The sequence below is a fragment of the Dermacentor silvarum genome, chromosome 11 (genome assembly GCF_013339745.2).
Source record: "Dermacentor silvarum isolate Dsil-2018 chromosome 11, BIME_Dsil_1.4, whole genome shotgun sequence".
NCBI classification, from domain to species: domain Eukaryota; kingdom Metazoa; phylum Arthropoda; class Arachnida; order Ixodida; family Ixodidae; genus Dermacentor; species Dermacentor silvarum.
Genome location: NC_051164.1, coordinates 22,839,540 through 22,911,628, shown reverse-complemented (window position 1 = coordinate 22,911,628; position 72,089 = coordinate 22,839,540).

Genomic DNA, 72,089 nt, shown 5'->3' with positions numbered 1-72,089 from the left:
TTGTGCTCATTATCTCGTACTCAAAGTCCTCACTGTATGTTCATTTTCCCATACTTCCTTTGGATATGTGTGACTGAGTTTATCTGTAGAATAGAAAAAGTGTATGACTAGGTCTCTTGCAGACTTTCAGTGTCAGAACGTAACAGAAACAGCGTCTTCGTAGCCAAACGACCGCGCCCTCATGAACCGCTTCAGGCCTAGTTGGTATATGGCGTTTACTATCTTCGCGGGAAGTGAAAGACGTCCATTTTTGCTCACCTCGCTAGCGAAGTTTCGGCGTTATCTCAGACTTCTTCTATAGAATAATTCTGAATATCGAGGCGTTTAGGCCTAGCCTCTGGTGACACAAAAGCCCATGGAAGAATGAAGAAGCATAGAAGGGAGCATGGCGTCTCACAGCTAGCATTGACCAGCGAACTTTGACACCACCACTCCTTTCCTTGGGTGTCCGCGTGCTCGATGACTCTTCGAGAATCGGGCATCCATGATTGCTAGACATTCAGAGGCATTGTTATGCCTCGTACAATATTTAGCGACGCCTTGGTCCAGATATGGCCTCCGCCAAATCTCCGCTCTTCAGACTCCGCTCCAACACAATACTGTAGTAATCAACCCATAGTTTCTGCGAAATCAATGTATAAATATTACCGCTTGTATATCGCATGGTGAGAGCCTACTTCCCATGAGCTATTATTGAATATATTTAATGACTAGGCTTCAAAAGCGCGACCTCACACTCCCTTCTGGACTGTTTCTTCTTTTATGCACAGGCGGCCTGACATGCAACTGGCTTATATTTGCCTGGCCTAAACAAGATTGTGTTCTCCTTCGTGTGGATTGAGAGGATGCGCACTAACCTGCCCCTTCCCTTCTCCCTCTTAGCGGGCACTTGAACTTTATAGGGAACATCACGGCGACGTCGACGACGAGAATTCGCCTGGAGTATTTATATAATTGTTATCGCAGTAATACGAGGGCGAATCAGAAAGTCTTTGCACCCATTTTTTTGCGAAATTATGGCTGTAAATGCAAAGTCAACATATCCATTCCCAGAAATAGACCTTTCTTAGACTGGTCCGGCTTTATCTGCTGGTAACTCAGCACCACGGCGCTGCTGTCAGTTGTTGAAGATGGCGGTTGGGCTTCACACATCCACGGTGTACGCGGAACGAAGTGTGATTCCTTTTACAGCGTAACCTGTTATGGGCTCATTCCTATAGCCGTTTCGGTTCGCGATGATGCCACCGCCGACAGTGTACGGCGAGTAACCGCTATCGCCGGAAATGCGAAGAAAAAACTACTCGATTCCTGCTGGGATCGAGCCCACACCCGCTGCGTTGGAGCCGGATACTCTACCACTGAGCCACGCAAGCGCTTGCTACTGGGCAGCGGAAAAATGCCCTATAAGGCAAACACGCAGGGGCAGGCGACCCGAGCCTCCACCAGTATGCTGGCGCCATCTAGGTAAGGCGCCTGCAAACGGGGCGTGCGCACGCGCAGACGACGAGATGCGATTCAGACGAGGCGCGCAATCAACGCGATCCCGAGCTGCCGAGCCTTCGCCAGTATGGCGGCGCCATCTAGTTAAGGTGCCTGCAAACGCAGCGTGCCCGACATGTCAGTTGCAGTTGTAAGGCTTGATCGGGCTCAGCAGACTGCTGTGCAGAGAGCATTACAAGTCGCGGCTCGCCGTCGACGCCGGGCGGGCAGTTCGGATCGTTCTCTTCAAAACGAGGCGAACATACTGCCGCGAAGACCCTGTTGTGCGTGGTGCCCAAATTAGAGCTACTCTTTAGCCAGCTCCGCCAGCTTACGCTGTGACTGTGCTGCGTGTGCCGCGCTGGCCTGTGTCTTTTTTTTATGGAGCAAGAGGACGAACGCCCATCGAAATTCACAGGGAAATGCAGCCCACGCATCGGGAAATGTGTCTCGCTTTGAGAAGTGTGAGGTGGTGGTGCTGCGAGTTCACGTGCAACGAGGAAGCCAATACAACAGTCCGACGGTGGTTCCAAAGTCAGCCGGACGAATCCTACCACAGGGGCATCTAGACGCTGCGATGGGACAAATTTCTGAACCGGTGTGGGGACTATGTGGGAAAATAGTGTAATGTACGTAGAACAGTTCGTATGTTTGTAATTACCTGTATGTACCTTATTTTGGCTAATAAAGATAGCCGCAAAGGCTTTCTGATTCGCCCTCGTAAGCATGTTGTCACGTGCTTACAGGGAAACGCGCACGCGTCTCGCTCCATGACTGCCGACACTCGCTGTAAGAACGCTGGCGCGGAGAAGCGCGCAGCAGTGACGAGTGAATTTCCCTTCGTTCTGCTTCTCCCTTCAACACCAACTAGGTGCACGAGAACACATCGCACGCGAAGACATCACCTGTCTCAGGCCACCTATAGCATTCGAAGCCATCGCAGATTACCTGCAAGATAGGGCGCGCGCGTGCTGCCGCGCTCAGCCAACGCCTCTCACATAGCAGGCCTCTACACTCTGCTTAATGACCTGATGCTACTTGTACCGAAATTTCCACTGTCAGGTCCGGAGTGACGAAAGCGGTGACATCAAAATCACCACGGCTTTCTCGGGAGCGTCTGCCTTCCATCGTGTGACACTCGGGCAAGGTTGCATGACGTCACGGATCGAAGTGCACAGGCCTTGTACTCTCTGGGAGGCGTTGGCTCAGCCGCCCCTGCCGGAGTAGAAGAGGATATGCGCAGTACCCTGCGCCCCCCCCCCCCCCCCCTCTTACCCCGCGCAGATGTCCCCGCTCTCTCCCTCGTGCACGTAAGAAGACGGCGCGCACCCTCCCTGCTTTCCTCCCTTGTGCGCGCCACATCAAGCCGCTATCTCTCTTGGCTCATCCTCGCAAGCTTTTCCTCGCACCTACAACATACGGCGTGCGGTCGCGATGTTATCGCCTTTGTGCTTTATACGGAACATCACGGCGATGGTGAAGACGGCGGCGGAAATTCGCCTAGAGTGTCCATGAATTGCAATGAGTAGACAGGGTGGGCATGACCAGCTTTCAGCTTTCGGCTTTACTTTGCGCACTGAAGTTGCCGTCTTAAGGCGAATCAAATGCTCCCTAAAAGCCACCAACGAACGCGTCAGAACGCATCTATAAATTCGCGTGTTTGTATTGTTACTTTACTAGGCTAGAAGTGCGTGCCTGCTTCTGTTTATTGTTCATCAATGATATTATAGCCGCTTTCTGGTATTGTATGCTTGACTGCTCGGAAAGAGCACCATGGTATGTTGTATAACCAACTGTCTTGGAAAATATTTTTTATACCCATCGTTCTAAAGTGCTAAAGGGCTGTGAACTTGTCAAGCTCACTTGGCAGCTTTTTTTTTTTCGCAGACGCCTCCTTGTCGGTTTTCTATGAACACAAGGTAAAGTATATAGATTGATTGATCAAGTGAATGATTAAAAAGGTTGTCGGCTCCTAAACGCACTCTTGCAGAACGATTCTTACTACATGGGGTCTAAGGAAAGTCGAGTTTCAGTTCTCCACAAAAATGTATTTCTAAGCCGCAAGGTGCGACAAGGCTTAGCGGTGCTTCCCGACAACTCCCCATGGGTTTGAGGTCAGAAAATGTTGCGTCAACGGCAAAAGCTCAAGAGATCGAGCTAGGTTGCACTGACAGGTGAATCATCAGGCGGACGGGCTTCCAAGCAAGGAAGAAAGGCCGTGACCACCAATTCAAACCGGCTGGGATATTCTCGTCTGCGCACATGCCTATAACAATACAATCGTTGTTCCTGCACAGCTCAATAGTCTCAGCCTCCTGTGATCAGCCAGCGTGGTTAACAAAAATTCAAACAGCGTTAATTTTCAATGAAATTCATACGTTTCTATTACCTTCATCGATTTGCACAAGCAAAACATTCTTATCCGATGAAGCGACCAAGAAACATTGTGTTTATATTTCGAAATCAATGTAGGTTGCCTGGGAAGAAAGCATGCGTTATTAATAGATGAACATCATATATGGATCGGCCGCTTCCTAACGCTGCATGGAAGCAGAGCGAGTATTTATAAAAGCTCTGAAAAACCACATTATTACGAAGTATGCCAAGTGTATACAGGGGCACTCAACTGCTGTACAGAAAGCAGTGCGAGTTTGCTAAACTGCTTGCGATACTTTTTTTTTTCTTTTGCAGAGAGACCGCTGAGCCCCAACTCGTTGATCTGCACGCTGGGCGAGAGCTTCAACAGAAGCTCTCTGGTCTTTCCCGACGACGGGATCTGTGCCCTCTTGTTTTTCGACTCACTGTACACGCCCGGCGGAGCGACTCTGGCCCCACCTTACCCGGAAAACTTTCAGTACTTTCGGGAAGAAGCCCGAAATTACGTCAGCACGGAGGTTGGCCTGGGCTTCGACTACGAGTGAGAGTGCCGGCTGGTCCTCGTGGCTACCGTTTACTGCTTCACGTAGCTTTAACGTTTACTATAATAATCAATTAATCAATCAATTAATCAATCAATCAATCAATCAATCAATCATTTATTTATCGTGCCCAGGAACAAACGTGAGGGGTGCTGGCGCACGTATGCACAGAAAAAAAATACAGCAGGGGAATATCAGCAAAAAAAAAAAAAATGAATAAGAGATAACAATATTGAAAAGGAAAGTGTACATAGGCGCAAAATGCATATATAGGAAAAAGGAGGAGAAGGGAATTTGAACAATATGTGAAACTAAGGCACAACCACGGAAAGCTCTGAGCAGAACACAGACAAAGAGTTGTGAAAAATATCAAGGTCATGAAAGTGGGCGTTATAAAGACTCTATATTCTGTGGACGGTTGAGTGTTGGTGGTGACAGGCAGAAACATGGAAAGGTCTGTGTTCTCTGGTGATCTTGCGCGGAATACGAAACTTGATACAACTGCGAAGTTCGGGGCACATGAGGATACCATGAAGGAGTTTGAAAAGCAAAAGCCGGTCATCGCGATTACGTCGGCAGCAAAGTAAGGACAGTGGCAATAATCCAACAGGGCTAGAGCAGGGCCCAGAGTTTGTGTTAGCAAAGCGGTGATGATATATGCTTAGAAACTTTTTCTGGACCGGATCTATAATGTCACTGTTGGATCTTTAAATGCCGTTCCAGACGACCGACGCGTATTTGAGGTGAGGAAGACAGATCGTTGTGTACAACTTACGGAACTGTGTAGGAGAATTGAATTCACTCGACAGTCCGCAGACAGAGCCAAGAGTGCGCATGTCCCGCATTGCAACGCGTTTAGTGTGAGCTGAAAAGTGTAAGGTTGTATCAAAAAGTACACCGATATTATTGATCTCGCGGACCTTACACAATGGCACAATCTACTGAATAAGAAAAAGAAATGCTTGCTGTTTTGCGGGTGAAAGTCATGACTTTGATTTTAACAGCATTCAAGGTGAGGTTATTATCTGTGCACAATTTAGAAAATAAAAGCAGATCGGACTGCAGGATGCGACAGTCATCAACAGTGTGAATTGCCTTAAAAATCTTTATCTCATCGGCATATAGGAGGAATGAAGAATGCCGAATGGCGGAAAGAACGTCATTCATAAAAATGAAAAGAAGGAGTGGTCCTAACACCGATCCTTGAGGAACGCTGCTGGTTACCATGTACGAAGAAGACGTTTGGCCGCTGACGTTAACAAAACATGATCTACCAATAAGATAACCCCGCAAGAGATTTACAGTTGACGAGTCCACACCAAAGTGGCGTAAGCTTGATGAGAAGCGGTGAGTGGCTTACCACATGAAAAGATTTACTGAGGTCGCAATATATGGTGTCTACTTTCCCCCTTTGAAGTACCGGCGCGGAGATCTGTCATGAAGCTTGCGAGATTTGTGATAGTGGAGCGGCCGGTGAGGAATCCATGCTGATTCGGTATCAATGTGTTCTTCACAGTAGAAGGCAATACGTTGTGAAGAGCAAGCTCAAAAACCTTAGACGTTGCAGTGAGAAGAAAAATCGGGCGATAATTTGAGACATCGGTCTTACAGCCAGACTTAAATACAGGAAAAACACGAGCAGTTTTCCACATGCCAGGGAAAGTGGAAGAATTCAGAGAGCTATTAAATATAGATGTCAATACTGGGGCAAATACTGGGGCAGCTTTTCATCAAATAACATAGGACTAGATGTAGGAGCCATTGTGTGCTGCTGACTGACATCAGCGTTTGAAACCTGAAGGTTTATATAGGGAATAGAAATGGGCAGCAAAACAATCCCGGACTGTTTGGACTTCTACTCCACTAGAGTCGAGCAGGCGAAAACACTCTCCGTGATTACTAGTACGCTTGCGGATACACTTCCAAAATTCTGCCGGCCGGTCGGAGGCGCTCTTCTCCAAGAATTCAATATATGAGTCATGATCCCGCTTATAGAGGCGTTTGCAGAGAGTTCGAAAAAAAGCGGAATTTTTCTCTCCGCTGATTAGGCACAGTACTACTGGATTTACGGTGTGCGCGATCTTTATGCTTTAGGGCAGTTTTATAATAACAATACTACTGATAATAATAATAATAATAATAATAATAATAATAATAATAATAATAATAATAATAATAATAATAATAATAATAATAATAATAATTTTTATTTAGTCAAAATACTAGACTGCTATGGCACAACATCTGGATCCTTAGCCACAGACTCGTTATGGATCTATGCAGTTATATAAAGCAAAATGAACGATTCAGACACAGGCACAATAATTTTGTTGTTTGGAATTAAACGTCAGGAACTTCTTGAAAGAAAAAAAAAGCAAAAGAATGCAACCACACAAAAACCAATAACAGCGTCGCAGGAGCGAAAAGGCCATGGCCCCTCCAGGCTCGGGTGCGTGCCAGTCCTCGTATGCCGACGACACAGCCATCAGCACCCAAACGCCTTTCTTTCTTAGTCGCCGCCCAAACTACTAGTTGGTGACAAAGGGAGTAGCGCGCATGGCGGAAAGGAGTGGCTGCTATACGAGGGAGTGTCACGGGAAGGGCGGTCCAGCATGTGATCCTGCCGCGGTTATCTAGGGCGCTGTAACGTAAAAATTTTTTGAAACATTTCTATTCCAACTTTGCAGTCAGCCCTCCACGATTGGTCAAAAATTTTTCAGGCCGTCCCTTCTTCGCCTGTCTATCCCGCGACGTCACGAAAACTACGTAAACGCCTCATCTGATATGACGTGCGCACCCTGACTATGCATGATCAGACCGAGTAAAAGAAAAATAATTATTTCTGATTCGACGCCTTTTCGTCATTAGCCTGCTGCTATTAGTAAAATGTTCTCGGGCTGCGCCCACTTCGCCTATCTGACAGCGACGTCACAAAACCGCGAAAACTCACCGCGTCAAAGTGACATGCACGCGTTCGAGGCTCATTAATATACCGAACCATAATGAATATTTTTTTTTGAATAGCCGGATCCTGCCCCGTTCCAAAAGGAACAGAAGATGGCTCACCGCCGATGGGCCCACGCTACTCGGACCTGCCGGAGAGCATGGATTTGTTTGCGTATAATAAAACTTTTTTCGTGGCAGTAAAAAGTTATCGAGCCCTTTCGGCACGTATACGACATCGTTCTGCCAACTCTTGCTTGCTGAGGATCCGTTTTAGCGGCATTCTTAACCTTCTGTTGCACGCCGTCGCGATACTCGACCAGCTACCGCAAGCTAAGTAAGGGGAAGCGGACCAATCGCAGATGCCGCCCTTCTGATCCGGTTACCTATTTTCACTGCGGTGGCTCGGCCCCAGCGACAACCTCTACACTTGAGCGTGCGCCTCGCCTCTTCCCAGCCAATTAAATAAAGAAAAAATAGCTCGTAGTAGGCAATGGCATTCGTTTTGAAATCAAACAATTGTGACCTCCCATAAACGAGGAGAGCGTCTGATTAGGCTGCTCAGAAAACGCTTCGCGTCACCACCCGGTACTTGCATCAGCGGGGACGTAAATTTGACGTGAGACAGTTGGAATGAAAGCAGGGGCGCTATAACGTAAAATGATTACAAACTGTTTTGATTCCAAACTCCTGACGCCAAATTTATGTAACCACCGACGAAAGCATCGGGCGGTGACCCGCAGCGTTGTCTGAACAACCCAATCAATCGCTCTTCTCGTTCATAGGAGGTCACCTCTGTTAGCTTTCAAAACCAATAACATTGTCTACACTCAGCGGTTTTTTTATATAATTGGCTGACAAGAGGCGAGGAGGACGCTCTAGTTGAGAGAGTTTCGATGGGGCCGAGCCAGCACAGTGAAAATGGATAACCGCATAAAGAGTATGGTGCCGGCTTCTCTGATTGGTCCGCTTCGCCTTACTTAGCTTGCGGTGGCTGGTCGCAAATCGCGGCGGCGTGCAACGGAAGCTTAAGAATGCCGCTAAAACGGATCCTCAGCAAGGAAGAGTTGGCAGAGCGATGTCGTATGCATGCCGAAAGGGCTCGACAACGTTTTACTGCCACGCAAAAAGGTTTATCGTGCGCACATAAATACATGCTCACCGGCAGGTGCGAGTAGCGAGGGCCTGAGCAATCGGCGGGCAGCCATCTTCTATTCCTTTCGGAACGGGGCAGTCTGTGGCTATTCAGAAAAATTTTCAGTTTTGTTCCTTATATTAATGAATTTTTTTCGCGTACACGTCGCTTTGACGTGGTGCGTTTTCGTGGTTTTGTGAGGTTGCGTGACAGACAGGCGAAGTGGGCGTAGCCAGAAAGCATTAGACCAATCGCAGAGGGTAATGGTGAAAATGCGTCGAATCAGGAATGATTATTTTTCTTTTGTGCAGTTTAATCATGCATAATCAGTGTGTACACATTATATCAGATGGGGAGCTATCGCGGTATTCGTGAAGTTGCGTGACAGACAGGCGAAGTTGGGAGTGGCCTGAAAATGTTTGGACCAATCGTGGAGGCTGATTGCAGAAATTGGAATCAAAACAGATCGGAATCGTTTTACGTTATAGCGCCCCAGATTTGTCTTTCACGGTCGCACTAGCTGAGGTTGACGCACGTTCTTTTGTTAAGACATCGGCTACGATAGCGAAGCGCAGCTGTCGCACTCGGACATGGCGTCTGCGATAATACTTGCATGTGTGGAAATAAACGAGCGAGGCTTCTCCAACATGTCGGGAGGACATGCGCACAGGGCAGTTAGTAAACCACCCGAACCAGTTTGCATCGATTAATAACTATTAGGAATTAAGTACATTGGGCCGGGTCCGCAGCGAACAGGTCACGTGCGGGGGCGACATTTTCTGAAAGAAAATACGGAGGATGGCTTCCCGGAGAGTTGGCTTGTGAAAGCTACATGCGTGACGTAATGCTTTCTCCTACTTTAATTCTTTGTTTCATGCTTGCACAGCTGCGTGATGTGAGTACAAGTGCGACTAACTTACATCGCATATGTAGCTCCGTGGAACGTACGTGGGTCCGCTTTGTTTACAAAATACACCCTGTACTGTGCAGTGGATATGCACTGTTTCTACAACAGCGTCATCGCCCCCCTCCCTCACCTCCCCCCCCCCCCCCCCCCCAAAAAAAAAAATCAGAATGAGCGTACAACTGCGAAGCGTGTGATGTGACAAGTGGCGCTCAATAACGTAAATACGATTTTCCCGCTTATTCTGAAAATAAAGCTACATCCCGCACAACGTTGGTATTTCGATAAAATGTGGTAAATGTTAGAGGCTATATGTAGGCATTATTTGAAGCTTGCATTTTCATTGGTAGTAAATAAATATTGCTATATTCTTCCTTTCAGACTGTTTGAAGGCGTAATATATATATAGGAAACGCCTTAACCAAGCTTCACGATTTCCTGGGGGAACGAAATTGGCAGAGATATTACATATAAAGGAAATGTGGGCCACTCTGTGAGGCGCTTGCCAAAAGGTTGAAGTGTCTAGGCTAATTATCTGTTGTGAATATAAGTTCACAATGCCCATCTTTTTCAATTTTGTTTGCGTTATAGAAGGTATGCAGCTTCGTTTCTCCTGTCGCCGAAGCGTTATGTTTTTTTTACGAGCAATGGAGAATTTATTTCCCTGCGCTGCAATAACGATGAGTGCGACCAAGTTCAAGTTTAGTGAAACAGGGGAATACGACCAGTGCGCCTTTGTAAAATTTGCTCAAGCAGTGCTCAGAATTGTTACATGCGCAGAAAATTTTAAATGAACCAGTCAAAAATGGGCAGCGTTTTAAAGTGTTTGATGAAATTGCCGGCAAATGAATTTCTCATTGCAAATGCTCAAAAGAAGCAGCATCGCTGGAAACTAGGTTATGATCCTATAAGGTTTCCCAAGTCTTCTGCCATTCTTTATTACACGTGTTGTCCAACTTGCCGTCGTTTTTTTTCTTTTCTTTTTCTTTTTTGGTGCCGTTTCAACACGCCTATTTTTCAGTAATTTTTTAACGAGTCGTAGAATGTTGTTTACGCCTTTACGTTTCACGTGCGCACAATACAACTCCTTCTGTTACTTATCTAGCTTAATTTTCATATATTCGGCTACTTCAAGTAGTATTCTACAGTTGCCGATTTACCGCTATATACACATGTACTACAGGAGAAATAGTGCTTGATGCGTGCTATTGTAAGACTTCACAAAAATTCGCAGCTTCGCCGGAAAGGCGAAGCATCACTTGAGATAACAATTTAGTAGAGAGTTATACGTAGTAAGGATAGTAGTATTATCGGCTGTATAAACTTGGACACATTCGCTTATAACTGAAATGACAAGCATGGTATCTGCGCGCACAAGCAGACATGGACACATGGCACTCGATGTCCGCGGACAACCGCTGTCAAAATGCTGCCGATGGTTCGCGCGGTCTATCGCTTCCACGGAAACTGAGCGGCGAAGGCACAGCGCATACGTACAAAAGTAGGAGCGATGTGCACATCGCTTTCAAGATACTGCGCGCGCGACCGCTGGCAGCCGCGCAAAGTACAAGTGCGGAGTTGCCGGCAGAATAGAAGCCGCACCCCCTCCCTTCCGCGCTGCCTTCCCACTTTGCTCCTTACGCGCGCGAGATTGAATCGCCAGATCCCCTGGCGCCGCATCACTAAATACGCAGTTGGTTTCGGTGCACAACGGCGCCCCCCCCCCCCGCCTCACTTCCATCCCCCCACGGCCTTTCGCCCGACGGAGACTTCGCGTTTGCTCTCCGCCGTGCGTTCGCTCTCCCTGAAGAAGCGCGTCCCTCGCGCGCTGTATGCGCCTCCCTCGCACATACAGCATACGGCGCGCGGCGACGATTTTATCGCCCTTGAACTTTATGCGGAAGCTCACGGCGACGGCAACGGCACAAATCCGCTTGGAGTGTCCATATAATGTCTATCGCAATAATAAGTTGTAGGTGTCCCGGAATATTGCACACAAGCATTTTTAGTGGCACGAGCTCCGAGTGACTGTTTTTTGCGCAGAAACTTCCGGTTAGTGACCGACTTCCGGTTTGTCACAGAGGTGGGACGAAATTAAATAAAAGTTGCAGTTTCGCCCGAAAGAAGCATAGATTGCGATATCAAATTAGTGGACAGCTATACAAAGTAAGGATAGTAGTCTATCGGGCGTATAAACTAGTAAACATAGGCACACTAACTAAATAAACAAGCATGGTGTCGCGCGCGCTCAAGCAAACCTGAACGCATCTCACTTGTTGGCCGCAGAAACTCGCTGTGAAAACGCTGGAGTGAGTCAGCGCAGCAGCGAGCGAGCGAATAGAGCTGCGTGCCAGCGCTCGCATGAACGTGATCTTAAACCCCGAAAACACAGGGAGGACGGATTGCGCCCCCGTCGCAGATAGCTTTCAAGATACAGCCGCGCGGTCGGGCCCTCGCAGCACAGAACGCCCCCCCCCCCCCCCCCCCCCCCCCCCGCCCGGAGCCTTCCGTCCCGGCGGGACCGTGCGGCCGCAGTAATGCGCGACCCCTCCACTTCCCTACCCTGCCTCCGGAGCGTTGTGCGTGACTGGAAGACGGCGCGCTTCCTTCCCGCTTCCCGCCCTTTTGTGCGCGGGCCGCGAATGCCGGCTCACGGTCGTATGCTTTCACTCGCACATACGGCGTACGGCGAGTGGCCACAATTTTATCGCCAGTGGATTTTATGCGGAACCTTACGGCGACGACGACGCCGACGAAGGAAATTCGCCTAGAGTGTCCATATAGATGGTGTCGCAATAAAATAAATCACAGAAAAATAAAAACGGGTAGATATCGCTGGTTCTACTTATGGTTCATGATAGACATGACATCAGAGGACAGGTTTAGTGCAGTGAAGAGCTAATTAAGTGTCAGGAATAATGGGAAACAATTAAGGAAAGTCCAATTTCCGTACGCCAATACACAGAATCGTACACTTTACAATACCACCGTATCAGTACAAGTTCCCGTAAAACTCCAAGACCAGAAGTGACGTCGTCAGTGACGCCAATCCTTAAACCGGGGGTATGCGCTGATTACTAATAAAAATAAATAAGCTAATTAGAGCTACACAGAACTTGACACACAGTGAACACCTGCCTAATACAGCGGACGGGTGACGTCCCTCCCTCCTCCAGATTCTTTCCCGGCGCGCACCTGCTCCATCGCTCGCTCGCGCGCACCAACTAGAGCATGTAACGAGTGCGTCCCGGCACTCGTTACATGCTCTCACGTCAGCGGCGGAGACGCGCGTAAGGTGCGCTTCGTGCGCCGTCCGCTAGGGGGCTAGCATCGCGCCCTCCTTCGCTCCCTCGCCCGCTCCTCCGTGCGTGGCGGTTTCCCACCAGTTCCATTTGCTCGCTCCTCCGAGTTCGGTTTCCCGCCCGTTCAGTTCGCCATGAAAGTAGACGACGAGGACGCCAGGCCAAGTGTTGTGTACTGTCGAGTTCCCCACGACGAGGACACTGTGCCTAGTGTAGTGTAGTTTATAGCGTTTACATCAAGAATTCAGAAGAATTCTCTGCGTCGTACTTCACTTTAATAACACAAAGTTAACACAAGGAAAACACAAATTTAACCTAAACAATACACCAGGGTACACCAAGCTGAGGGGCGAGTGCGACTAGCACTCGCCCCTAGCACTCGCCTTAGTCAAGGATTAGGGTTGTTTCTCAATTTTGTACGTACCGCGAATAATTAATGAATGAAGCTGTTGCTGCTTGAAAAATATTTGGAAAAGAAAAACACTAATCATCTGCGTTTGCTACCTATTCGTGAGAGTTGAGCTTATTTTAAAAGTACTTTGTGAACTTTGGGAACTTTCAATCGAATTATGTTAAACTTACACATATGGTCAACAATAGTTTGCTGGATTTGTATTATTTGCGGCTTGTTCGTATTTCTTGCTTCGCGATTGCTTGTCATTTGTGACACTTTCTTACCCTAACATGCCTTTTCTGTTTGCATCATACTGAAGTGTCAACCGCAGGTTGTCATAGCAATATTGACTCGCCGTTTGTCCTTTCAAGGTGTCGCGCAGAAAGCTCAAAACGTTTTCCTTTTCTTTCTTTTTTTGGTGCTGCAGAAAGCGCAAGGTCATGAGCGCGTTGGTGGCTGACCCTGCCACGAAGGCGCAGCTGGACGCACTGTGGCAAGATCGCGTGTACCATTACGGCCATCTCAACACGCCGGCGTTCGGGGTCACCGTGGATGACCTGACCGAGCTACTGATGAGCTTGCAGGTGATGCTCCTGTGTATATGTTATTTCTTCTCTTTCTTTTCGCATTTTATTTGAGGGGGAGGGCGGGTTGGGTTGGCGTTATGGCAGGTATGAACAAATGCGTATATAAGCATTCGTCCTGTTTCCGCGGCATTCTCTGGATAAAATGAAGCTTTGAACAAATTGAACCACTTCTAAACTACTTATAGATAGGAGGCAATGTAGTGGTTTCTCGCGTGCCTTCTCTATCCTGTCCACAGGTGAGCTCTCTCCATCCCTCGCCACGTGCTTTTCTAGAATACACGTGGACACTATGTAGGACCCATCGTCACGTCTGGTGTTCTTTGCTTGTTTGAAAACAACATCAAGAACTACTTATTGAGACTCCACGATTTTAAGCTTACGAATATTGCCGTCACTCATGCACTGCAAAAAAAAAATCAAAAACAAAAAAAACGTGCTCCACGAAGTAACATCAGCTGATTGCGCACGTCAGGCAAGTAAGACGCGTGGAAGAGTGGTAGCGCGATTGACTGAGAAAGGCGTGATAACACATGGATCGGACCTGACGTCTCACGTACATTGACTGATAGACAGCTTTTATTCTGATGACGTCACCTGCATGAGCATGTTGGCGTCCCGACTTCGAAGCAGGGGCAGAGAAAGCCCAAAAAAGAGCACGCCATTGTTTATTGAACTATCGGTGGTGTTTTGGGTGCCAATTAAATACTGACTGTTTACTGCGCGCAACTTTCATAGCATTAAGCCGCTTACATCGGCACAGACGTGGCTGACCACGTCTGTATATGAAGACTCAAATATTTGAGTCTTCATATACATAATTCTTTAGAAAATTCCAAATCAATAAAAAGTTCTTAGGAGCAAAATTTTTCTAGTTATTACGCTATGTAGGCAGAGAAACATTATAAGGCAGTGTAGCATTCATGAAGTCACATTGTAACGATTTACTCATTTTACCTTTTAGATGCCTTCATGAACATAGATGAAAGTGGCGGCAAAAAATTGCAGTGTTCTTTCCAACTTCCCTCGAAATTTTTTCCGACGTCCCGCGACACATGTGCTGTTTTTAATTTAGGAGCCTATTTCACCAGTTTTCTTGCCATGCTAGCGCAAAAGAATAAAACGAGCGCAAATTCGCGCATAAAGAAATAAAAAAATGCGCTGTTGCAAATCAGGCCACAGTAGAAAATTCCTATACTTGTCGCGAGAAAAATGCGTTTAATAAGACTCAAAAGACTGAAATTTTACATAAGACAAGATTGGTGGTACCGCCAGTGGTAGAATTCTTGACGTACCTGACTGTGACGGAGCTGATCCGCGTTATCTAACACATCAAAAGTGACCATCACCTAAGTTCCTGGCGATGTTGTCGGGACGAAAGAACGAATTTTGGAACATTACCTTCTTTCATTCATTCTTTCTTTCATCTTTGCAGATGATCGCCAGTCTGATGGAAAACCTGAGGCACAGAACGAACCGACCCGTCTACAAAGCGCTTGTATTCGCATTTCCAGACCTTACGTGGGCGAGGGACACTGTTATGCGCCTACGGTGAGGAAATTGCTTGTTCTCGCCGGAGGGTTTCGTTACGTTATTGCGTTGTAAACGCGTTAGCATTAGGGGTGTCAACGGGGAAAAAGTCGATCTGCGGGAAGTGTGGGAAACCGGGCACGTGGTGTATATATATATATATATATATATATATATATGCAGGTACGACGTAATTGTGATGTATTTCTCACATTTACCGCTGAATCGACACGGAATTTTTTTTTACTCATTTTAATTTGCGATGACGTCGAGCATACGTCATGGAAATACACCTCGTGAACTCACCGAAACCACCGCGCTTGCGATGAAACACCTTTTTTCCGGAAATGCAGTGATCACAAGTATGGACACAAAACCCGACCGTGGAAGGAAGAAATGCGAAGGCCTACGCATACTTTGTATCGATTGCAACATTTTCACAGTGTAGTAGAGGTACTGGGCATGGTAGAAGGCAGCGATCATAGTTTACCGAAATGTATGATTGCCAGTGGTGTGAACAGAGGGAGAATAAAAAAAATAAAACAGATGTATAGTCAGGCGAAATCAAGCCGTGTGGAAAACGACCAGAAGAACCGCGGTAGAATTCAGGCTTTTGTTCGCGAATAGCTGGCACACAATTTATGTGAGCTTACAGAAAAACTTTCGGAAGCTTCATATCACTTAAAGTGAATCGTCATTGTAAAAATAGAGTATTTCTAGCCTTTTTTCTGCGTTGTAGGACTTAATGAGAGAGACCATTTAAAACAAGTCGTAGTTTCGCCTGAAAAGGGACGCATCGATTGTGATAGCAAACGAGCAGAGAACCATACAAGGATAGTACTTTCATCAGCCGTACCCACTTGTAAACATTCACTTGCTAATTCAATTAACAAGCACGGTGTCAGCGCACGCTGCAAACACGAGTCCACCACACTCGATGACCGCGGACACTCCGCGTCGGAACGCTGGCGTGAGAAGCAGCGAGTTCGTGCTGTTGTCGATCGCTTCAACGCATACCGAGCGCCGAGAACACGCAGCACGCGCAAAGCTACCAGCCGCCCACGCACTTAGATTGTGCCCCCAACGCGGATCGCTCGCAAGACACGGCCGCGTGACCGCACGCAGCCGCGACGTACGAAGTTGCAGCCGCAGCAGAACGTGCCATTCCCTCCCCCTCCACCCGGTGCCTCGCAACGTTGGATGCCCCGCGCGCAACGAAAGACGGCGCACTTTCGGTCCGCTTTTCTCCCTCTCGCGCGGGCGAGAGCCACGATCGTCGGCTCCCCCTGGCGCGCTTTCACTCGCACATACAGCGTAGGGCACGCGGCGATATTGTTATGGCCCTTGGACTTTATACGGAACCTCACGGCGACGACGACGGCAGAAATTCGCCTACAGTGTCCATATAATTGCTATCGCAATAAAATGACATTATCACAACACAGAGGTCACATCAAGCCTTTGTGATGGCTGTCTATAGAAACGGATGTTCAGTAACGTAACGGATTCAATCAAGTACTTGAAGATATTAGGATCTGCAAGGGTGGTACGCTTCACTATCGAAGCTATAGGTTGGGCGCGGAATGTGCATTCGGCGTGGTAGTATCGATATGCGTGGAGGGTGAATTGTAGCGGTGTTCCTGAGATCGTGTGAAGAGGGATAGCTTGAGGTAGCTCGAATTATCGCATACAGACTTCAACGATGACGTATTCAAAGAAAATTTACTCAGTTAAGAGGCAGCTTTCATGCGCGGGAAATGTAGAAACGCATTTATTGAAGAAACGTTGACATGATTTAAATAATTTTTTATTTGCATAAAGAAAAAAAAAAGCTGAGTTGTGCTAGTGGCCGGAAAGAAAATTTACGTTTAGGACCACAATTATCTGAACCTCCACATGTAGGACCCCAGAATGCTTGGAATGGACAATAAAAAAAGAAAAAAAAAAAAACAGAAGGAAGAAGTGAAGCACAATGCTTGCCAATACAAAATTATCACAGTTCTGTAAGTTACATCTTTTACAAAATTTCAAGTTATCAAACGCCATGCGAGACTTTAAAGCTTACGTAAAGGCATTGCAATGGTGAGGATGGTTTTCCAAAAGTCATATTCATAAATTATCGGCATGATTCATAGCAATATAGAATACGTCAATCTTGTAAGCTTTAAATGTCTCATTAAGGTCAGGTTAATGAATTTTGATTCCTTTAGTTATTACCAAGTTACAGAGTTGTAAAGGTGGTACTAGAGCAGTGTTTTACTTTATTCTTTGTCCTTTTTTAGTTGCGATTTCCAAAATACTATATCAGAAACATTGAGAGCCTCTCGAAACAATTCTTCCTACAGTTACTGTATTTCGATATATACTTTTAAACTGAGCAAACCTCATCAAACTTGGAGCAGCAGTCGAGCAAGCCAATGTCTAGGTAATACGAATATTTTGGTATTTTTATAATACGTGATTTAATTTGTATCACGTGTATGTTGTTTATTTGTATAATATTACAACTTACTGATCTGTATTTACAATACAGGTTCCTTGCGAGCCGAATGATATTACGCTTCGTTTTCTTTCGTTTTCTTTCTTTTTCTTCTTTTTTCGATATGTGTGTATTTATGGCTGCAATGCTTAATCTGGCTGCAATCTTAATATTCATTGTGCTATTCGTTTTCTTATTACCTCTCATTATCATAAGAATCCAACAAACAAGAACACCAAGGACCGTGTAGGGAAATTATTTGTACCTTTTATTTGAACAAAAGAAAATTACATTAATGGAAATGCAAGTGGATGAAAGAACTGGCCGCAGGTGGGGCACAAACCTACGTTTTCGCATTACACGTGTAATGCTCTTACCAATTGAGCTACCGCGGCTCCGTTTTCCCATCCACTTTCTGAGGTACTTACGTTTATCTGCTAGAACTAAACCAAACCTGGTGATGATGATGATTTATTGTCGTCCCCTTTGAAACGGGGCGGCGACAAGTAGTCACCTAGCCTGCTTGATTTAATCAGGTATACTATACATATTCCTTATCTAGCATGTTTGTATACCTCTCGTTAATCTTCTTCTTTTTTTCAAAAATTTACCTTGTCCCGCTACCTATGATTTTAAGAGATCAGCTCGTATCCATCTGTTCCCAGCTTTTTTTCCACCAGTACTCTAATCGTCTCTTGCTTATCTCTACATCTACGTTTATCTCTACGGCTGATCTGTTGATGTTTCCTTCCACTTTAAACCCAAGCGCTTCTGGGAATTGCACGTTACCTACGCTTCTCGCTCGGTGGATCCCGTCGCATTCCATTAGGATGTGCTGAGTGGTCTCTGGATCTTTACTGCAGCATACACATGCCTTATCTAGTTCCGAATATTTGCTCCAGTATGTTTTGGTCCTTAGGCAACCGGCTCGAGCCTCAAATAGCAAGGCACTGCCCTTTGTGTTATCGTACAGATTTTCCCTTCTAATTTCTTGTAAATCTCCATTGTCCTTTTTGTTTCCGTTCTTTGCATGCAATTCACGGTCTCTATTTCTCTCACTTTCTTTCTAATGACTCCTGGTTGTCTATTTACAGTTTCGATTATCCTGTACTTGGTTGCCAAGTTCCTTGACCTCTTCCTCCATTCTGTGTCCACGCTTTTCATGTACAGATACTTGTGCACTTTAGCGGCCCATTTATTTTCATTCATGTTCCTGAGCCTTTCTTCAAGACTAATTTTGCTCTGTGCTTCTCTGACTTCAAAAGAGGCCCAACCCATGTCACCCTGCACTGCCTCATTTGTGGTATTACCGTGGGCTCGCAAAGCCAACCGGTTTACTGATCTTTGCTTAACTTCCAACCCCGACAATATATCAGATTTTAAGCATAGAATGACTTTTGCGAACGTTAGCACTGACACCACTACTCCTTTCCAGATTCCACGCACCACCTCATACTTATTGTGGTCCCACAGTGCTGTGTGTTTCATTATTGCTGCATTCCGCTTCCCCTTTAGCTTCAGGTTATCCTGCTGGCTGCTTGAGTAATTCTTTCCTTCGTTTATGTGTACGCCGATGTACTTATATTGCTCTACTATGGGTATTACTTGCTGTTGAATTGACATCACGAAGTTACTCGTCTCTTCATTAAAGATCATAATTCCTGATTTTTCTGTGCTAAACTTAAGGCCTAGATTTGTCGCTGCGTTGTCACAAATATTCGCAAGTATCAAGCCATAATTCGCTGTTTTCCAGTCGTCTTCCTATACCCTTAACGTAAAGCGTGAACAACAATGGCGACAGAGGGCATCCTTGCTTCAATCCTTGGTGAATTCCCACCATTTCATTTCCTTTTCGGCCTTCCCATGCCACTTGTACTTGGTTGTCTCGATATATCTCCCTCAGCAGCTCCACGAAATCGTCATCTATGCCTTCGTATTGAAGAATATCCCACAACAATTCCCTGTCTACGTTGTCATAAGCTCCTTTAATATCTAGAAATGCTATCCATAAAGGCCTTTTCTGAGCTACTGAAATCTCTATGCATTGAGTTAGCACAAACATATTGTCTTCTAAGCGTCTGCCTGGCCTGAGCCCATTCTGTAGTTCCCCCAATACATTGTTTTCTCCACCCAATTCGACAGTTCTAATTTTATGGCGTGCATTGCCATTCTATATATCACTGACGTTACTGTAACTGGCCTGTAGGAGCTCGTCTTATCCTTATCTCCTTTGCCTTTGTAGATGAGGTTCATCTTGCTTTCACGCCATCCAACGGGAATTTCCTTTGTCCTAATCACTTGCTCTATGGCATTAGTCAGCAGTGCCTTGCTTTTTGGACCGAGGTTTTTGATTACCTGTATTGGGATTTCATCGGGTCCTGCTGCCGTGTTATTCGTGACATTTTCTGCTGCCTTTTTCCAATAAAAGCTTTCGATGCTAAATTTTGATCTCTCGGGCCTCTCTGCTCTTGCTGGAGCTGTTGTCTGAACTGCGCTTTTTCTCGTGCTGAACTTATCCCTAATAACGTCTGTGATGTACCGCAGCGCATCGTCTCCTTCGTAGATGTTACCGTCTTCATCCCTTATAGCCGTTTGCGAGTTTTTAAGTTGGAGCTCCGGGTGCTTTTATATGGTCCCAGAATCTTTTTGGGGCCCCTTTGTCTCTTTTGTGAATGTTTGCACCCAGCGTTCACTTGCGCATCTAAATTTCTCTTGCACGAGCTCACTCGCCACCCTTTTCTTTGCTCGGTATGTATTCCATCTAGGGAGCATCTCTTATTCTTTCTTTATTGCGATGAAGACTTGCCGTTAAGACATAATTCTTTATGCCTATCTGTGTATTATATGTGTGCTGTGAGGCCTGTGTTGTGTATGAATTGAAGTAGTCTTTTGTGGAATCTGTTATCATGTATCCAGTGGTCATAGCTGGTTGTCACACTGTAGCGGAGGCCGGCTCGCAGGAGACGCGAGCCTTCCGATTGTAACCCAGTACATGTCCATATTAGGTGGTATGCATCTGCTTCCATCACAGTGGCGGAGCAGTATGAACGCGTAGCACCCAATGGTAAATGCGACCAGTTCCACCTTGAGTTCACAGCCGGTGTAAGGGCCACCCCGGCCCAAAGCCTCCTAAGTACAATTTCCTCCTCCCTAGTAAGGCGAAGGGGGAGGGAGCAGACACACGGTGGGATAAGAGTGCGTGTGTCCTGCCGGAGAAATTTTTTACGGCCTCGGAGCGAGTTAAGGGGTTGAGGTGGGAGGGTAATAGACGGAAGAACTGGATTAGGAGGGCAGTGTGCCTGCTGGTCAGCAGCAATGTTGTGAGGGTTCGCTGCATGGCCTTGAATCCAGTGTACCTTGACGCAAGTAGCTGTTGCACTAGTCATGGTGTGTATTGTCTCGCAGATTTCCATCGCCTTGTCAACCTTCTTGAGTTCCTGAATAGCCGCTAAAGAATCAGTAAAGATATCTAGTTGTTTGATGGTAGGCAGCTTAGATGTCACATCTTGCACAGCGTCGTGGATGGCTTGAAGTTCCATTACTAGAGCGCTGGCTTCCGTACATAAATAGCGCTGGTGGCCGCTGATGAAATTATGTGTAGTACAGAGGAATGATGTTCTCCCGCCGTCTGGAAGAATAGCAGCATCCGTACAGACTTTGCAGGTGTTAGCGCATGATGCATCGATGGTATTATGTTCGTCAATAATTTATGTTGTATCGCTGTGTCATAACTTCGTTGGCTTATTTGTTGTGATGCTGATGAATTCCCAGGGAGGCATTGGATAGGGTTGATTGTCAATCCGAGAGCCGCGTTGAAAATGATCATGCAGTGGAGCGACAGCATAAACAAGTTGCTTTTTTATTTCACGTGCTTTTTCACGTTGCAAAATTAGCTCTGCAACAGTGTTGAACTGGGCATGTTCCTGTAAGGTTGGTATCGGAGTGATGTGGGGTAGTGCTGTGATTGTGCGCATAGCATCGTGATTAATCGTCCCCAACTGTGCCAAAGTCAGCCGTTGAAATTGTGCCTCATATAAAATTCGTGGCTGAAGACTGCACGTACCAGCCGTCGAGCTACGTGAGTAAGAGCTGCAGCTGCTTTTGCTGCAATGCGACGAATAAGGTGAGTTTTTGTCGAACTCTGTCTGATTTTACGGAGCCAGTGTGCACCACTGCCGGAGTGGTGAATATCGAGACCCAGTATGCGGACCTCAGAAGCCTCAGGGATTGTCACTGCACCCAGTCTAAATGTAAAGGGGTGCTGCGTGATTTTTTGTGCGTCATTTCTCGTTGGCCACGACAACATATCTTGATTTTCGGGCGGAAATGTCCAATCGTGCTTCCCAAGCGTCGTTGTGCAGAACATCAGGGGCTTCTTGAAGCTGTTGAGTTTGTCTTGATACGTCTTAATGCATGGACCACAAAATGACGTCATCCGCAAAGATTAAAAACTTCACGTCTGGAATCAGGTGTAGTTGCCAGGCTAGAGGTATTAGAGCAACGTTGAAGAGGAGCCAAAACCAAACCTTGTGGGACTCCTCTGTTCGATGTGAAGTATCCTTCATGCCTTCCATCTACTCTAATCGCAAATGAAGTAGATAAATCTTATGTGGAGGTTCCAGATCGATGAGGTTGGCAATAATAATTTCATGGTCTATATTGTCATAAGTTTTCGTTATGTCTGTTGCTACTACAGTGCGCACAGCGTGACTGTGAGGTGAAATCTAAAACATCGTCTGATAAGATAGAAAGTCCGTCTTGAGTTCCCAAGTAAGAAAGGAAGCCAATTTGAGCAGGATGATATTTATCAAAGCGTTCAAGCCACCAGGAAACACGTGTGGCCAACATCTTTTCAGCGAGCTTGCAGACAGTTGAGGTTAGTGAAATTGGGCGAAAGACTGCAGGTTATTTGTATACTTTCCTGGCTTCAGAATCGGGACAACAATTGAAAGCTTCCAATCAGGTGGCACGTTTCCAGTCTCCCACACTTTATTAATAGCCTGAAGTAATGCGTCGAGAGCTGCTCCCTCCATGTTCTTGAAAACTTCATAAGGAATACCATCGGGACCAAGTGTTGTTCGGTTCTTAGAAGTTTCAATTGCCGCTATTAGTTCGGCCCTGCTGAAAGGGCTGGATATTTCGCATTTGGCAGTTGTGTCAGACTCATCAATTTCAGGGCAGTTTATAGGTGGCGCGTGATCGTGCTTCGGGAAAAATACTCTAGCAGTGTGTTCTGCAAATTCATGTGGCGAACTCTGCATCGCTAACCTAACGCTCGCTGCAGAGTCAGGTTGTTTATGACCGCGTTTCATTGACCGGAACGTACGCCAAAGTGCTCTGTTTCCAGTGCCCGAGCCAAGATTCTCGCACCACTCATACCATCGTGGTCAAGAAAGTTGCTTTTCGTGCCGACGCGCCTTCGCCTCTATATGGTTAGCACGTGCACGGCTACCTGGTACATCGGGATTCCTCGACGCATACACTTCTGCCTGACGTAGCTTTGCCCAAAGTTGCAAAAGAACGAGGTCCGGTTGAGGTTGTTCCTCGGCAACTGTGGTTACAGTGGTGTTACTCCGGAGCAGTTCTTGTAATCCCAAATTTTTTGCTTCTCGATGAGCCCTAGATGCCTCTTTACGCTCTGCTATATAGCTTGTTTTATTTACTTGTTCCACCACTTACGTGCTTTCATCTTTCCAACCCAACACTTGTTTTGTCGTGTCTGCCTCATTTCATGCTGCATAACGCCCACCAGTTCAATATATTCCCAGACTTCTGTAGGAAAAGCCTCAATTTTCTTCTCTATGTTTTTTGCGATCTTTGTTATTTGCTCTTCATTCATTTTTAAAAATTCTGATGCTATAGGTTCGTGTTCTGCGTTGGTATCTCTCCCAAACTTTAATGCCAAACATCTATGATCGCTTCCCAGGCGATTTTTTCCATTTTCGTCTATTACCATTTGGTCTAGTTGTTCGTAGACCATTTCTGAGATTAGGTCGATACATGACTGCCTGTTTCCGCATTGTAACGTTACCTGTCCATGACACTTATTCTCCCTGTTAACTACTATAAGGTTCTGCTCATCACACAGATACAGCACTAGAGAGCCGTTGTAATCAGTATATCCGTATAAATCATCCATGTGTGCGTTCATATCTCCCACGAATATCACTTGGCCCGATTTACTGAACTCATTAATATCGCTTCTAATGCAATCAAGCAATTCCTTATTTTTTTCTCCGCTATCACTACCTGTCCATAGGTAAGCTACTCACAGGTTCGTATTTTTCCCTTGCCATGTGCCGCTAATCCATAAATGCTCTTTACATGTCTCGTTTACCTTTCGCCACTACAGACCTCGCCTAATTAGTACGCCTACGCCTCCGCCTTTCCTTGACCCGGTCATTCTGTTGCACCTTTCTCATACAAAATTGTCAATAACAGGCAGCTGCTCCAAATCTCAGATGCGTTTCGGTCAAGGCATACACGCTAATTGCTTCATCATTCAGCTGCGTTTGAATTTCCAGCCATTTTTCCTGCTTGCGACCACCCTGCATGTTAATGTAGCAAATTTTACCCTCTCTATTCTTATCCTTTCTGCGTCTTTTCCTGACTTCTGGTCGCCTAATTCTGCCCTTTACTGGTGTTTCGCTACTTTCAATACTTAATCCTGCCTCCTGATTGCCTGGGGCCCGTCTAAAAAAGCTACAGCTCGCACCGCGAATTGACGTCCGACCGGTGTTGCTACACTTTCACTAAAATGTATCCCGCCACGTACAAAAGCGCCTTCGCGGCCTGCTCGGTGCACTTCTCGGTTGATGTCAATGACCGTAAAGTTAATTGCTTTAGCTAGAGTCCAAATTTCCCTTTTTACTGCAAGAACAGCCCTTTCAATTTCATATCCCTGCCTTTCAACCTCTGGCACCATGCACACCGCGATTTGTTCTTCTTTTGAAACATTTCGCAGGTCGGTGACCCCATAGGCTATTTCCTTTGTGATCCCTGCCCCTCGTACGTGCAGTACGTCAATCACTCCGCCCATTATCACCACTAGGTGTCTCTCCTCCATTGTGTCCCACATGCGTTCCTTGGCTTTCGCTATCACCTCTCTAATTGGTTTTCCCGGAAGCGCGCTAACCTAGACTCGTTCGCCTGTACCTACCCTCTCTGTTTTCGCCGGTTCTACTTTACGCATGTTGGAATCCCCAACAAAGACAACTCGACGCTTTTCCTCTCCCTCACAACCCAAAGCTGCCCCCGAGGTCACAATGCCCTCCCCTCCTGTCTTATCCTTGCCCTTGGCTTTGTTGTTTTCTCCCGCTGACGCGTCAGTGGTATCGCCCTCGTGACCATCACTGACGTTTCCGCCACTGCTTTCCAGCGTATCGGGTTCAGCTGCCTTAGCTGCACTGGCATCGGAGCCAACTCCGATGCGCCTCGATGCGTTCACCATTGCTTTGCGGAATGGTGGCTCTCAGCTGCATTTCTGCGTTAGCTAGCTTTTCTTCTGCCTCCTTCCTCTGCTTCTGCTCGCTTTTAAGTTCCTTTTCTAGCTTTCCCACCCGCTTAGCTAGCTTATTCTTCTCCTGCTCTAGACGGTCTAGCCGCGACCCTAGCACACACATCCTGCAGATAAAATTTGCAACGTTCGCTTCGCATGCCGTATTCGCAGCCTCGGAACGTACATTATCCGACGTCTCCCTCCTGGAAGAACGCGCGATTGCCAGGGCAATCCTTTCCACCTCTTCTCTCCCTCCTTCTACCCCAAATCATATTCTCACAGACTCCCAGGCAGCTTGTCGGCGTTTTCTTTTCAACACTTTACATCCTACTATCACGTCCATACTGGAGTCCTTCCTATCATCCACCTCGCATATATTTTTCGGTTGGTCTGGGTGCATGGGCATGCAGCGATCCCCGGTAATGAGCGCGCTCATGCGCTGGCCCGAGAACTCTCACACCGAGCCGCTGGGGATCGCTCTGCCATCATCCGACCGCAACCTTTCTCGTATGCATCCCAACTTGCTGAGATACGACTAACTCGGCAACACTACCCCCCACCTCATCTTTTCCTTACTCACCGACAGGCTGTCTGTTGGCGACAACTACAGACGAATACTTTCCCGAGGCCCCTTTTCTATTCCTACCTCTACCCCTCCCATGGTCCAGCTCAATGCCCGCACTGCGGTGACCGCCCCACCCTACTGCATATGGTCTGGCTTTGCCAAGACATTCCCCACGTCCCTCCCATTCCAAACCCCACCCTCACCTCCTGGGAGGAGCGGCTGATCGACGCGACGGCGACTGGCCAGCAATGGCTGGTCGACCGTGCCGAGGCGGTGGCTGCTTCCTATGGGGCCCCGGACTAAGGGCTCCACCTTCGAGGCACAACTGATCACGATATTTTAATAAAGTTTATTCTCTCTCTCTCTTCGCATGCTGACTCAAACCGCGTTTCTTCTAACGCGTAAGAACGCTCGCACTCAGAACAACGCACGCGTGGGTTCCCCCTAGTATCAACCATCATCTTGTACTAACAAGGCGTATATGTGACAAAAAAATAACAATTATTTGTTACCTACATTTATCTAAGCGAAGAGACCAAGAAACTGAAAAGCACGAAAACAATTTATAAAGATTGTTTGGCTAAGCTAACACTCCTAAAAAAAACAAAGAGCGAAATATAAAATAAGAAAACTTATCGCTTTGGCACGCTCCTCCTGCTGCGCTGAGACTCAACTCGACACGTCCGCTCCCGTTGGCTTCACTCGTGAGAGTGGGAGGGATAGGCAGCGCCACCACTAACAAACCTTGGCGGCTGATGTGGAACATCCTTGCTGCCGCAGGCGTCACGAGTACGTGATCTTTTTGGGTGAAGGCAATTGGTTAATAAGCCCACACATGCTACCTAAAGGCATCAATGCTGCCGGATTCGAGGCCTCACTATGTAATGAACGAGAATAAAGGAAACCGAGGGCCCTATATTCATTAGTCGTATCATAAGAAGCCAAGAAACAAAACATTTTGTTTGCTGGCTTCTTACGATATGACTAATTAAGTTGAGCCCTGGGTTTCCTTTATTCTCATTGTTCTCATTATGCCTTTTAATCATTGGTGCGACAACTGCTTTACACTCAACTGCGCTGTAACTGATTCTTTGATAACAAACTTCAAACCTCCATATAATTAGGTAGGAGCTTGTGAGGACAAGCTTAGCATAATAACGCAAAGCGTTTGTCATCAAGCGTGTGTTATCAAGCATGATAAAAATAGCTTGGCGACCTAGCGATCAGCAAATGGACATCCCATCTCGTTTATATACTAGATTCAGAAACATTAAATTGTGTAGTTTAACGTGCAGAAGCAACAATATGATTATAAAACACGCCGTTCTAAGAGACCCCGGAATAATTTTGACCAATGAGAGTGGTGAAAATTTACAGTGCGTGCGAATTATAGCACTCCACCCTCATCAAAATACCGCTACTGTGCATGGTATCGAACAGACGACCTCTAGCTCAGCAGTGTTATTCCATTGCTACCTGGCTAACGCGGGGCATAACGCTGTATCACATCTAGGTGTTCGCAGTGTGACGTCAGTCTTGAGTTGGCCGTGCAGCGTAATAACTCGAGTAAGGCCCGTTTCACGTGAAAGCGACTGCGCGGCACCCCGAAGCACACCTGCGGTTTCGTTAAACATGCGCCGTATTCGCGGGACGCCCGCCGCTAGATGTGTGTCGCATGCTGAAAGCGATCGTGAGCGTTGGGTTTCCGCGGCTCCCAGAAACGGTGCTGGAGCTTCGCTTATCCGTGTTTCAGTGCGTGTGAGAAACAGCTTTCATTGTTCATTATGAGCGACCTGAGTTAATTCTTTGCTTTTAAAAAACGAAACTTTTTAGGATGCAGGTAGTTTGGTGGTGCACTCCCGACATCTTACCGATCCTGTAGGTAGTGCAGAAAGGGTCCAAGCGCAATGGCAGATACGCCTATTACCTAGCGAAGCTGTTTAAGCTCGAGGATGGTCCGTCGAGTGTGCGCCGCAAAACCTCCGCCTGGCGATGACGTCCCCTTGCGTCGCCAAGCAACGCTTCGCCCCAGCTGCGACGACCGCGTCGAGCCTCGCCACAGCTGCATGAGCCGTGACGTCATCGCGCGTGCCGCATCGCTTCGGCTTAGCTTTGCCGAGCCATGACGCCACTACGCCGTGCGGAGTGGTTGCTGCGGCTGAGCACAGGCGGAGATAAGCCGTGACGTCACTGCGTCGACCCACGGAATATAGAGCTCCGCGTCGCCGCAGCGTCGAAACAAAAGCACCGCCGTTTCTGCACTGAGGACGTGGTCGCGAAGATGGGGCAGCCGAAGAAGAGCGCACTTCACGAAGAAGAGCGTACTTCACTCGCGTCGATAAACGAGAGCGAGTGAGACGACTTCGGTCCGATCCCGAGTATCGCGCCACCGAGGCGGCGACGAAACGTCGTTGATTCCCAGAAGATCCGGAGTGACGAGCCCGCGAAACCGAGCAAAAGCGTTTGAGCGTTCAGAAGCGTCCAGATGCTTTAATGGCCGAGTGTTCGTTGCTCTTTGTGCTGTGGATGATTCCGGAGTGATCTTGCGCAAGACGTGGCCGAGCCTCGCAGCATCACCTCGCAAAATCTTGGCCGAACCGACATAAAGCTAGGTGGGGTCGCCAGCTTCGCTGTTTGCCCAGTCTTTGCACCACTAATGTGACGCAGCCCATAATTATTATTTTTTTTTCAGTAAAAGTTCAGCATGATGATCCACGCTGACTTCGCTTTAACTTCCTGCGTCTAAAACTGTATCTGCGAAAGATAGCATAGAAAGTAGGCATGAAACGGCTGTGTCAGCGCCTGTCGTTCTCCAATGCCGGCAGCAATTCCGTGCACCGTCTCCACCACACAGATGCAAAATGGCAGCATGGTGATGAGGCGTCGTTGTCATTTAACTCCTGTCTTTTGCCCTCTTTTCTGTCAAGGCGCTCGAGCAACCAACCAGTGGCCTCTTCGTTTTGGCACAGCTGTGGGGACCGTTGACCAAAGAAGCGCAACACAAAACTATGAGCACGCGCATTCGAAGTAAAAAAAAAAATGAACATAATATGCAGATTCTAACGCGCTGTGGGAAATGGTGTACGCAAAGCTTTCTGAGCTGTTTGCGTTGATTGAAGGTGTTTGACGGTTAGGTTGACGGCATGCGATGATGATGATATGTGGTGTTTTATGGTGCAGTGAGACGGCATACGGAAGTCCTGAGGTTATGGTAAATGTCACCTTGTGTACGCCACTTGCGTTGCGTTTGTCTAAGTAGTGCACAAAACGCAGAGCGAGACGTGTTTGATAGAGGCATTGTGCGCCATTGTTCGTAGCCTGCGAGGAGGTTAGCACTAACGTTGCCTCACAGGGCATATCGCATCGTGGCTGGAGTGCTGGTTTGCTTACGTGTTATCGTCTTCGCACTGCGGTGGCTTTGTGTCGGTACACCCTGCGCCAGTTGTCCACACGCACTAACTTGCACGATCTTTGTTTTTTAGAAATAGGAGAACTGTACCTTACCGTATCTTGAATTGAAATTTCTAAATTATGTTCACAACTTTAGTCATATCTAGTACTAGTCTTTTGTCTATTGTGAGATCCGAAACAAGTCTTGCTTTCCGAGTGCGCCTTTCCGCTTTCTGGCAGTCCTTCCATGTATACATACAAGCGGCCCCGGGCCAAGAGTTGCAGCGTTGTTATTCAGCTGTTTCGTGAGTCGTTGGCTTTACTCATTCTCTGACTCCTCTCTCTAATTCCTCTCTACCATTCTATCTTTTGTCTGGGCTGTCACGCGCGAGTACAATGGCAGGCTCTGTAGCTTCTGCAATGCTTTTGCGGGGGTATCAGGCGTAATTACAGCCGTCCAGAGGAATTGTGTCAATAGCTCGAGAGGGCATTGTGGCGGCGTAGAGGGAGCTCTCACCGCACAGTTCTCATAGACCCCTCTCCCACACCACTGCCTTGAAAATTATACACGTTCGCAACTACACCCTGACGTGGCGTGCCAGACAGCAAAAGCAGTGGGAAAGCCAAAATACTGGTGAAAGAAAGCTTCGCTTCAAAAAATAAAGACAGCGGCGTATGCCGTAAACGAAAAACATGGAGTGCCATTTAATCGCCTACATCTCTGCCAATAACGAGCCATCACCCCAAAAAATAGGCACAAATAATAAAAGCAGTACCATGCACACAATACTTCGCGCCATGCGAATGAAAGCTCCTATTTGTTCGTTCGTCATTGGTGGTCGCGGGCGAGAGAAACGTCGCCAGCTCGAGCGGACGAGCTCCCCCGAGCTGCGACACCGTCCCTGTAACGTGATGCTCGCGGGCGCTCCGTCATTGGTCGCCACTGTAACGGCTACCGAATTTTCGCAAATGCTTCAAACGTGATCGCAGCGGCGTGCGCCACTCGAATAATAAATAGGCTTTGAGGTTTGCTCGAACGCCGCGCGCCGCTCCGCTTTTGGACCTGAATGGCTGTTCTGTGAAACAGGCTTAATTGTAGCAACGCGAAGCTTTTGAAATTCCGACATTCATAATAGTTTGCTGCTGCAGGACTATGCCAGTCGACATCCTCATCGGCGTGTCCCATCAAACAGTGGAAGACAAGAACTACGCCGACTGCCTCATCCTGCCACCGACATTTCTAGACAGTCCGGGCCGGAGCTACCCGTACTCGCTGGTACGCGGGATTATGCTTAATATAGTCGGTTTATGTTCGCGTGTTACGTTGTACGCTACCGTGACATTGTTACGTGTGGAAAGACACAGACGAAAGAGACTAATTACAGGCTATTTACACGGGAGCCAGACAGCCAGGCTCACACTCGTTTGCACCAAGAGCACAGACACACTTCATCGTCTTTCTCGCAGCGGCTCGTCTCTTGGGCATCTCTAGATGACATCGTAAGACTACCCCCCCCCCCCCCCCCCCCGGCGGCAAAAGCGCCGTCACGGTGCTGTTAAATATCCAAGGCGCTTGGAGAGGTGTAGGATTTGAGTCGGGCGACGTGGACAATATCACTGGTTGTCACAGCGGAGGACGTAGCGGGCGTGGCTAGAACGATTTCATAGGTGACATCGGTCACTTGGCGGAGCACGCGATATGGGCCTGTGTAATAGGAGAGCAGTTCTTCACAAAGGCCAACTTTACGCGATGGTGACCAAAGCAACACGAGGGTGCTGGGCGCAAAATGCACATCACGGTGACGGAGGTCATAGCGTTGCTTCTGTTTGTCTTGAGATACTCTCAGACCGGCACGCACAAGTTGGCGATCATGGTCAGCACGGGCGATTGCATCACGGGCATAATCGCTAGTTGAAGCTGTGGTGAACGGAAGCACAGTGTCTAGTGGTAGCGCCGGTTCTCGGCCATACAAGAGATAAAACGGGGAAAATCCAGCACTTTCAAGACGGAAAGAGTTGTAGGCAAAGGTAATGTAAGGTAGAGCCAGGTCCCCGTCATAGTGGTCGGCTGACACGTATTTCGATAGCATGTCTGTAAGGATGCGGTTCAAACGTTCAGTGAGGCCGTTCGTTTGTGGGTGGTAGGAGGTGTTAATATTATGCTGTATTGAGCAGGCACGCATGATGTCGTAAATGACTTTGGACAAAAACGTACGGCCATGGTCGGTGAGCATTTGACGCGGAGAACCATGCATCAAAATGATATCGTGTAGGAGGAAGTCCGCAACATCAGTAGCGCAACTGGTCGGAAGAGCGCCTGTTAGGGCGTAGCGGGTCGCGTAGTCCGCAGCGACGGCAACCCACTTGTTTCCTGATGTAGATTCCGGAAATGGGCCGAGAAGGTCTAAGCCGACACGATGGAAGGACTCGGCAGGGATGTCGAGCGGCTGCAGGTAACCAGCGGGGAGCTGGGAAGGCTTCTTGCGTCTTTGGCAAAGCTCACAAGCGGCGACGTAACGCCGTACAGAACGTGCAAGGCCCGGCCAGAAAAAGCGGCGACGTACTCGGTCATAGGTTCGAGACACGCCAAGATGTCCTGCCATTGGAGCGTCGTGAAGCTCTTTTAGAACGGTTTAGCGGAGGTGTTTAGGTACCACAAGTAGTAACTCATAGCCGTCCGGATGAAGGTTACGACGGTATAGAGTACCGTCGCGGAGGACGAAGAGGCGTAGAGTAGCATCGGCCGGAGCGTGTTCAAAACGGTCGATGAGTGCTCTGATGTAGGCATCACGACGTTGCTCGTCGGCGAAATTAAGGAGCATGGATACTGAGAAAACGCAAGCAGCAGCACTGTCAATATTAGAGGAGTCAGAGTCGTCAACAGGGTAACGCGACACGCTGTCAGCGTCTTGGTGCAGGCGGCCAGACTTGTACACCACGAAATATGAGAACTCTTGTAGCCTCAAAGCCCATCGAGCAAGCCGGCCTGTAGGATCTTTTAGCGATGAGAGCCAGCAGATGCATGATGGTCAGTGACTACGGAGAAAGGATGACCGTAAAGGTCAGGCCGGAACTTCGCAACTGCTCAGACTACAGCAAGGCATAACGTTTCCGTAATGGAATAGTTGCGCTCCGATGGTGTTTAGGAGGCGGCTTGCATAAGCAATAACGCGATCCTGGCCACGCTGACGCTGCGGTAAGACGGCACCTACGCCATGACCGATGGCATCTGTACGCAATTCTGTAGGGGCATCAGGGTTGAAGTGGGTGAGAATGGGTGGTGAGGTGAGAAGAGTGACGAGACGAGACAAGGCGGTGGCTTCTGAAGTACCCCACGAAAATTGTACGCCTTTCTTCAACAGATTAGTGAGGGGTCTAGCGATTGCCGCAAAATCTTGAACAAAACGACAAAAGTATGAGCATAGCCCAACAAAACTGCGAACGTCTGCGGCTGTCTTGGGAACCGGGAAGTCTCGGACAGCGCGAGTTTTGTCGGGATTAGGTTGCACTCCGGAAGCGTCGACGAGATGGCCCAAAACCGTAATTTGGCGGCGGCCAAAACGGCATTTGGACGAGTTCAGTTGCAGCTTCGCCTTTCGAAAGACATCAAGTATAGTTGTTAGACGCTCAAGGTGATGGTCGAACGTTGGCGAGAAGACAATGACGTCGTCGAGATAACAAAGACACGTGGACCATTTAAAACCCTGGAGCAAGGAGTCCATCATACGCTCAAAGGTGGCAGGGGCATTGCATAATCTAAACGGCATTAATTTAAATTGGTATAGACCATCAGGTGTTATGAACGCGGTTTTTTCCCTGTCCATATCGTCAACAGCAATCTGCCAGTATCCAGAGCGAAGATCAATAGAAGAGAAATAGCAAGCACGGTGAAGAGGACAGAAGTGTGGCGGCCGGCGATGCTGACACGTACCGTACGCATGCCGATGATAGGGACAGTACCTCCATCCGCAACGCGGACGACGCGTGCCGACGCTGGGTTGAGGAGCTTTCTAAGTCGTCGTCGGAAGGCAGCACTCATAATAGAAATATGGGCTCCTGTATCAATCAGTGCAGTGACAGGATAGCCGTCAACGTCAAGAAGGTTTTGGTTTGTAGGCAACGTGAGCAGGGGATTTGAGCGCAGGGTCGACAACGTAGCTTCACCTCCAGAAGCTGCAGTGGCTAGTTTTCCGGCTGGATCCGGGAGGTGATGGGAGGCGAAGAAAAGCGGCGGGGTAGGGGTGAACGAGACTGATGGCGTCGAGGTGAGGGCGAGCGGCTGTAGCGAAGGTTAGGAGCTGGGGCGTCATGCAGCGGGTTCATGGCGGGTAGCATAGGGAACAATAGGTCGAAAGGTACGGGAATAAGCGTCGGCGTACGTCCGAGCAGGTGGCCATCGGTTGCGGCAGTGACGAGGGACGTGGCCGATGCGACAGCAGTGGAAGCAGATCGGCTTGTCATCAGGGGTACGCCATTCGGACGGGTTGCGGTATGGAGCAGAAAAGGACGGCCGGGGACGAGGAGGGCCGCTAGAGAACTGGTGAACGCTGGGTTGAGTCGTTGAACAAACGGAGTTCAGACCCACGTTCTGAAATTCCTGTCTGACGACGGCCTGAATCATGGCAATCGTGGTTGCAGGCGGATCGGGAGGTGTCGTGGAGAAGGCTGCTGAACAGTGGCCTCGAGCTCGCGGCGAACAATACGGGTTACGTCGTCACAAGTGGTCGTCTGACGCAGTCGTCCCTCACATGTCGACGTAGCAGCAGTGTTTGGCAGCCGCGTGATGTGGTGTGTGATACGGCGGCTCTTAGCCTGTTCAAGGCGACGGCATTCTTTTATAATAGCGTCGATACTCGACACATTGCCGAAAACAAGCAAATTGAAAGCGTCGTCGGCGTTGCCCTTGAGCACATGTGCCACTTTATCTGCTTCAGACATATTGTCGTCAGCTTTGCGGCATAGAGCCAAAACGTCGAGGATGTATGAAACGTAGGGCTCTGTGGATGTCTGAACACGAGGCGCAAGAGCCTTTCTCGCGGCAACCTTGCGCCCAATGGGGTCGCCGAACAGTTCCCGTAGGTTTTCTTTGAAACTGTCCCAACTGGTTAAGTCATCTTCCTGCGTTTGGTGCCACACGCGTGGAGTGCCGCCGAGGTAAAAGATGACATTGGCGAGCATAATCGTTGGGTCCCACCTGTTATTAGCACTGGAGTATTCATATAGCTTGATCCATTCGTCAACGTCCTGTTCCTCCAGGCCAGAGAACACACCAGGGTCGCGATGTTGGGCAAGAGTGACGATTGGACCAGGCGGACGAGCCGAAGCCGTTGTAGATGCGGTCTCGTCACCGGGAGGCATGGTGACAAGCTCGATGTACCGACCACTTCGGAGTTCCGTGGAGAGGACGGGGATCGCAATCCTCCACCAGAATGTTACGTGTGGAAAGACACACACGAAAGAGGCTATTTACAATATATTTACACTGGAACCAAAACCGCCCGGGCGACACCTTGCTCGCGCCAAAAGCTTGCTTGCTTGCTTGCTTGCCTTTAAAAGTGGCTCGTACCCACTATGGGGGATTGGCCAAGAATCGGGTGATTGAAGGAAAACAGTTATCGGAGTCTAATCAGGAACACTTTTGAAAATTTGTGAATGACGAAAGGAAATTATTCATATATAATGTAAAAATTTAGCAAGGAAATCGTCCTGATTCAATTATGTACCCCAAAACAGCTGCACCAACATCCCTATGACAGTGTCCGAGAGAAGAGGCACCAAAAGATAGAATATTGGGTATCGTTAAATTTAATCCAGCACTGTTAAATTTTTCTTCTAAAGCATGTTTTCTTAATGAGGAAAAACGGCGGCATGACAGGAAGAAGTGTTCTATTGTTTCGTCTTCACCACAGTATGGGCACAAGGAGGAGGGCGCCAGACCAGATCGATGCAGATGAAGTTTAATGTAGGAATGCGACATCTGAATTTGGTAAAGAGGACTTCAAGTTTTCTATTATGGCAGAATTTTCTGTTCCAAGGAAATAGGAGGTGTCGATAATCAGTTAGATTTGTTAATGGCAAGTTCCAGGAGTCGTGCATGACTGCCCGTCTCGTGAACCTAGCCGCGGTTATGTAAGCTGATACAGGAAGAAGCAAAAGCCCAGAGACATTTCATCGTCTTTCTCGCGGCGGCTCGTCTCTTGGGCATCTCTAGATGATATCGTAATACTATGTTAGGGCGCACTGGGCATGCCCACAGTATAGACAGTTTTCACGTGACGTCACGGGCGCGGTTTTTGGCCGTGATAGCACCCGAATCTGGTGGTCACAATGACGTCGCTGCACCATATTATCACGCATACATTGTTTTACATTTTGGCTGTGACCCTCTTTTGGCAGAGACTGTTATTGATTTGTCGCTCGGCGCCAGATGCGCCTGTCGTGTAATTAGTTTTCTTGTCTACATAAAAAAATGTGGGGCTTTACGTGCCAAATCCACCATCTGATTATGAGGCACGCCGTAGTTCGGGACTCCGGCATAATTTGGCTCATCAGGGGCCCTTTAACGTGTACCTAAATCTAACTACACGGCTGTATTCGCCTTTCGCCCCCATCGAAATGCGGCCGCCGTGGCCTGGATTTGATCCCACGACCTCGTGCTTAGCAGCCCAACACCATAGCTACTAAGCAGTTATGGCGAGTTCTTGTTTACGTAGCTTCTTGACGTACTTCTACCCCAAGATGGCGGTACTATGACGCCAACGCAAACTATCTGCATCCAGGGGCGCCGCCATGTCTGATCACGTGGTGACGCACCCATTGCTTGCCTACGCCGGCTTCCGCTGCCCCTGTTTACAATGTCAGCTCACGACGCTGTTGCTGCGCAGCAAGCCGCTCATTCGGCGTTTATTGCCGACGATGACTGCATGAGAAGCAAAAAAACTTGGGCCACTGTATCAGAAGTCAACGCAACTGGCACATATCTGACCTGCCGAGCACATTATGATTCGTCCATATGTTACGAGAACTGCCGTAGGGTGTTCGTAGTAGAAGGCAGTGTTATAAATTGTTTTCCAAAACACAGTGATGAGTATGTACTTTCATCACCTCTTTTCAATCAGAATTACATTCATTACCTTATCTTGTTAGTTATCGTCAATAGTTTGTAAACCACCGCTTGTCATGCCATTTCTTTCAAAAACGTTATTTGGTGACATGTGCTTACATTATTTCATACGTAATCAGCCATGATGTGCAAATTGCGCTAGACTTGTTAATGCCGCGCTCAGAGGTCAAAATAGCCATGTTTTAATATTTTATTCTAACTTACTTAAATGACGTCATATCGTTCCTTAGTCGTTAGCGTTTGTGTCTCGTGATGAAACGTTCAGATTGGAATATACTGGCTGGTCGGCATACTCGCTAATGATTGCTCTGATATGAAATACCACACCGTGAGTCTTAGTTAGTTTCAGTGAATGGGGCTGATCATTAGTGGAGATTAGAGAACCATTAAACACACGAACCAGGGCTTAGCACGCTTGCGGTGTTATCCGAAATCATCTTTTTCAGAATTTTTTCTCTTATCATAGTAATTCGAAAAATTGTTCTACTGCGGCCACACCTTGGTTCCAGTTATATAACGGCTTGACATTTTATTCATGCGGTATCGCGCAAAGAAACAAAGGTGAAGAAGACAGGAGGAACTGTAGTAATGGTAAAGGAAAGCTCCCAGAACTCCTTCAACAAATGGTGCACCTTTTGTGGGTGCTTCTTCATTGTGAACCCCAATACATTACGAGCTGATAATCATTTAGTACAAATACCTACGTGGGGATGTCACAGTTTCTTTATTCCACTAACTTGGAAGTATTTTAGCTCAAGTGTGTTTGCGTTCAGCATATTTAGCGAATTAAAGAAAAAGCGCGCTTTAGGTTCCTCAAGCTGCGTAGTGGGTTTTGCGGGAGGCGGTATTCCTGGGGTTCTGGATTCATTTTGACCACCTGGTGTTGTTTAACGTGCGATTAATTTAAGTGCAGGAGCGCGTTCATTACACCTCTGTCGCAAAGCGCCCGCCACCATGTGGAATAGAACCACCGCGGAGGCCACGCAGCGGGTTTTGAGGTAACATTTGGGTAGGGGTGGAGCAAGCGCCATCTGTTTATAGTAAGTGAACTAGCCGGTGAAAAGGGTATATACCGCGGACATGTTGTTACGTGATTGCGTAACAACATGAAAATTCAAAGGACAGCTTCTACCGCCCGCTTCGACCTCTCCTTGCTGCTTGCTCTCTGTGACGACAATAAGAGATTTGTAGGAGAGCCTCCGCAAGACGGAGGCTCTCCTACAAACCCTACAACCGGGTTTGTAGGAGAGCCTCCGTCTTGCGTAGGCTGACTCCTACAAACCCGGTTATTTCCTAATCCAACTACCCGCATCTCTCGTGTTCTCGACAGCATTTTTTCGGGGGACTTGCAGGATCAGAGCGCAATTTGCAGTACGACAGTTTCTTATGTGCAGTTGCTTTAAAAATACCTGTCGCCTGTAAATAAATACCTCACTTTAAAACGTCACCCGCATATGATTCACGTGTTCGGAACGTCGCTTTAGGATACATTTTTAAGCCCGGATCGCGCTTCGCCCACGCACATCAAACTTCGCATGCACATTGGTTAGCAATAATGCTCCTATTTTCCCCCACTTTCATCTCCGCAGATGGTATAGGTTTTCCAAAACTGCCAGCAAAATACTAGGACATTCATAATACACACTTATAACGCTCTGTGGTGCTGGTGTATGTAATTTACTGCACAGACAATAATTAACCTATACACTTTAGGATTTGCCTACACATGAATCACCGAGGACGCTGCGGGCGCCTCGTATAACACTTCAAAATAGGGCGCAATCAAGTGTTGAGTTTTTCGTTTCCAAAGCTCACATGTAGATCACAAAGGCTAAACATTTATCTTATACTACATTTAATATATCGCCCATTTTTCAATAAATGTGAACTCTACGTAAAGAGCAGTTCTCCAAGTACAATGGGAATCATAGTGGATAACGGCCGTGTAAAGCTTTTGACCACTTGCTGATAAAGTTTTCGCAAAAATGCCATGCTTCACTTGCACACGTTGACCTTAATTAATATACACGTGAACCATAATGTTTCCACACTAGATCTCTGTGGCCGCGGTCAGTATTCCAGGAAAGCGGGCTAATTTCTACTTTGTTTGTAAAACGCACGATGCTGTGGAATTATAGCATAAGTAATTACACCAAAAGTCGTATTTAGAGACCCAAGTTGAAGAATCCCTAAGTGGCCGATATTATTTCTGAGCCCTTCGGCGCGTCGTCCTTCAAAGTTAGTGTTTTTTTTTTTCTGGAACTGAATCTCGCCAGTCAAACTTCGTGCCTCTGTCAGGTTGTCATTTCGAATGTAAAGTACAAACCGTTCCAAGCATGCACTTCACCTTGATATTTACCTTCCACGTCTGCCATGTGTCGTGTCATGTCTGTCGTACGGTGACCCGAACTGCTTTTCAGCGCCATTGGGGCCAAATCTTCGAGGAAATCAGACAGGCGGCTCTGCCAACCACGCTCGCCCTCTCCGTGGGCTTGTACATACGTCGGTACCAGCCCCGCTATCCAGGACCGCATGATAGGAGACGTGCCCGAGAACGTTACCTGTGGACACCAGTGCACAAACTTCCAAGACGCTCAGCTTTTACCCTCGTCGGCGGTAAGTGACATGGCGAGAGTGATTTAACTAAACAAAATGCGCATATATATCCTCGAGAGGCTTCACGACAGTCCAGAGAGGTAATAACGTTTCATGCTGGTTGTTCTCAATTGTGTGTTACGAACGTGAGGATGATTATGCCACGGCTAGATTCGAGAAGCCACACCTCTAGGTAGGCGGACATTGGAAACATTTCTTTATGTTTGATATGGTGAAGACTGCTCCTCTTTCCTTTTTTTTCATAAACACATACATTAACACTTAACATCGTTTATTCAGTTGCCATATTGACGCAGCATCCTAGGTTTATTTGTCAGTTTGATATATTCCAAAACGCAACTCATGGTTGATTTCCGACTTCTTGATTTACAGAAGGGGCCTTGTCAAATTAGTGTCAATTTTCTCAAAAGCTGACGGTATCAATATCAATAAACGACTTCTATACAGTTCCACATGCATCTCGTAACACATTCTAGACGAGTAGGTTACGTAGACGCGTCATAGTGTATTTCAAATGGAACTAAAACAGTGTACAGCATGTACAGGTTGAAGTGTTGTTTAAAGATAGGTCCACACCTACAATACCTTAAAGTCTTACGTCATTTGATGTGCCCAGAAAAGTATGATGTTCCGCACATGCAGTGCCGATTTTATTTATATACGTACTCGGTCGATGCGTGTGGGTAATATGCAGAAATTGAATAACTAAAGTTTACGCACCCGTCGACCTCTTGATAAATGCAGGTAATAAGTGTATTCAGAGGTGAAAAAATGTATTTTTAGAAGCGTCAAAACCGACGAAAAGGTGAGCAACACTTGTAGAACCTACAGGCAATACGTTTCGCGGCAGTCATCTCTGCACGATCAAGTAGGGCCGTCGTGTCGTTCCTTTGTTGCAGCGAAAATCTCACTCTTCTGAGAATAACCTTCGGGCCCGATTCTCGGCGGCCACTCTGCAGACTGTATGAGTCGGCTCATTGCCAGTGTCATAGACACGATGCAGACCACTTTTACCGGAAAACAGGCCGACAACAATCGGCGGCTCCTCCTCTCCGCGCGACCGCATCACGATAAATCAAAGCCCTCGCCATGGCACTCGTTGCTATCCGCAGCGCTTCGAATCACGGCTACCTAATTTGCTCTCGCTTCGTCGAATCCGCCTACCCTCGCCCTCACTTCACGACGCCCGCCCTTACCCAACCTCACCCTCACATATATTTCGACTACGACGCCCAATTTACTCTCACCTTGCTGCGTGAGAGTGAGGACGCCCTCGGAATGGTGTGTTCTCATGAGTGCGGCCACATCTGCCTATAGCACGAGCTGAGTATGTAAACCACACAGATGACTCTGTTAAGGCTAGTTTACCGCTAAGAATCTTGGGACGACGCTTGGCGCCAGGGGACGAAACGTCACCGACGAACACAATGACGTTTTCGGCACCTGCTTCCATAGCCCCTAAGTATCCTGCCAGCTAGCCCAGCTGCAGCAAAGGTGCATTCGGCGATGAAGCATGGAATACCAGAAAGTTGGTCATACTTGCAATTGAATATCATCACGGTGGCCTGATGTTAATGAAAATATTTCTGGAACTTGTTTCGCGCCGTGCAAACTACCGGGACGTATGTCTGGCACAGTGGGCTCAACAGCTTCGTTAGATTCACCTATGCCAATGCGAAGCAGTTCATGGCGTTACACGAGAAGTTCAGGAATGCCGCTGCTTTATTCCAGTAGCGCAAGCACAAAGAGGCACTCGAAAGAAATGTCACGTGCAACCCCCAGTCTTAAAAGCAGCGTAAAGTGGTAAACATAGTCATGATATGCGTTCGGTTAATGGAAAATTGGTAGTTACACTACACAGGACCAAACAACGCGTGTCATAGAACATATATAAACTTCCGTGCCTTTGCTGGCGAACACGCGGAAGATTTCTTGTCTCTCATTTGTTGTTCGCCTTTAGAATTCAACAAAAAGAAGAAAACAACCGTCCTTGATAACTAACAGACGTTATATGTACTTTAATCCAGAATAACATCGGTTTGATGATCATTAGCGGATGAACTGCGGGCTGTATCAAATACGGAACACGCTAGCGTACTCAGTGCGAAGCAAATAACACACCCAGCTTTCCGCAGATGCCACAAATGTGCACAAGCATGCATGATTTCTACCGCACCTACACCCTTGTTCTACGCCGTCTGCTGCACAACTGCTTCGCACCTGTCTGTTTGTAACAAGATGGCGCCGTCAGTAGGAAGGACGAAGGAAATTATGAAGCTGTCCTGCACATTTTCTATACATTTCGAAATGAACGGTACGCTTCAGAGTGCACTACTGCGTCACTGAAGAAACGAATGAGCGTGTGCATCACCTCGTGAACTGGTTCAGATGGTGCACGTAAATAGAATAACATAAGAATTCATGCCTGACGTTGTCCCGCAGTCACGTAGTCATCATCACTGCAGCAATTAGTCTAAGAACACTGCAGCATGTTCGATATATCCTCCATATCCTCTTTATTTACTGGGTGAAAGATTTCAGGGCAACCAGGTTTGAACCAATTACCGCACGCGACCTCAATGCGCTTCTCAAAAATACCATGAATAAAAACCACTCGACGCTCATTTTATATAGCCTCGGAGCCACATACGCCCAAATCACACATACGAGTATGGGTGGCATGTATTTCGCGGGACCCACACTGTTTGTTTTCAGTACATAAACGTTAAAGAAATCACTAGCGCGTTCTTTAAGACAAGGGAAGCAAAATTAAGAAGTACTTTCCCCTCAAAAAAGTTAAGCCCAAATGCTATTCTTTCGGTATTGGAGCCAGTGTGTGCTTGCTTCATGTGAGAGCGCGCAAATTTGCTAGTATTCAATGACGATGCTTTTTGGCATCCCTTTAAAACGGGGCCGAGTCAAATAGTACCATTGCCTGCTTAATTTACTCAGGCTGTAAATGGGTGTTAACTGTGATGTGTGGTGCGCGACGGTGATGTTTGTGGTGTGCGACAAGGTGCATTGCATTTCAAACAAGAAGCAGACGACAAGGAGAGCGCGCGCCGCTCTACCGCGCCGCGCCGAAAACAACGACGCCGAAGACCGTCCGGTGCGTGAACACGCGGCACAAGAAAAGAAATCGAAAGAGAAAAGCCAATCCAATCACAAAAGAACACGGAGCCTCGAGCAGCCAATGAGAAATCGACGAATCGACCAGAGCAGCAGAAAAAGGAGCCGCGCTGGCAGTAGGGAGAGGAGTTCCAGAAGCGACACCAGGACAAGGTCGGCCACCGGATCGGGAGTTGAAGACGGCCGTCGGGTTCCGGACCCGAGCCACCAGGACTTCACCCGGCCGGGGCCTCCTGCCAACCCGTTCCTGGGAGTCGCCACTCCTCCTGATCGTCAACCGCTGACCGAGGCCGGCAAGCGTCTGCGCCCGTGGGCAGGACGAGAGCTGTCGGGCTACGGGCCCGAGCTCCACGACCAGCTGCCCGGCCAGAACGCCGCCGCCGTCAACCCCTGCTGCCAAGCCGCCTGCCTTCCCGGGCATCGTCACTCTGCCCGATAATCAACTGCTGTTGCCCGAGGCCGGTGAGCGTCTGCGTCCGTGGGCAGAACGTGAGCTGACGGGCTACGAGCCCGAGTGCCACGATCAGCTGCCCGACCAGAACGCCACCACCGTCGGCCCGTGCTGCCGAGCCCCCTGTCTTCTCCCACCGAGCCAGAGCTGCCACGCTCTGGTAGCCTGTACGACGTTCCGACAGCGACCTTTTGGTGAGACAAACAACGCTTCTATCGTCGTCTCCGCTTCGCCGCATCGAGACTAGTGCATACTCACACCCGCAGCCTGCCCGAACTTGCCTCATATCATTAGCGTTCTAGCTAGATGTTTTCATGTTATCTTTGTTTGTTCGGTTTATGGTTTTCTTTTCCTTTTAGTTTTATTAAACTTTGTCCCTGATTGGGCTTTGCCCTTAATGGGGTTGTCCCCCAATTGAAGAACCGTCTGTAGTCACGCTGCATCACATTAACCTATGAACGTTTATGCGAACGAAAGCCCGTCTGGTGGCTTTTGTATCGGTAAAGATGGGAGATAAATGGAAAATAGAGGAGGCCAACACTGGTGGAAGGGGAGGACACACCTGGTGTCACTAAAAATGAAGCACGCCACGAGGGGCGAACTAGTTCACTGCGGCTAGAAGGAAGAGGAGGAAGCGCGTGGCATACGTTCTACGAGTAGTACGACTGATCCTGCACAAGAGCATCGACGGAAGAATGCCGAGGCTATATTAGAAAAGCGCCTGGGACGTCCGAACATCTGAGAAAAACAGGAACGCGTAGGGGAAAATTAATGCTAACGCGTTGCTGTTGCATGAGTTCCATTGATCACCCTCACATGTTTCTGCTGTAATTAAGTGGAAGCACAAGCTAGGTAACAAGACACAAAAGGGGAAAGATGAAAAAGAAGTGAAGGAAAATAAGAAGCGGTTCGGATCGTCTGGCGTTAGGTGTCTATTCTTTATAATGACGCAGTCGACTCATACTGAGATGTCAGAAGACTTGGCCCCGAGCATCGCATGCGGACGGACACTACAGCGACCGCTTTCGTCGCCGACAGTATTCGCCACATCATCCGGGGATGGCGTCCATGCCTCCTCAGTGGCTTTGGCGGATGACGGCGCTAGTGAGTTCGCCCAAGCCCTCTCCGCTGTCTCAAAACGACTTCACCGAATGACCGACGCGTTTGCTTCAGTCGTCGCACAGAGCACGCTTTCACTGGAAGCGACGACGACTCTTCCTGATTTCTATGGTTTCCAAGAGGAACTCGTAACCTGGGTGCGTACCATCGAGTCTGTCGCTATTCTTTACGCATGAACAGATGCAGTGAAGAGGTCCATGGCAGAAGGTCGTCTCCGAGGTGCAGCTCAGGCTTGGAATTTGTTTGAAGGATCAGCCTATCCAACTTGGTCCAGCTGGACCACCGCGCTGCTCTCTACTTTCGAGAAATTGCCAAGCGCCTACGACACTCGCTTTATTCCAACGCGGTGACGCCAGCAAGCTCCAGATGAAGACATAGCTGAGTACATTTACGACAAGCTGTGGGTCCTTTGTACCTGCAACCTTACCTGGGCTTCCCCAGCGGCCAAGCAGTATGTCATAAATGGCATCCACGACCCTACACATACTGACGTCCTGTCCATGTATGCGTTAGAGACAGTGGCTGATGCTTTCGCCCCCAAAGCTTCAGTGCTACAGGACACAGCTAGACGGCGTCAGGCTGCCACCACACAACCGTGTGCTACTTCTCAAGCTCCCCTGCTGCCGTGTGGCAGCGCCTACGTTGGTGACGCGAGCCACTGCGCTAGCGACGAGTTGCAAGACACAAGACAGCAAATGCGATACCAGAGCAGCAAAAGGTCGTTGGTGCCAATTCGCGTGGACGGTATGACAGAGCTGACGGCGCTTGTAGACACGGGCGTTAAGCGTTCAGCGCTGCTTCGGCGGCACGCGCCTCCCACTCTCTATCCCTGGACCCAAGCACCCTTGCGATGCTTAGTGGGAAGGCACCATTGACCTGCAGCTACCCACAGCCGCTGGTACAAAGCGTCTACGCGACGTGCCCGTCTTCGACGACTTGCCTGCCGACATCATTCTTGGCGTGCACTACATCCTTTCAGACGACGTGCAACTGAACATTGAGGGCGGTAAAGTTATGCTGCGCTCCCCGACCTCCTGCGCGCCACCGACTGAGTCCCAGAGAGTTGAGCCTTCCGGCAGGAAGACCCTTCCTGGCGTTATCGAGGAACTTCGCGCCCTGTTTGCAGACAACAATACACTACTTGCCGGTACTGACTTGCTTGAACACCGCATTCCGACAGACAGTCAGCCACCTATATGCATACCAATGCGATCTTATGATGAACGCTAACGGTCTGTCATATTGCCGAACAAGTAAGTGAGATGCTGGTTGCTGGCGTGATTCTACCGTAGACTAGTCCTTGGACCGCACCTGTTGTCATTGATCGTAAGAAAAACAGGATTTTGCGGTTCTGTGTTTATTACAGAGAGCTCAATAAGCATACTATACCGGGCTCCTACCCACTGCCCCGCATTGATGATGCCATTGATACAGTACGGAATGCAAGGTTCCTTATGTCATTAGACTTGTGGACTGGGTATTGGCAAATCAATGTCGCTGAAGAAGACAAATTTAAAACCGCATTCCTTACAGCATCAGTGTTTTACGAGTTCACCCGTAAATCGAATATGCCATTCGGCTTATCGACAGCTCCAAACACGTTCCAGCGCGCTATGAACACCGTGCTGGGCCCGCTTATCTAGGTGTTGTGTACCTAGATGAGAGAGAGAGAGAGAGAGAGAATTAAGTATAGGAGACTATTTACAAGTATATTTACAAAAGATAGCTGCAGCGCTGGCCAGATCAGCCGATAGCTGGAGAGCCCAGAGCAGTTCGTCTTCTTCGTCTAGGCGCCCGCGCGCCTAGCTCGTTCAAACAACCAAATACCACACGCGTGTAGCATAATCCCCCGGCGGCAGAAGCGACGTCCCGGAGCGTCTAAATGTCATCACTGGGAGGGTGATACTGCTTCAGTCGTGTAACGTGCACGATATCACTGGACTGGGAAGCAGATGGGGCGTCAGGCGCGATCTCGTAGGTGACGGGAGTCACGTCACTCGGTAGAGGCCTGTGTAACGAGACAGCAGTTTTTCTGACAGGCCGACCTGACGCGACGGAGACCATAGAAGCACCAAAGAACCAGGCGGGAAGTGCACGTCGCGGTGTCGCTGGTCTTACAAACGCCGTTGACTCTCTTGGGAGTGCAGAAGGCGGCCACGGGCAATTTTCCTTGCGTGGGCAGCGCGGGCGACGGCGTGAAGTGCATATTCACTGGTGGGTGCTGCGTGAACAGGGATGGTTGTGTCGAGGGGCAGTGCTGGTTCTCGGCCGAACAGAAGGAAAAATGGCGAATAACCGGCTGTGTCGTGGCGCGAGGAATTATACGCAAAGGTGACAAACGGTAGAGTGAGGTCCCAGTCAGTGTGGTCGGAAGACACACTTCGCGAGCATGTCTGTGAGAGTGCGATTAAGACGCTCCGTGAGGCCATTCGTTTGCGGATGGTATGACGTAGATAGCTTGTGCCTCGTGGCACAGGACTGCAGGATGTCCGCGATAACTTTTGACAGGAATGTCCGGCCACGGTCTGTGAGAAGTTGTCGCGGAGCTCCATGTAATAAAATCACGTCGCGTAGAAAAAAATCGGCAACATCTGTGGCGCAGCTTGTAGGGAGCGCTCGGGTGATGGCGTAGCGCGTGGCGTAATTTGTGGCCACAGCGATCCACCTGTTCCCAGAGGTAGAAAGAGGAAAAGGACCAAGTAAATCTAAACCAACCCGAAAGAATGGTTCTGCGGGAATGTCAATTGGCTGAAGGTACCCAGCAGGGAGCGTCGACGGTGTCTTGCGTTGCTGGCATTTCTCACGCGCAGCTACGTATCTTCGAACGGAGCGAGCAAGCCCTGGCCAAAGGAAGCGTCGGCGGATCCGGTCGTAGGTACGTGACACACCGAGGTGACCGGCAGTGGGGAGGTCGTGAAGTTCGTGGAGAACAGCCGAGCGAAGGTGTTTAGGGATCACAAGGAGTAATGCTGGGCCGTCGGGGTGAACGTTGTGGCGGTAGAGTACGCCATCTTGAAGTGTGAATAAGCGAAGGGAGCTGTCGGCAAGTGACGATTCCAGGCGGTCAATGATGACACGCAAGGACGGGTCACGGCGCTGCTCGTCGGCGACATGGACCAGTGGAAAAACAGAGAGAACGCAGGCATCGGTGTCAGTATCAGACGTAGAGGTCGAGTCTTGGACTGGGTAGCGAGAGAGGCAATCTGCGTCCTGGTGTTGGCGTCCCGACTTGTACGTCACTGTGTAGGGATATTCTTGTAGTCGGAGAGCCCAAACGACCGAGCCTACCAGGAGGATCCTTGAGCGACGAAAGCCAACACAGCGCATGATGGTCTGTGATTACTGAGAAGGGCTTGCCATATAAATATGGGCGGAACTTTGAAACAGCCCAGACGAGAGCAAGACATTCGCGCTCGGTAATCGAATAGTTACGCTCTGCAGTTGTCAGGAGCCGGCTAGCGTAGGCTATAACGCAGTCGTGTCCGTTAGAGCACTGCACGGGCTCGGGCTTACCCGAAAGCCCGGGACCGGCCCGGCCCGTGGGCAGGGCCGGGCCGGGTAGAGGAGTTTTTTCACGGGCTCGGGCCGGGCTCGGGCACGGCGTGTGCTTTTTGACCCGGGCCCGGGCCGGGCTCGGGTTTTTTGACACGAGCCCGGGCCGGGCTCGGGCTTTCTGCGAGTTATTCTCGGGCTTCTCATCTCTGAAAAACATGTATTTTTCGGTCTCGGGCCGGGTTCGGGCCGGGTTCGAGTCGGGCTCGGGCCGGGCTCGGGCTTAAGGTAAAAGGGTGGCGGGCCGGGCCGGGCGGGTAACGTAGATTATTTCCGGGCCCGGGCCGGGCCCGGGTCTTGCCATAAAAGTTTTGATCGGGCTCGGGCGGGCCGCCCAATGTAAAAACGGGCCCGGGCCGGGCCCGGGCCGCAGAAATCGGCCCGTGCAGTGCTCTAGTGTCCGTGTTGTCGTTGCGCTAAGACTGCGCCGATCCCATAACCACTGGCATCGGTTCGGACCTCTGTAGGTGCGGACGGGTCAAAGTGGGCCAAGATCGGTGGATTGGTCAGAATCGTGATAAGGCGTGAAAATGCGGCAGCCTGAGGTGAACCCCACGTAAAAGGCACGTCTTTCTTCAGAAGTTCAGTGAGTGGTCGAGCGATTGCTGGGAAATCTTTCACAAACCGTCTGAAATAAGAGCAGAGCCCCACAAAACTCCGGACGTCTTTGACAGACTGAGGTACAGGTAAAGCTGTTACTGCTCGAACCTTCTCCGGGTCGCGTTGTACTCCGGAAGCATCGACGAGATGGCCGAGCACTGTAATCTGTCGGCGCCCGAAGTGGCACTTCGATGAGTTTAATTGGAGCCCAGCCTTGCGGAAGACGTCAAGGATAGCTGCGACGCGCTCAAGGTGCGTCTCAAATGTAGGAGAAAACACAAGGACGTCGTCGAGGTAACAAAGGCAAGTTGACCATTTGAAACCTTGAAGCAGAGAGTCCATCATCCGTTCGAGCGTGGCGGGGGCATTGCATAAACCAAACGGCATAACCTTAAATTGGTAGAGGCCATCTGGAGTGACGAAAGCGGTCTTTTCTTGGTCTTGGTCATCGACGGAAATCTGCAAATAACCAGATCGAAGGTCAATGGACGAAAAGTATTTGGCACCGTGAAGACAATCAAGAGCGTCGTCAATTCGTGGTAACGGGTAAACGTCCTTTTTAGTGATTCGGTTTAGGGGGCGGTAATCAACACAGAAACGCCACGTGCCATCTTTCTTTTTGACGAGCACCACCGGCGACGCTCGAGGGCTCGACGAGGGCTCAACAATGCCTTTGGCGAGCATCTTGTTGACTTACTGCTGAATAACTTGCCGCTCTGCCGTGGACACGCGATACGGTCGGCGATGAATGGGAACAGCATCACCAGTGTTTATCCGATGCTTAACAAGGGACGTCTGACCAAGTGGGCGATTGTCAGTGTCAAATATGTCGCGATAGCAAAGCAAAAGGCGATATAGGGCGGCTGCTTGGCCAGGGGCGAGGTCCGGAGCGACCATGGGACGTAATGGGCCGTCGAGGTTCAAGGCATCCTGCGGGTTATCAGGGGGATCTGGAGACGCGTCGGCTGCAAAAGCAGTGACGTGGTCGTCTGTCACTGACCGGAGCGTGGCCTCCGCTATGCCTTCAGGTAACACTTGCTTCGTCAAGCCAAAATTTACAACGGGTAGACACATCCGATTAGCGGCAAGGGTAACGACGGAGTGTGGCACAGAGATGTCGCGCGCCAGGAGGACATCACGAATAGGGGCGACGACATAGTCGCCATCAGGCACGGTTGCCGTTGAGGCCAATTCGACGAAGGTTAGGGCTTTTGGAGGTAACCGAACAAACGCTGTAGTGCATAGGGTGTGCGGTTGTTCGGGGCGAACGTCGGAAACAAGAGGAAGCTCGAGGCACAGCATACCGGTGGAACAGTCGATGAGGGCAGAATGCGTCGTCAGAAATTCGAGCCCAAAGATTAGGTCATGAGGGCAACTGGTCAGCACGGAGAACAGGACGGGAACTTGGCGGCCAGCAATTCCTACGCGAGCAGTGCACATACCACAGACGGCAACAGTGGCGCCATTGGCGACGCGTACGGCTCGAGTGACGGCAGGCGGAAGAACTTTTTTGAGGCGACGACATAGGTTAGCACTCATTATGGACACTTGGGCTCCAGTATCAATCAATGCCGTCAACGGGACACCATCTACATCTACTTCAATTAGGTTCGTGTTCGTGAGGAGCGTCAACGGAGAATTTGGACAGGACGAACGTGATGCAGCACTACCTCCAAGAGCTGCATGGCCTAGTTTTCCGTCCGGGAGGGTCCATAATTGGTCGGCGACGAAAAGCGGCGTGGCTGGGGCGACGGGGACCGACGGCGCTGAGGTGACGGCGAGCAAGTGGGACGACTGTCATCGACGGATACGTGAGAGCTAGAAGGCATACGGCGAGGCGAGTAGGGGCGAGGGTCGGCATATGGGCGAGGAGACGGGGAAAAGTAGCTCGAATACGGCGATGTCCAGGAGGTGCGGCAGTAGCGAGCGACGTGGCCAACGCGGTGGCAACGAAAGCAAATGGGCTTGTCGTCCGGAGTTCTCCACTCTGTAGGGTTGCGGTATCTGGGACGGGAATACAGATCGCTGCGAGGCGCAGCTGTCGGCACCAGTCGGGCGTCAGCTCGGGAGATGGAGCAGGAAGCAGGAAAACCGAGGTTGGCAAACTCTTGCCGCACAACCTCCTGAATGAGGGAGATCGCTGGGGCTGGTTGGTCAATGGTGGGGTCAAGTGGGCGCGGAAGGAACGTGGCAGGACTGGCAGCCTCGAACTCGCGGCGAACAATACGCGTGACGGCCTCATTGGAGGGGGGTGAAGCGGTAAGGGCGACGCAGGACGACGTCGCAGCCGTGTTAGGGAGCCGGGAGAACTGTGGAATGACGCGGCGGCTTTGGGCGAGCTCAAAGCGGCGGCATTCCTTGACAATGACGTTGATGGTGGACACATTGTTGAAGATCAGCAAGTTGAACGCGTCGTCCGCGATCCCCTTGAGAACGTGGCCAACCTTGTCAACTTCGACCATGTTCTCGTCGACTTTCCGGCAAAGAGCTAGCACGTCTTGTATGTACGAGACATACGATTCAGTGGAAGACTGTACTCGTGTAGCAAGCTCTTTTCTTGCAGCCTGCTGCCGACCGGTCGGATTGCCAAAGAGGTCGCGGAGCTTCTCCTTGAAAGCGTCCCAGCTAGAGATCTCCTCCTCGTGTGTCCGGAACCAGACACGAGGTGTTCCGCCCAAGTAGAAGAGGACATTAGCTATCATTATGGTAGGGTCCCAGTGGTTGTTGCGGCTAACAAGCTCATACATGCGTAGCCAGTCATCAACGTCAACATTATCTTGGCCGGAGAATACGCCAGGATCGCGGGGAGTGGCAACCGTGACGTACGTTGTGGTTGGAGTTGCAGTAGTATAGCAGCAGACGAGGTGTCGTCACCGGGAGCTATGGCGGAAAGCTGGACGGTGCGGCCGCTGCGGAGCTCCGTGGTGAGGTCGGGGAACGGCACCTCCACCAAAAATGTTACGCGAACGAAGAATTAAGTACAGGAGACTATTTACAAGTATATTTACAAAAGATAGCTGCAGCGCTGGCCAGATCAGCCGATAGCTCGAGAGCCCAGAGCAGTTCGTCTTCTTCGTCTAGGCGCCCGCGCGCCTCGTTCAATCAAACAAATACCACACGCGTGTAGCAATACCTTAGTTGTGGGCAAACTGAAGAATATCTTCGGAACCTAGACGAAGTTCTTGAGAGGCTCTACAACGCCGGATACCGACTAAACCATGATAAATGACAATTTGGACTGACGAACATCTCGTATCTGGGTTACTATATTACTGAGAAAGGCGCACAGCCTCTCCCTGAAAGGATATCAGCCGCTACGAACTTCCCCATTCCGACGTGCATTAAATTAAGCAGCTGCAGTCGTTTTTGGGCATTGCGTCTTATCTGCGAAAGTTTGTTGCCAACATCGCCTCGACAGCTACTCTCCTTACTGACCTGCTGAAGAAAGATACGCAGTTTAAATGGGGCCAATCACAGAAATGTGCGTTCCAATCACTCAAGCATCAGCTGACCGACTGCCGTGTACTGAGCCACTTCACTGAAGACTGGAGCACAGAGATGCACAAAGACGCTAGCCATGTTGGACTCGCAGCAGTACTTGTGCAGTGTGACCCAGATGGTACTGAGCATGTTTTGCCTATACCAGCCGAAAACGTTGAGATGCTGAACATGGGAAAAACGCCGACGGCGTCGACACCACTCCAACAATCTGGAATGCCTAGTCGTTGTGTGGAGCGTTGACGGCAATTTTAGACACTATCTGCTTGGTTCCCATTTCCCTGTTGTAACAGATAATGCAGTAATTTCATGGATGTTCTCAAAGCAACACCTGAAGCATAAATTCGCACGCTGGATAATACGACTACGGGAGTATGACTACAGCGTCCGACATCGCGCTGGTACTCTAAACCAAGTGGCTGACTTATTGTCGCGAAACCTAGTGGGGACGACTCATCTAGAATGAAGGAAGCCTGGATATTATTTTCACAGCAAGACGTCGCCCAGGCCCAGCGCAAAGACAGTGATGTGGCGGCTATCATAGCTTCACTTGCGGACGCGCAGAACAGCAACAAATTTGTCATACGCGGCGCAACTCTCCGTCGTCGTCTATGGAAGAACAAGTGTCAAAATGAAGAGCACCTTCAAGTCATTCCTGCTTCGTTGCGGCCTGATATTCTTGACGCCATCCACGACACACCTGAAGGCGGACACATAGGTCAGCGAGCGACGCTGAAGGAAGTACAAGAGCGCTTCTGATGGCCCCAAATGGGTACGAGTGTTGGTGATTACGTCGCTAGCTGCGAAATATACCAACGGCACATGCGGATTCCAGGGAGCCAGCCGGGGCTACTCACACCCATTTCACCTCCTGCTACCATATTTGACATGGTTGGCATCGATCATGTTGGCCCCCTACCAACGACAGCGGCTGGCAATCGCTACATCCTGATTTCTGTTGGTCATCTATCTACATTTCTGGAGGTGGCCGCCGTGCCTTCTCTGGCACCCAGCTGCGGGACAATATTTCTGAAAGGCTGATTCGAACATGGTATTCCAATCAAAATAATGTCGGACATTCCGCAGCTCCGAACTCCGTGCTTACCTACGCCATGCAAGAGTTGAGCACCACTATGCCTCAGCGTACCATCCGCAAGCAAACGGCCTGATGGAGAGAGCTAATCAGAAGCACGTGTGGCTCCCTACGGCAGAAATAACAAGCCGGGAGAATCAGATTGGGACGAACATCTTCAGGCTGCTGCTTATTCAATGCAGCAATGTAGAAGAAACAGGTGCCTCCTGTTTCTTCTACAGAGCTCAGCTGGGACATCTCCGTACGAAATAGTCTATGGCCAGCTACCCCGACTTGACGCGCTCAGTTTGGATACCCCGATTAGATTTAGACGCCCCGTTGCGCGACAGACATCATGCCGCAATATTAGAGAAGAAGCTCGCAAGAGTGTAGCGAGAGCCCAAGACCTTCAAAATCGTCATTAGGACCGTCGCCATCGTCCCGCGCCGCAGTACCCGATGGGAGATGAGGTATGGGTCCAACGAGGTAGTCGGCCACCGGTAAGAAGCTGTGCGCGAAATTTGAGAGTCCCTTTGTGATCACAGGACGCCTGGGGAAGAACACTTGGCGTGTTCGCACTCTGGATCAACAAGGGACGTTGGACAGGAGAAGAAAGAACTATTTTCCCGTCCACGTGGCTCGTCAAGAGGGTCCACCGGCCAATCTGATGTGGTTGTGCGCTGAGTTTCAAAAATGCAGTGTGGCCGAGTGTAGTGCAGTGGAAGCACAAACTCGGTAACATGGGACAAAAGGGGAAAGATGAAAAAGAAGTGAACGAAAACAAGAAGTGGTTCAGATGGCCTGGCGTTCGGTGTCGATTCTTTACACAACATCTATCGCCATTCAGCCTTTTGCCTGTCTGATCTGGATTTTACCTTTCGGATTTAGAACATGTAGCCTATTTTTATGTCCACAGTATAAAACACAGTCCTCTTACAGCGATCCCCAATTAAACCTGCCTTGCGCTAGATCATTCAAACTTGCGCCTGGAAATTTCCAAATTTCATAACCCTACCTAATTTTCTGCGACGTCGACAGCACTTACCTTCCCTTGGAACCGATTCTGTAACTCTTATGGTCCACCGGTTATCTGCCCTACGTATTACACGTCCTGTCCACCTTCATTTTTTTTTCTCTTTGACTAGAATATCTGTTATCCCTGCTAAACCTCTGATCCAGACCGCTTTTTCGATAGCAATTATATGCAATTGCGATAGCAATTATATGGATACTAAAAGCGGATTTTTGCCACCGTTGTCACCGTCGCCGTGAGGGTCCTTATGGTGTCAAATGGCGATGAAATCGTCGCCGCGCGCCGTATGCTGTATGTGCGAGTGAAAGCGCGCGAGGGACCCGCGCTTTCACGGGGAGCGAACGCACGGTGGAGAGCAAACGCACGTTCAGCGCCGTGCTCCCTCAAGTGCTGCAGAATTAAGCGTCTCTTTCCTCCTTTACAATCACCATATTATTGCGATAGCAATTATATGGACACTCAAAAGCAGATTTCTGCCGTCGGCGTCGCCGTCGCCGTCGCCGTCGCCGTGAGGTTCCGTATGACGTCATTTGGAGATGAAATCGTCGCCGCGCGCCGAACGCTGTATGTGCGAGTGAAAGGGCGCGAGGGGCGCGTCTTTCACGGGGAGTGAACGCACGGCGGAGAACAAACGCGCGTTCTGCGCCGTGCTCGCTTACGTCCTGACCACACAAACTGGGACAACATCCTTCCCTGTGTTACAATCGCTTATAATACTGCGACACAACGAACTACCGGTTACAGCCCTTTCTTCCTGGTGAATGGACGATCTGCCTCCTCCGTCTTCGACACCGAATTATTTTTCTCTCCGGCTTCGCCTAACACCTCCCTCCCAGAAGAGTTTGCAGCTCGACTCGCGCATTGCCGTGAAATTGCTCGTCGCAACACCGCCGCTACCCAAGAAGAAAGAAAACGTCGCTGCGACAGTAAACGCCGCGACATCGCCTTCCATCCTGGAGACCAAGTCCTCCTATGGACGCCGGTTCGAACCCCTGGACTTTGAGAGAAATTCCTTCACCGGTACATTGGGCCCTACACAGTCCTACAACAAACTTCCGCAGTGAACTATCTAGTCACTCCGCTTCACTCCGTCGAGGACCGCCGTCGTCGTAGTGCAGAAATTGTTCACGTCTCCCGCATGAAGCACTTTATTCCCCGTTCAGCCGATCTTTAGATTGCGGCCAGGTTGGCCGCTTCCACGAGGGGGGGAAATTAGTGTAAGCACATTTCACGTACTTCATCGTTCTCATTTGTATATAGCCATCATCAGTCTATATTTTTATGTTCACTGCAGGACGAAGGCCCCTCCCTGCGATCTCCAATTACCCCTGTCTTGCGCTAGCGTATTCCTACTTGCGCCTGCAAATTTCCTAACTTCATCATCCCATCTGGTTTTCTGCCGACCTAGACTGCGGTTCCCGTCTCTTGGTATTCATTCTGCAACCCTAATGTTCCACCGGTTATGTATATATATATATATATATATATATATATATATATATATATATATATATATATATATATACAGCAAACGCTACTTCTGCCATCGCGCGAAAGGCCGCGGGGCGACGGGAGGGAGGAAGGAAGGAGAGGCGACGTTTAGCTGCGGTACAAAATGCGTGTTTATATAAAGACGTTGCGAGGCGGGAAGGTGGTGAGGTCTTCGACGCTGCTCGACGAGCGTCCCGTTCTGATCTCGTCGATAACTTCCGAGCCGCCCCCAGCGGCACCGGGCGCGCGTTCGGAGCGAACGGGGGCAACACGGCGACGGCGTCGACAACAGTTCTGCGCGTTGCTGGTGCTGCTGCATGTACAAGTTTGTACAGCTGATAAAAGTACTATCCTTACTCCGTATAGCTCTCTACTAATTTGCTGTCGCAATCGATGCTTGGCCTTTCGGGTGAAATTGCGACATTCTTTCGCTCCATCGCTGTTTGCGTGGTCCTTAGTTTGCTCTCGAGCTTCTGTGTTAACCTCCAGGTTTCTGCGCGATATGCTAGCACGGGTAGAATGCAATGGTTGCGCTCCTTTGTACAATGGTTGTATCCCTATATTGTACCACTTGTACCAGGTGCCTCCCCTGAGGTCTGCGGGCTGGGCACGAAACTGCAGCGTTTTGCCGAAGCGCCACAATACAATTTGCGCACATTTGCCTGGGTAGAGAAGGAAAGTCCACGTATAGTGTCTTGTTGCACTGTTCTCGCTACGACAACGAAATGTGTCAGCTTGTTCCTTCTATTAGGGGCGAAGCTCCTTATGGCGGCACCCGTTCCGTCCCCGTCGTAGTAGTAGTAGTAGTGTGTAACCAGTCTGAGAAAAAAATTCCGAAGTTGTGTCCGTAGCGCGGAATCGAACCAGGGACCCGTCGCTTCCGGGCGCGCGACGTTAGCCCACTACGCCACGAAGCGCACATAGACACACGCACCACGATGGCAATAAATACCCAACATTAACGAAAGGCCGCGTTTCTAGCGCGTTTCTAACGCGTTTGTGCTAGCGCGTTACGGCCCGTGTAAGAAGCTGGTGTAAGACGCTGTGGCCTCTCCGCCTTACCTTCAACGCGTTTCGAACGCGCTGCCCAAGGCGGTGGCAAGTCAAGTTCAAGTCGAGGAGCGTTTATGAATACGGGGGGTATACTCTCTCAGCAGTCATGTGATGGCGTCGGCAAACGCTGTGCACGTTCCGGCATGTGTAAATGGCTGCGTAAGACGCTGTGGCCGCTCCCCCTTACTAGAGAATACTGCACGTTTCTAACGCGTTTGTGCTAGCGTCCTCTTAAGCGGGAGATCCGATGATTCCCTCCGGAGCTTCGCCCACTCATCATCATTCACCTCGTGGATCTGCTGTCATTTTTTTATTCCTTACGTCATCAAAGGCAAATAACGTTTTTCGCTCTGTACCCTGTTTTAGCGGCTAAACTCTCTCCACTGAGATATTGAGGAGAGGGTAGCATCGTGGCATGGAGGAAAGGACTGCTAAGGATGCGGAGCCAGTGAAAAGGAAGTAGGTCACTGGAATATAGGGAAAGGCATGGTTGTCTCTGCCCCTTGTTGGTTGGCCGGAGACGCATTTACTTCACGCCAGAGGTTGGTGAGCTTTGTTTGTAGGCAACTGGCATCCCTGCGTGTGGCTGCCATCAGGGCTGAAGGAAAGGAGCAGAAGTTGAAGAAGGGACACAAAGTTCGGCTTCAACGTGTGGATGGCAGACCGCCAAAGACTAACATGAAACGTCTCACGAACAACTTTCATATGTAATTGAGCAGATTCAGAAAGACATCAGCTTACTTTCGCTATCATCTTCAGTGGTCCCTGTATAATATTTTGAATGTGACGGTTACAAAACAGTGAACGTGCCAGTAAACCGGCAATTTCTGCACGAATGACGTCAACACCACACGACGAAAATTTTCAGACAGTGCTTGCTTATCGGTTTTAAAGGCTAATGTTTTGCTTTCGCAGGTCTGTAAGGACAAATATCGCTACACGATCGAATACGACGATAAATGTCATGTTATGTACTCCTACAACAGCCAGGAGCTTGCTACGTTCACTCAAGACACCGACGAATCATTTCGAGAAAAGGTGAGGAAGTTCGTTAATGCGGTAACCGTACGCCCTTTCGCAAACGGGATAAACATGACTTGTTTAATTTTAGTTTCTCAGATTTTTTGTTGAGGTTAAACTGATGTACTTTGTCCAAAACTCTACCAGACCAAAGTCGAGCTAGCTGTTTCCGGGACATTTTATTGTTTTTTTTTTCATGCCACAAAATTGCTTCTTTCATATATATGCAGCTCTGCAAGCTCAAGGAGGAGTACTGGAGGATAAAGTTCGCCGTTGCTGCCATGGGCGTGGAATACGTGGACACCAAGAAAAAATGCTATTTCACGATTTATCAGAGGATCAATCAACTGAAGAAGATTGTGAACTTTCTGAATCAAGACTTCACATCACAAGCATCCTACAACGCGTGTATTGCCGCCCTCATTACTAAGTATGATCGTTACAGGAGGCCGACAAGGTAGCGCAGCGATAACCTATACTGGGAAATTATTAAAACTTCAGCGTGCCAAATATTTTATAATATTTTAACTCAATATTGTATAATATTTTAACAGTATTATAATAATATATCAACGACCAGCGAAGCGTTTGTGTAGTTGTTGTTCTGTTCTTCGGTGATTCTTCTCTTGGGTGACTTTAACTACCTTGAAATAGATTGGCATAACCAACCTCATTCACAAACAATCACCGCAGAGTGAAGGGACTTTCTCGATGTTTGTTGGAACTTTAACCTTAATCAACTAGTTACCAGCCCAACACGCATCGCTGGCAACTCAAGCAACATTTTAGACTTAATACTGAGCACTCATCCTGACAGTTCATCATCTATTAGGTATCTAGAGCCCATTAGCGACCATGAAGTTATTCAAGCAGATTTTTCCTTCCCCAACGAGCGCCATGAAACACGAAAAAGCAATCACTTTGTAAGACAAAGGTAATTACAACGCTATTAAGTACGAACTCAGCAACTTTTTCCCAATCTTCGAAACCAGTTTTAACTAGGAGTCGGTTAACGACAATTGGTCGATATTTAAGAATAAACTACAGGACCTAACACAAACATTTATCCCCAGAATAACGTTTCGTAAAAATCGCTCTAAACCTTGGTTTTCTAAGTCACTAAAAATGTCGCAGTTTCGCCCGAAAGGCGAAGCATCCATTGCGATAGCAAATTAGTAGAGAGCTATTCGGAGTAGGGATAGTGGTTTTATCGGCTGCATAAACTTGGACACATTCGCTTACTAACTGAATTAACAATCGTGGTGTCAGCGCGCACAAGCAAACATGAATAGATCACACTGAATGACCGCAGACAACGACTGTCAAAACGCTGACAGCAAGCGCAGCCGCCGCAGCGGGCGAAGGCTCGCGCAGTCTATCGCTTCAACGGAAACTGAGCGGCGAATGCACAGCGCATACAAAGGTCAGAGCCGTGTGGAGATAAGAGACGGTGCGGGCGACCGCCAACGCCGGGCTAACTCTAGAGGAGTTGTGCAGAGGAGAAGTTGTTGGCAATGTAGAAGCTGCCCCCCCCCCTCCTTCCCGCGCTGCCTTCCCACTTTCTTGCTTTCGCGTGGGAGATTAAGTGGCAAGTTCCCCTCGCGCCCGGTTGCAAGATACACCTTTGGTGCCGGAGCACAGCGTCGCCCCGCCTCCCTCCCTCCCATACCCCCATGGCCTTTCGCGCGACGGTCGCGTTTGCTTTCCGCCGTGCGTTCGCTCTCCGTGATAGCGCGCGGGGGTGTTAGCCCTCCGTGATAGCGCGCGTCCCCCGCGCGCTTTCGCTCGCGCATACGGCGCGCGGCGACGATTTTATCGCCCTTGGAATCTATACGGAACCTCACGGCGACGACGACGCCGACGCCGACGGCAGAAATCCGACTGAAGTGTCTTAGCGAAGAAGCATATAATTGCGATAGCAATTATATGCTTCTACCGCTTCTTTTTATTCGAAAATAAAAAGAAGCGGTTTTTTCGCTCTGCAAAGCTAAAAGGTAACCTCGAAGCGTGGGGAAAATACTACTCAGTCGAAAAAGAATACTTGACTGCGATCACCGACGCAAAACACTCATTCTTTAATAACGACCTGCTGCGCATGCTATGCGATAACCCAAAGAAATTTTGGCGAGTCATCAATCCTGCACCAGCGCCCTCAATTGCACTCGCTCATGCGTCGGGTGAACCAATCTCCGACACAGACTGCGCTAACATCTTCAATACCGCATTTTCGACCATTTTCACACAAGAACGCAGCCCGCCTTCATGGATGTCAACTACTAATACCACGTCACCGATGGACGCGATAACCTTTTCTTCAGACGGTACCTCGTCCTTAATTGAGAAAATGAAACTGTCCTTGTCAGCCGGCATCGACGAAGTCAACTCGAAAGTACTAAAAAATACGAAGTGTAATGCTGCAGTGTAATTGAAACTGTTGTTTTCACAGTCACTTTCTACAGGTCTCATTCCGAATGACTGGCAAACTGGGAAGGTCGTTCCCCTCTACAAATCAGGTGATAAAAATTGTCCTCTAAACTACCGTACCATATCTTTAACTAGCATCCCTTGCAAAATCATGGAACATGTCATATACTCTCACATTATGGACTTCTTGGACGCTAACAATTTCTTCCCTCCATCCCAGCACGGTTTCCGCAAAGGGTATTCATGCGAAACTCAGCTAGCCATATTCCTCAATGATTTGCATGCTGACTTGGACACTAACCTTCAGGTTGAGGCTATTTTTCTGGATTACGCCAAGGCATTTAGCAATGTTCCACATCCACGGTTATTACAAAAACTATCTCACTTAAATCTACATCATACCGTACTACAGTGGATCAAAGCCTTCTTAACAAATCGCTCTCAATCAGTCATCATAAATAACAAGTCGTCTAATCCTCTGCCTGCAACATCAGGTATCCCACAAGGCTCCGTTCTCGCCCCTCTGTTGTTTTTGATTTATATTGATTTTGATTTGATTGTTTTTGATTTATATACACTTTATGTATATTGCCCAATTCGAACGTTTGCTGACGACTGCGTTATCTACCGCCGAGTAACTAACACTACTCATCAAGGAGCCCTCCAACAGGATCTTAACCACATCCAACAATGGTGTGAAAATTGGCTCATGACTCTTTACCCTAGCGAATGCAAGCTCCTTTCCATTACCCGTCGACACAAGATTCATGCATTTCAGTACAAAATAGCTAACGAATCCGTAGAATCTGTATCGTCTTTCAAATAATTAGGCATTGCATTATCTAAAGACCTAACATGGAAGGCACATGTCGCTAACGTGATATCATGAGGAAACAAAACACTGGGATTCCTTAAACGTCATCTTCGCCTCGCCCCACGTCACGTAAGATTGCTTGCTTACATGTCACTCGTTCGACCTAAACTAGAATACGCATCTGCCATATGGAACCCGCATCATGTTAACCTCATAAACGACCTAGAAGCAGTCCAAGATCGCGCTACAAGGTTCATCCATTATTCTTATTCGTATGACGTCAGTGTTTCAGCTTTGAAAACTAAATATGCTATATCGCCTCGCTCAGTTTGCCGTCGCATAGCCACTCTTTACTGTACCACAAGTTCTATTACTCAACACTTAATCGTGCACCTTACATCATGCCAGCATCGTACATTTCTCACCGCACCAGCCACGCCCTTCAAGTTTTTCGCCCACGGCTCCGAACTGTTACTTTTTAAAGCGAAGCTTTGTACCTCTACCAGCCAAGGGTTCTGTCGTGTCCGTCGTTGTAATCAAAAAACGATCCCGACGAACCGCTAACAATTGCAGGTACAGCAGTATAGCTTACTTGAATTCAGGCATTCAGCGTACAACTAAGCTCTCGTTTTCGCAAGAAAAACCACAAAAACAAGCTTCAAAGTGATGATGGATGATAAGGGCTGCGGGCAAACAACGGAAACAGGCTCGGCGCGGTCCGTAAGATTAGATTGCAGCTGTTGCAAAGCTTATGCAGCTGCTTGAAAGAGGGTTGACGTCATTCGAAACCCTTCCAGCCTAGTAACTGCTTCGGTTCATTTTCTAGACTACCCCACTATGGGGTAGTCTAGTAGTGTCTATCACACCGATCATAAAGCAGTAGTGAACATTGTTGTGAAGTAAATAATAATAAAGGCCGTGGTCAAAGTTACGTTGTAGTGTGTGAAATATCAAGTGCGCCGCAGTCACCGTGAGGGTGGCGTAAAAAGCTTCGCTTTCCAACCACCTTCACAGGGTGGATTGGCGGGAAATTTTTTCAGCTTCCTTCTTTCCACGTGCAGCTAAAGATTGGAACGGCCTTCCCCAACATATCGTCGACATCACCTGTGCATCATCATTCAGTGTAAATTTAAATAACCTTTTCTGTATATAAACACATATGGCCTTGTCATTCATGTTTTGCTAACCCCACCCCTTATGTAATACCCCCACGTGGCGTATCTACGGAAATGAAATGAAATGAAATAGTTCACGCTCTCGCAGCACTTGAGCAGCATTCACGGCAGTCTCCCTCAGGATAGGCTTAAAATTTCTTGCGATAGCAATTATATGGACACTCAAAGCAGATCGGCGTCGCCGTCGCCGTCGGCGTCGCCGTCGCCGTCGCCGTGAGGTTCCGTATGACGTCAATGGAGATGAAATCGTCGCCACGCGCCGCCGAACGCTGTATGTGCGAGTGAAAGAGCGCGAGGGACGCGCGCTTTCACGGGGAGTGAACGCACGGCGGAGAACAAACGCGCGTTCTGCGCTGTGCTCCCTTAAGGGCTGCAGAAGTAGGCGTCTCTTTCCTCCTCTACAATCACCATATATGTAGAGTAAACGTACCCTCTTCCGACGCGCGAAAGGCCGGGGGGGGGGGGGGGGGGGCGTCGTTTAGCTGCGGCACCAAGTGCCTATTTATATCAGAGGCTCCGGCAACAGTCACCAACGCCGCACGCATTTTGTGCGACCGCGGGCAAAACGCCGACGGCGTCGACAACAGTTCTGCGTGTTGCAGATGCTGCTGCATGTCCACGTTTATACAGCTGATTAAGCTACTATCATTACTCCGTATAGCTCTCTACAAATTTGCTATCGCAATTGATGCTTCGCCTTTAAGGTGAAACTGCGACAACTTTTTGTCCAGCGGTTAAGGCTGTTGGTGCCCGGGGCTAGGCTGCCAGGGGTCCATCGCCGGAGAAAAATCTTTCGAGATCCTCGGCAATGGCCCTGGCCCGCTGGACGGCCCACTCCTGGTCCTCGGGTGCCTCGCTGAGGAGGGCGGCTTGCCATCTCTCAGCGAGGCGCCCCGCTTCAGAAGGTCCTGCTGTTATCTTCCCGCTTCCTCTTGTTCCTTCTTCTTCAGGGCGTTGACATTCCCAAAGTATATGGGCCATATCAGCCCGTTCGTGCTCGCACCACGGGCAGCCGGGCGATGGGTGCAGCGCGGGCCACAGGCGGTGCAGGTGATAGGGGTTGGTGAAAGTGCCCGTCTGCAACCGCCTCAGGTCGACTGCCTGGGACCTGTCCAGCCGCCCGTGGGGTTGTGGATATGTCATACGTTCTTGCCTATAGTGTGCAAGAACCTCTCGGTACGAGGCCGGAAACTCCTCGATATCACAGTCGGTGTCCCCGTGGCCCCCAGCTCCGACCGCCGCGATTTGGGTTGTGTTGATAATTCCTCCGGTGGGGTCCCGCACAACAACGGCGGCTGCCCTCTGGGTGATCGCGTCGCGGCGGGTAAGTTGCCTCGCGACGAGATGGGCACGCTCGTTGTGGTTGGGCGGGATGCCGGTGTGTTTTCGGCCGTTAGTATTTTTGTTGTTGCGGCTGTTGTCTTCTTTAGTACCAAGCTCCCCGACGTGCGCGGGGAACCATTTGAGGGACTTGATCGTAATCCTGCCGGACACGAAATCTCCCTCAGCGGCTGCTTAAAATTTCTTCGCTTAGCGAGCACTACTTCAACCTACTTGCGCAAAGAGTTCCGCGCAACTACGAGTTCGTCTGACGGATGCAACAGACGGCTTCTGTCTTGAAGCCTAATCAGAGAATCTGGCGGCACCGAGGGATTGGGCTTTGTCATTAACAGCTCTCGACAGGTATCCGCCAACCACCGCTAGCGCTGCACATTCTGGCGAACGAAGCGTTTCTTTGCGCCATGCAATGTGGTTGACCAGCGCTGCTATCGCCTCTTTGGGAAATTCTTCAGATGGTTCTGGCGTAGTGCTTACGCTCAGTTGCCGGCGTGGCGCGACGAGCATGTGCTATCTTCCGTGTCCATCACGTTGCTATTTTTCGATGTTGACGCAATGCCTGTCTTCAGAGACTTTTCTATTCCGCACAAAACTGCTCGTGCGTTTGTCTGATTGTTGCTTCCAGATGACCTCCTCAACCACCCCAAAAGAAAAAAAAAAGATTCAAAGGCGTCAGACGAGAGTTTTCTAGTCAGAACATATAGACAGTGCATCTCGCTCAGCAAGTATTTGACGCATTCCACGTTTGGCACATTCCAACTTTGAGCCACTTCTCTCGAAGTTCTTCATCGCTCGGAATTTCGTGAAATGAGATGCCCGGGACGTTTCTCTTACTGTACGAGGTGCATCAAGGTCCACAACAATACGCCATACCACTGGGTATCAACTCGCAAAGCGTCCTATCAAATCACTTAAAGTAGCACAACTCACTTGTGACCATGATGTCTTCTTTTCGGCCAGACGTCCTATATGCGGCACTGTCATTGTCCCCACAGCCACAGTTCTTTCTAACTTTCTGAAATACAGTGAGAAGCAAGACGAAGAGCTGCAAGATGTGCGAAGGGCGACTCTCGAAAATGTTGGCACGCGTTTGTTGTGATGTGCAAGAGTAAGTCCGCGGCGATGCTGGAAATTTTAAAGGGAGGTATTTGGGCCCCTGTTTTTTAAGTTTCTTAAAAACAGATGTGTTCAGCATATATTGACGTTTAATTCACCTCGTTAAACGTCACCGATCGCTGGTTGTAATGGACTGCTCAAATGCTTTGGAGTGCACTTGGCGGAGTCAACTCACTCTATATCTGTTTCGTGTAGTTGTCTTGTGGATCTTTCTTGCTAGTTTTACTGACACGGGGCCCGGTTCATGGTACCTTTAACGATGTGGAATTTTTATCGCCACACTTATAACCTCTCTTATAGCCAGGATTTTAAAACACAAGGAAACAATAGAATTACAGTTAGAAGTAACTCTATTTGAGGTAAGCGTATTCACAATAACTCTCACACCATTCGCTACCCTGGCAGAAGCTTGTAGGGTCAAAGTACAAACTTAAACAGGCATCTAGCCCAAAACAATGTGTTTCTATCTCTCTCTCTCTCTCTCTCTCTACTCGCACGTTTTTGCACTGAACTAAGTGGGGCTTGGCAGGTCCCCAACCGTCTCAAATATTAACTTATACTGTAAAGCAGTTGGTATTGCAGAGATAACGTCTTGAATTTATCCACCTGACTGAATACAGGCGCACAAGTTTATTGAATTGCTCTCCTATCTAAAAGTCCCACGGGCAGAGAGTTGTTTTAGGGGCCAGAGATGGCGATAAGCTCACACGTTCTTGCTAAATGCGCGCAAATGAAGTCAAAATCAGGATTTCTCTTACTTAAGCGTCTTGTTTGAATACATGTACACAAATTTAGTATTTTGCGGCAACAGGCTAGAAGAGGCTACAATTGATCGCTAGGGCAGAGCAGTTTCCCGGTGCGCTTCTGTAAAACTGAATGGACGTGCAGTCGACGTCATCACCTTCCTGTAAATATTGTGGGAAAGTGTGGGAACTTAGTTATGGTGTGACACAAGATGTGATGTAACATTCATTGCATTAGTTACATTACATTACAATTTATCACATTCATTACTGAGCCCTTGAGCATATCAGAAAACGTTAATTCAACAAAAAGCTTTTAATTCAACTCACTAACTACGCAAAAAAGAATCATATCCGCAAAATGACCAGCTTGAAAAGATACTAAGTCGCTATATGACAATCTTGTAATCGTAGGTGTAGATTATAAAGGTAGAGAAGGTGTATAAAATAAAGAACACCGGTTATTTAGCGGTTATACAATTAAGGTGTCCCAGCTATCATGCAGCACGATTAAAAAAAAGAGGAACAGCGTTACGCGAAGCAAACCTAGTGTGCATTGTTTCCGGTACAGCTAGTGGAGTTGCCGCCAGTAATTTTTCCGTTACTGAGATTTAATTAGGTAATTGTAATTAATTATCGAACTCGATAAGTACTGTACTAATTATCAAACTGTCAATGAGAAAGTAGTAGAGCAAGATGAAAAACTCCGGATCCAGCTCTTTGTTGCTCAATACGTGCTACATAAAAGCGTTTTTCTGAGTGTGAAAGAAGCCCGCGAATACACGCAGAATTGCCGCGCGACTGGCCGCTCGAGGCACTTTGCGTGAATTTTCAGGCTTCTTTCACACTCGGAAAAACACTTTTATGTAGCACGTATTGAGCAACAGAAAGCTATATCGGTAGTTTTTCATGTTGCTCTACAACTTTCTCATTGATACTTTGATAATTAGGATAGTACTTCTCGAGTTAGATGATTAATTACAATTATCTAATTAAATTTCAGTAACGAAAAAATTACTGGCGGCAACTCCACTGTTCTGGAAACAACGCACACTAGGTTTGTTTCGCGTAACGACGTTCCTCTTTTTTAAAATCGTGCTGTGTGATAGCTGGGGCACCCTGTATAACTGGAGAACGATGAACTAGTGGAGCTGTATTCAGCGCTTTTCAATAATCAGTTGTGCATTGACTAGCAGACTAGCAGTGCCAGACGGGACATTATACTAGTTATATTAGTTAAATATAACTAAAGGTAATAGTTAAACCCGCTAATAACCGTGTGCAACTTTCTGTGACTTGACTGTCAGGCACTGCCAGTCAAGCCCTGTGAGGCTTTGGAGGCCTGCTAACGCTAAATCTAATTTTCTATCTAACGTGCCTCCATCTATGTTAAAGACTAACGTTAAAAAGTTTTGGAGTGTAATCAAGCCCTTGCGCAATGATCACATAAGTCTGGAAGACCCATTGGGCAACCATATACCTAACGAACAGTGAGCTGCCACCCTTAACGACACATTTGTGCAAAATTTTTTCCACTTCCTACAATGACCGCCTACCTCCTACTCGCCAGTACGATTACGTAGCTATGCCTCTAGTGATAGTTGAAACTGCTGGCGTTAAGAAACTAATCGATTCCCTGAATCAAAACTCATCGCCTGGTTACGACTCAAGTAACGCTAAATTTCTAAAATATACAAACGCCGTTAGCTCTGTTATCCTAACCAAACTTGTTCAGCAATCGCTGGATACGTCTGCTCAACCTAGCCAATGGAAAATCGGAAAGGTGGTTCCACTGCATAAGTCAGGTAACAAAAATCTGACAGCCAATTATCGCCCCATCTCACTCTCAAGTACTTGCTGTAAGTTGCTCGAACATATAATTTTCAAACGTCTTGTTAACTTCCTTGAATCAAATGCACTTTTCACACCAGCTCAGCATGGATTTAGAAAAACATTTTCATGTGAAACTTAGCTTGCAATCTTTACGCATAAATTACATCGTATTCTCGATCGTTCTTCATTTGCAGATTGCATTTTTTAGACCACTAAAACATTTGATAAGGTCTGTCATAAGCTTTTACTTTATAAACTAAGTCATCTGAACCTTGACAATAGCATCCTGAAGTGGATTAAATGCTTCTTATCTAATCCCACTCAATTTGTAACCGCAAACGGCCATAACTCACCACTTCGAAGCGTAACTTCCGGTGTACCGCAAGGTTCAGTGCTCGGGCCTCTTTTGTTTCTTATTTTTATTAACGACCTCCCTTCCTCTCTATCATGTAACATTCACTTATTTGTTGATGATTGTGTTATCTTTCGTGAAATAACTAATGCAGAAAATCCTAACCACCTGCAGCCTGATCAAACTACTGTAGCTAATTGGTGCAAAAAATGTGTAATGGAACTAAACGTTGGCAAATGTAAAGTGATGCGTGTGTCCCGAATAACTAACAGCATGCATACATATTATCTAAATAATGTTCCCTTGGAAATGGTTAACTCTTACAAATACCTAGGTGTGCATATCTATGCTAACTTATCTTGGAATGTTCATACCGACTACGTAATTAGCAATGCTAACCGCACACTTGGCTACCTGCGCCGTAACTTTTCAACGGCCCCTTCATCCCTAAAAATGCTTATTTATAGTACCCTTGCACGTCCGAAACTAGAATATGCATGTGCTGTTTGGGATCCTGCCACTGATAAACTAATTAATTCATTAGAACTCGTTCAAAATAATTCAGTTCGTTTCATCTTACCTAATTACAATAGAACTGCAAGTGTGTCTGCCATGAAAACTAACCTTTCGCTTAGTCTACTTTCTTCTCGTCGCAAAATCGCACGCCTAGTTCTTTTTCACAAGCTATACTATCATTCAACACTCCACAATGATTTCATTTTTCACCCACAATACGTATCGCCTCGAATCGACCATCGTTTTAAGGTTGGTCTCGAATCATGTCACACTAAAACTTTTTTGCAATCAATTTTACTTCGGTCATCCACGAAATGGAACCACCTTCCTGCTGAAATCGTATCCATTCACGATAACCAAAGGTTTCGTGCGGCTTTAGCTAACATTGTGTAATCGAAGCATTTTTCCTACTATATGTTTGTAACCTAAGTGCATTTTGTATTTACTATTTTACTATCGTACTTTACTACCAATTTCTTACGACGATTTAACCCTAGCTAAAACTGCATAATCAGAAGCCTTTATACTTGAACGTTCTAACTGCTTTTTTATTATTGTTTTATGTTCATTTGTTGTAACCCACTCCCCTCTGTAATGCCTTTGGCCCTGAGGGTAATAATAAATAATAAATAATAACTGTACTTTGTTTTCCTTTATGCTCAATTAAGATTGTACTGTGTTGTACTGTATAGTGGACACTCTACAAACACTTACACACGCAAATGATCACTTGCGCCAATCGGGTACAGGACATACGCAACTAGCGCACCTTAGTCGCGTCCTTTTTTTACGTAGTGTTTACCAAAAATATATTAATAACTCCGCATGGTGCCTCAAGTTGCACTAATTTAAAATGTGTCCAGAGCAGTGGGCGCAGCTGATACTTCTCTAAACATAAAATAAAAACAAGGGTGCATGTTGGGCAATATATATATATATATATATATATATATATATATATATATATATATTTCTCAACCTTCCGGGTCCTCAGGTGATCCCAGCGCCGCACGTGACTACCTGCATGCCCCGCTGTTCCGCCCATAAGAATTTTATTTCTTGCCCGCACACTTCCCGGGGAACTGCCAGCGAAGCACGATAACAGGCGTATAGCTGGGCGCGGCGCACATGCTTTGCCTTGTGCACCAAGGCACAGCATCTTTGCGTCATCAAAGACGCAAAGCGTCTTTGTGTAACGCAAGTGCACCAATACTAAGGCCTAGAGCTGTTCTTGTGCACTTCCAGAAATAAATGAATTGAACTGAAATAGAGAGAGAGAGAGAGAGGGGGGGGGGACGAGCGGATGACGGAGGGTGTGGAGGCGGGTACAGAAGCTGCATGGAGCAAAACCTTTCATGCGCTAAAGTAAAAAAAAAAGACTAAACAACGAAAAAAAAATCCTGTAGTACGCGTTTCGTCAAAAGCAAACGCGGGGACATTTCGTGCTCCAAATTGCTAAAGCCGCCAGCGGCGCAAACAAGTTGCGCTGAATCTCTAGAGCGGCCATTAGAGATGTGTAGCCGAGAAAAAAACTGGAAAAAAAAGTGCAGAAAAAGGAAGAAAGAATGTAAAAAAAAAGAAAAAAGAAAATTAAATAACAGGAAAGTGACAAATATGGGAGGTAGATGCTTAGGCGAGCTATGCGCTTGGAAGTTGGGAAACGAACTTCAGAAAGAGGACGTGCGTTTTCGCTCGACGAAATGGGCCCCGTGGCTCCTCGCAGCTGGCGAGACACGGGTGCCCTCGGTCTTTATGCGTGCACCAGGCGGCTGGCTGCTTTTCGGTGCCGGGTTCTCTTCTCGAGTTCTGTACGCTTGACGGACAAGTTCCTAAACCGAAATTTCTTCCACCGGTGTGGTTCGGCATGTGCTGCGTCTTGGCATATGAGAACGTTGTCGTCGATGTGATTTGCTAGCATTGGCAGCCGCGTATCGGTGGAGGCCGGAGCCAAGAAAGCTCCTACACGTGCATCAAAGGGACAATAAAGAGAAAGATATTGAGCTGTACTAATAATAAATAACATTCCTATAATACCAAGAACGCCATGATTATCCTGAGAAGATCCATGCTAACCCATAAAAGACGCAAGAACGGAAGACGGCTGGCACCCGCTCTCTTGTCTCCGCACCAGCGCGCCACAACGTCAAGGATATTAATTAGTAAGTTATAGCTCAGCGGGTTTACGCTGCGGTTTTTTTTTTGAACATTGAATTCAATACATTCATTGAATACATTCATTGAACATTGAATTCAATTTAATTCGTAGAAAACTGAATTTTTTGAGCATTGAACAGTTCAATATCAGGCCTATGCCTTGTAGCAGGACCATGGATGGCACAGACGGCCGTGTCACGACATAGAGTACAGCTATGGTGGCCCTCCTAGTCACCATAGTACAGCCCCACCGCAATTCGTTTCTCGTGTTGCGCGTGTTGGGCACGATTGCTTTTTCAATGTTAAAAAAAAAAAAAAACATGCTCAGATGCTTACAAAACAGACGTCCAAGCGCAGCTCTGAAGCATTTATGTAAAGAGCACAGGGGCAGTCTCATTTTTTAAAGTCACAATTAGCTTGTATGCGCAGTTCTAATCATGACTGAAACCGAAAAATAACAGTTCAGTTATTTTTACGTTTATCAAAATTTCTGAGGATTGGGTCATGTCCCGATAACCGGAACAATACTGCACTCAAACCGATATAAATTGGTGCCAGGGGAACTCTGAACCGGTAACCAGAACAATGATAACCCGATCTTCAAAAAGGCGAATCGAGATAAATGAATTGCCTAGGGTTGCGCACTAACCGCAACTGAAAACAAGTCGTTCTGCCGGCTTGAGTCCCTGGTTAAAATTATTACAGCGTTTTTCAATGATAAATCTACGCGCAGTAGAAGTAGTCGCGCAGAAGTAGTCGATACACCCTTACATTTAGACGGGTTGTTCAGGTCTCTTGATGTCCGCACAGCATACATCTAGTTTACGGCAGCCAAGAACCTCTCAAAAAGCTTAAGATGATCGTATTACTTCAGGTAGCCATAGGAGTAGCCGTCTTCATGATGATGTAACCCTTGGAGGTACTTTTCAATCACCTTCTGTCGGTAAGGAGGCTCGCTCATCGTTGAATTCCGCCCTTTCACAAGTGAAACGAAACAACGCACGCGCGAATATGACACGCGCGCCAACTTTACGCTCACGTGGAATGAGCTGATCCGAACTGAGGCGCCGCACACCGACCGTGCCGCCAAACAGAGAGGAAAAAAAAAGAAAATGGTGAAAAGTCATCGAGGCGAGGCCCCGCCCCTGCACGGATTTGTTGTGAAAACAGTCACACCTATGCGCAACTCTGCTCCCGTAGGGAGCATAAACAGTAAATCTAGAACTGAGCGCTTTGCTGTGCCACCTGTCGAACAAGGTTGCAGTTAGTGTCAGCTCGCGGTCAAGCGATTGCTTCATGTTCGATTGCCTCATGAACCTATTACTAAACCTATTACTTTACAAAAAAAAAAGTGTTGCGCTGATTTGAGTCTTTTCATGGAAATGTGCAGGATTTAAGAACAGCTCCTCTGTTCAAGAAACATAGCATCGTAAGGGCGGATCAGTTATAATATTTAAAAGTTTTGCAAAAAATACACCAGAAGAAGCTTTACGAAAGTTGTGGCTCTGAAAACACTCAATATCTTTTAAAGCACCAAAAAAAAGCGAACACCAAAAATTAGAACAAATTACGGAAAGCAAAGAATGACCTATCAAATACCTGCCATCTTAAACAAATTTGAAGGAATGCTAAACTTCGAATGTACATCACGTGTATTTAAACGCCATGTTATAGAAGCATTGTTGTCCTCTGGTATAAAGTGCAATCAGAACTAAGCGTTTTGTTTGTAACACAGAAAGTGATTTGTAAATCTTGTCTTGTGTCCCTTTTATTGTGTATATTGAATCAATGTTATCTATAATGTGAGAGGTTTTCACGATGCACAAGTGATACGCATCTTGTTTTCTTTAATTTAATTGTATGTAAATTTGGATAGTGTCATGCAATGTATGATCTGTTGTGTTTACTACTGAACAAGCGACACGTTCTCGTTGTTATAGTACGGCGCAAAATGTCGTGTTATATAACTTTTCTTGGTCAACGCAATTTTATTGTCAATGTTTGGTTCAGCACATTTTTTCCCCATGTTTTGTAAGTGCATCACTCTGAACTGTTTAGGCTGAGGCCTCGTCGGGCATAAACTGCCTTTAGCTTCTGTCCCGGCACCAGGTTTTATGTGCTGTCTGCTGCGAAACTGAAATAAATAAAAAAATAAGAATTTCTTGTGCAAGTAATGTCCGCCTCTTCGAGTAGACCAGCTCATGAACTAGAATTGTGCTATCTTCTACAGCTAACCTTTGAGAATTTTTGAAAGTATTCGCTGAAACACCCTGTATATATCGAGCGCAGGAGACATACTGCTCGAAAAAAAGACAAAGTTTCCGTACTACGATTGCTTTCGTTGAAAACACCGGGAGACGACGCACGTGTCACACTACGGCGGGCAATGAAAATATTCTTGGACGCGAAAAAGAAATTGACATATACATATAAGACTGCTTACGTGTAGGAATGAGCAAGCATTTTAGTCCCTTTGGTGAAATATTTTCGATTCATGTTTTAGCTATGCATTAATCTTCTTTCTGCTGATTTGGTGTTTATGTTTGCCTGTAGGTTAGCCACTGTTTTGTGAGCTGCCACTGAGGTAGACAATTCAGAGTCCATCGTAGCAGACACAGCACTGAAGAAATTCGCTGAGCAAGTAACGCGTGGGAGGCAGCGCGCTCATTTTATACACACAGGACGGGAGCCTCCTCCTCCCCATTGGCTGCGTCGTGACGGGCCCAATGACGTACCCACTGGGTCA